The 72,089-nt window shown below is 46.1% G+C and overlaps 2 protein-coding genes across 2 annotated transcripts; one reads left to right on the top strand and one right to left on the bottom strand.

The window, feature by feature from the left end:
- The first annotated feature begins 29,947 nt into the window (after positions 1-29,947).
- LOC144103394 (uncharacterized) lies at positions 29,948-31,994 on the top strand. The gene is made up of 3 exons (XM_077636124.1): positions 29,948-30,278; positions 30,343-30,525; positions 31,864-31,994. The coding sequence occupies exons 1-3, from the start codon at positions 30,269-30,271 to the stop codon at positions 31,992-31,994; spliced, it is 324 nt and encodes a 107-aa protein (XP_077492250.1). The 5' UTR covers positions 29,948-30,268.
- A 6,737-nt stretch (positions 31,995-38,731) lies between these two features.
- LOC144105004 (uncharacterized) lies at positions 38,732-53,997 on the bottom strand. The gene is made up of 5 exons (XM_077638226.1): positions 53,856-53,997; positions 50,501-50,592; positions 49,700-49,775; positions 43,709-43,835; positions 38,732-39,206 (listed from the first exon to the last, which is right to left on the bottom strand). Exons 2-5 carry the CDS (start codon positions 50,569-50,571, stop codon positions 39,100-39,102), a joined length of 381 nt encoding a protein of 126 aa, XP_077494352.1. The 5' UTR covers positions 50,572-50,592; positions 53,856-53,997; the 3' UTR covers positions 38,732-39,099.
- Between the last annotated feature and the right edge of the window lie 18,092 nt (positions 53,998-72,089).

Here is a 72,089-nt window from a genome sequence, read left to right as displayed (position 1 = left end):
CGGACGTCAAGGCAGAGGGAGCGTTTTCACGCTGGGCTTCATTTCACGAATTTGCAATGACTCAGGAATCAAAATATGAAAGCCATAGTGGATATGTTATGCGTGCTAAAAGTACAGGGAGAAAGAACATGTCAGGCTTATTTGCACCATTGTGAAGAAGTTGTCGCTTACTAGAAAAAAAATTCGATTACGACAAAAGTGTAAAAGGAGAAAAATTTCATAATTTTTTCTCCGCTAACATAAAGCAGATATCTTTAAAATATGCACAATGGTTAAGCACTGAGGTGCTAAAAAATTGCACCGACTTTCATTTTAATATTGTCACGACTGAAGTCACAGGGAAGGTACACGTTGCCGAGGACCAGAGAATAAGGTCGGCTTGCCGTTCCGATCACAGAGTCACTGAGACCAGCACCAGCGCGCCGCTCGTGCCCACAACAACCTCTTCGTCGTCGTCGGCACCAAACAAGGCTGTCGCGCGGCGCTAGGCACGTGGCAATATATTGCAGGAAAGTACAAGTCTGAATTTATATCTCGAATTTTAAACACAGTAATTGTTTTCAAAAATCAAAAGAAAATAAACCTATCACCAATTTTCCGGAAAACTCCTGAAACAATTGTGTAAAAAGAGGCAAGAATGAATACGAAGGAAAATGTCATGACATTATCTTCTTTACAGCAAAGTTTTCCAAGCGTAAACTTGTAGGTTCTTGAGCATCTGCAGGAGCACCTAAATTAGGTGGCGCAAGCAACATACACTCACTCCGCTGTTCTAATTTTTCCCCAAATTCCTCCAAGACTCAAATTTTTCCATCAAGAGACATAATGCGTAATTAATTTTTTGTGTACAAACACCGATTTGGCACGTAAGCAGCATTCCGTAGCGCCACAGGAATGCCCACTGGAATGTATGTAAAGAAATGCTTTGTAGGTAATGTTCTTACTGCATAATGCATCTATGAAGGCGTCTGTGTGCCCAGGCCCTCGCTTTGTCAATCATCTCCAGGCATACCGTGGCTAATTTTCTTTTGTAACTTGCGGTGGATTTAAAGATACGTTTAGTATTTCTTTTTAAGCTACTGTTCATTTTTTCTTTGGTTACGCTGCTATATGCTGTATTGGTTAGAGTTATGCTGTAGTAGTTATTCCGTCAACCCATCTACAGTTTCCTTTGAACTTTTGCCTATTAGAGAAACTCTAAAATGAGTAAATTAGGTCGTCCTTCGCTGGTAAAAGGCGATAAGAGCCGATAGCACAGAATGTGGATTTGTAACGTCTCTGGCAAGCACATATTGGTATCTTTAAAAAAAACACATTGACATTGAAATGATGTTGTATGCATCCACGTTGCTTTTTATTATATAGTCGGCTTTCTTAAATGAAAGACATTATTATAGGTGTGCTGTGCACTAGAATAAATTACATTCAGGGGTTTAGCTTACTTGCATTGTTATGAGCAGCTTTCCCAGTGTTTAGCCGCACTCGTGTATAGCGGCACCAGAGAATCCTGCTTAAGTCACAGATCGGTGTTGTGCCTCAAAAAGTAATTTGGTATGCTCTCTTTGGATGGAAAGGTATCAGTCTTGGGATCTGTGGAAAATTGAGAGCAGTAGAGGCAGTATTTTCTGCTCCGGCCCGCCCCCACAAATAAGGGCTTCTTCCGATGCCCAAAATGCTACGAGTTTGAGCATAAATAACATTGTTATAAACAAAATATAGCAACACGTTCTTGCATAATCTTTTTCTCTCTTTTCTAGACACTGCTTTCAAGAGTTCTAAGAAAAATCAGAGATGTCTTTTTATTTCATTTTAATAAACTACTGCATTACAAAATGACAGATTTAGGGAAATACTTCTTGCTTTATTGCTATTACAAAAAGGATATTTGGTACTTTTTAGCACCTCGAAGCTCATGCAGTGTGCAAATTTGAAGATATTCTAGATATTTTCTGACAAAAAATTCTTGAAAATTGCTTCGCGTGAGACTTGTGTCGTTGTTGAAATTTTTATCTTGTACCCCACAACTTATTCACAATGGCGCAAATAAGCCTGTACATATTCCTTCTCACGTGTACATTTAGCAGGAAAAATATATCCGTCATGGCTTTCAGATCTATGGCTTTCACATCATGGCTTTCACATCTGTGAAGCACAAGTCCGTGCACTCCTGAACCAGTAGGAGACCACCATGGAAAATTTAAATCCCGACCACCGCGGCCGCATTCGGATGGAGGCGAAACGCTTAGGCGCGCGCCCGTGTGCTGTGCGATGTCTCTCCATGTCAAAGATCCCCAGGTGGTTGAAATTATTCCGCAGCCCTCTACTACGGGACCTCTTTCTTCATTTCTTCTCCTAGTTACTGCTTTATCTCTTCCCTTCCGGAGCGGTTCAGGTGTCCGCAGATGTGTGACTATTACAGCGCCATTTCCGTTCCCACAAAAACCAATTTTAAATTTTTTCGACTGACCGAGGGAGCAGTTATACGCCTTTCTTTTCGTGAAAATTAACGACCTCTACAACGTTTTCAATGCTAATGAACACAATGAACGCCCGCGGCTCACTTGTATTGTTTGGTTTTTGAAGAAAGAAAATGGCGCAGTAACTATGCCTCATTTCTCTGTGGACACTGCTTAGCTCAACAGCCAGCGGGGAGTTGCGCCAGGAGAGGACCAGAGCGAACAAGGCCACTCTGGGAGCGAGATGTCTAACGTAGTCGAAGCAGTGCGTCTATACCCCGCTTCAAAAATCAAGTTCAACGCTGGGAAGGCTACGGAAGTAGTCCGCAAAAAAAAAATATAGCTGTAGCACTCCGCGCTGTTCTGTGGCAGTGTGCTCTATCGCGTCGCTCCGGAGAGTCGACATGCAACTGGGGGTGCGTGGATTCAAATCCCGCATGGTGAAAATTTTTTTTTGCAGAATTGTTTTTTCATCGCAAGTTGCATTTCTCGTGACTTGAATAGAAAATCCCGTTCTTTTTTAGAATCGCTTGAATATTATGCCGCGTTCTGAAAGGAAATGCATGCATCTGGTCATTTGATGTATGTCGCGTTATTGTGAGCTGTCCGAAATCCGTTGACTGTGAGCTCGCACCGACTTTTGGTTAGCAGTGGCGATTTTCTTCCCGATTCTGCAGCACTGTGACTACACTTTTTAGATGCAAGCGAGAGATTCGTGTGAGAAGATGACGTTCATCCGTCGGGTTTAATGAGCACAGTAGTGAGTGCTCCGCCGTGGCCCGATTGACAAGTGGCCGTCTGCATCTTTCGATTTCGCCGTTGCTGAGGAACTCACTATTTTGTGAGCCTCTCTTGAAGTACCTGGCATGTTATGAACTGCTCCGTGCAATCGGGTAAAGGCGGATCCAGTATTCGCCAAAAGAGTCTGGGACCGACTTTGACACTGTGCTGTAGAGTAGCCCAACGGACTTGGCGGGAGGAATTATTTTTTACTGACCGTAAAGTTCAGAAAGCTGTCTTAATGTAAAAAGCTGGTTCATCATACATGAGCGCAGAAAATGTATCCTAGACTTCTTAAACGCCTATTTTCTGACTGCATATATGTATTTTCTTGTGCATATCTGAAATTCTTTTGTTTTTGTTAAGACATTTTTTGTTCTTAAGCAGAGGGCGTTTTCTTTTATCATTGAAAAGGGAGCTCTATAACTGGGCTATGATGTGCGGCATAAAAGCAGTATATTTAAACTTATGGTGCAAATTTTTTTTACACACACGAGCCCAATATGGCCTGTTTTCCCGAGTTAAGTGTTAAATCTAGAGCATAGTCTTCATTTACACAGTGACAGACAATAGTACTGCCTCAAAAGAAACAGATTTGTTGTCGTGCACAAATATATATGAAGGCAATACAGAGGCAAGTCAGCTTGTCTTCATTTCCCTGCTCTCCTTGAAGAGCAGAAGCTGCTCGTGCAGGATTTTCATGCAGCCAGGCAAAAAAAGTGCCGAGCTGTGCGTGCGTCAAGTAAGAATGCAGTAAAAATTGTCCAACGCTGTGAAGAAATATTTCGAAAGAGCAAACAATAAATGAGACAGGACCACAAATAACGTTGACCGGGCAGTATATGCGAGAAATGGTTCATTCTAGAAACGGCCAGTGGCATGGATCACTGTACATACAAATTAAATGACACGTGCAGTGGAGGTACACCAACACACAATCTGTCAACTGCTCCAAAACTGGAAAAAAATGTGCAGGCCGCCGAACGACATTATTTCATACAACGAGAACCTGACTAATGTCTTGATAGGTTTCAAAAAGCAGTGCATTTTCAGCGGACAAAGTCAAATTCATGGGACATGTACTAACAAAGACATGACTGAGAAACAAATTGACACTGAACCGAGCAACAGCCAGCTTGAAATCATTCACACCCCCAAAAATTAAGGACACAACATACAGTACTGGCTACCTCAACACTGCCACTTGTGCGGACCTGCCCTGCAGTCCCCTGTGTTTGCTTTTCCGCGAGGCACCGTGCCACAGCAGCCTCACCTCGAGGAGGAACCCATTCCCTTGTCAGTTACATTAGACAGTTTAAGCTGTGCGTACGCAACGGCTTAGCGTACGCAAGGAGTTTGCGGGGACGGTAATGCGCATGCGCAGAACGCAAGAGCAATCCCTGCGTCTTGCGTGCGTACGCTAGCCAGCGGACTTTGCGTTGCGGCGCTTGCGTGGCTTGCGTACGCTAACTTTGGGAAGATGGCGGCGCTCTGCTCGCCCGCTTCGGAATAAATACATGTCGCCGATGGATTCTCCGATGCAATAGCTTGCTCATATGGTAGCGGTTCGCTTTTATTTCGCCTACTCTTGCCCACACGCAGCGGTATAAGCGATAACTAGCCCCTGTTTTTTAGATAATTTGGTGATTTTCAAGCTCCTAGGACTAACTATATGCAGTGTGTTTTCCTCGTAGCAACAACACCTGGCGAAGCAGTTTTCTGGCTTTTAGCCAGTTCTTGCATTTTCTTCAGTTTGCATAGTTTTTCTTCTTGGAACAAAAAAAGGCTCACAATGCACTCACACTAGTTATCAGTAATCACGGGTGAAATTTTCTTCAACCGAGCGTTGATGTGCTTTGACGTCTTATTACTAGATGGAGCTACTTGCGCCTGAAGGACGCTACAGCTCGGCCAGCTAAAAATATATACTTCGGAGCGGACAGTGTAACGCACGCAGCGCCGTAGCGCTTTGCGTACGCAAGCACTTGCTTACGCACAGAACTGTATATTAACTGGCAAGAGAGGGCGCCAGCGTCACAGCTTGAGCGACTGCTTGCAGCCCGCGCGCGGGGGAGGGCATGGGGCCTTTCGGCCGGGATCGTCGGTGCGAGCGCACGTGTCACTCTCGCCTCCACTCTTCCCCTGCACGGCGAGGATACGGCGGGAAGACTGGCTCCCGTATCTCGTCCCGTCCAGGCCCCAGAGCATCCCTTGCTCTAGCGTGGGCGAACATTCGCTCGTAACCTTGCTGGTGAGTCGGACGACCTGATTCATTAGCGCACCTTGTTTCTAGCTAGGTAGCAATAAATGCCTCTTTGTGTCAGCTAATGTGGCGTTCCTTTGTTCCCTCAGAGCAATGCCCGCCATTGCTGGCATGCGCTCGGTAGCGTATGCGATCACGGGGTGAAGTCTGGGCGGCTTTGACCAGTGTCAGCCGCGATTAGGTGGGAAGAACGTATTTTTCTCCCCAATTCAACCCCACATCTGGCGCCAAACGTGAGGCCCGCTATTGGAACATTGGACGGCTGTCTGTTCGGTTCGAGGAACGCTCTTTGTCCGGACTTGACAAGTGCTAGGCCTAGAGTGAATTTTGATCGCTAGGACCCCCGGCATGCTTTTTTAAGTGCGAGGTATATTGCGCTGCAGCATGTTTGAACTTTTCGACATGCTCAGCACATTTTCAATCAAGTTTTTCCTAGAGTTTCTTCAGGAGAACCACTTGGTCCGCATTGAGGGAGCGGGAGGTCTAGCGCCCGCGCAGTTGCCGAGCCCGAACCCGGAGCGAGTGAGTACGGAAGCCACGTGGGTGGTCCGAGTTTCTGTATATAGTTTCTTTACTGTCTCTTTGTCGACTCGGGGAGTCGCAGCTCCGGGAGCCGGGTGGCCTGGGAGCACGGGAGCCACTACGAGCTCGCTGGTATTGCAGCTCAGCACCGGGCGCTCCGACACCGTCTGATACGATGGGCGCCGAGCGCTCAGAAGCTGCTTCGGACGGTGAGCGGGGAAGGGCCACCCCACAAAGCTGATGTCTCCTCGCGGCTGTGCGCACATAACCCGTTTTGGGTCTTTGTTGTGGTAACGGTCGTGGTCAGTGGTAGTCAGCCCTGAGGTTTTTCGGAGCTGCCTGCACCACGCCAGAAGAGACACGACCACCGGACCGTGTTGTTGAGAGGGGACGCACTTTGCTGCACTATGGTTTTGTTTTGTAACCTCACAGAAACTGAGCAGTATCGTCCAACTCAAGAAAGGGCTTTGTTCATTCGAACTTTGCGTTTGCACAGCCGCCCGACAAGTTTTGCTAGCGAGGTAGGCATTGTGCCTCCCGTGGCCTACGTTAAAGGCACTCCGAGAGCGTTCTGGCAATTTTGCAGATCCGATGAAGCCACCCCCCCCTCCCGCGGCTTGCTGTCCGATGCAAATCGTCTCGCTGCCACCTGCTGCGACGGAGCGGCCTGCATCATGTTCGCCGCATCCATCAGGGGCAGCTGTGGCGAGGCCAGTCAGCAGCCACCTCCGGCTGCTGCTGCCCTTGCGACTACCGCAGAATCCTGGCCAGCAGTTTTACCACCGGCCTTGTTTTAGCGGGCCTGCGGACAAGGTAGTCCGCGGGCCATGCGAGTCGTCCCAGCGGAGACCTTCACGCCGCCTTCGGTACACCGCGGAAGTCTGCGTAGACGCTTTCGGGGTGACCTCCGCTGCACGTGCCTCAAGAACATGAAGACCAGGAGACTCCTCCATAGCATGCACTTTCAGGCGCGTGGGTATATTTAAGGTTGGGGGATGTGGGGACCTGCCCTGCAGTCCCCTGTGGTTGCTTTCCCGCGAGGTATCGCGCAGCAGCAGCATCACCTCGAGGACGAACGCATTCCCTTGTCAGTTAGATTAACTGGCAAGAGAGGGCGCCAGCGTCGCAGTGTGAGAGACTGCGTGCAGCCCGCGCGCGGAAGAGGGCATGGGGCTTTTCGGCCGGGGTCATCGGCGCGAGCGGCCGTAACGATCGCGGCTCCGCTCTTCTTCGGCAGGGCGAGGAAGTGGCGGGAAGACTGCCTCCCGTATCTCGTCCTGTCCAAGCCTCGGAGTATTCCTTGCCGTAGCGTGGGCGAACATTCTCTCGTAACCTTACCGGTGAGTCGGACGATCTTGATTCATTAGCGTACCTTGTTGCTAGTTGGCGTTATTTTTGTTGTAGCAATAAATGCCTTTTTGTGTCAGCCATTGTGTCCATCTTTAGTTCCCTCAGAATTAGGGCCGCCGTGGTGGGCGTGCGCTCGATAGCGTACGCGATCACGGGGTGGGGTCCAGGCGTCTTTGAACTGTGTCAGCCACGATTAAATGGGGAGAGCTTATTTATCTTCCCGATTAAACGCCACACACTGCAGCATTGCAGAATGTCAAAGCGACCCGATGTTGACAGTATTGCAAGACAACACCAAACCAGGACTCCCATTCCAGGACATGAAGATCACACACACACACACACACACACACACACACACACACACACACACACACACACACACACACACACACACACACACACACACACACACACACACACACACACACACACACACACACACACACACACACACACACACACACACACACACACACACACACACACACACACACACACACACACACACACACACCATTACCAACCCTGCCACAAAATGAGGCCCATTGCTTGGAGTGTGTGAATGTTCGATATTCTTGGACAGCAAATTGAATAAATTGTTTTCAATTAGTCGAACGAATCAAACTGTACATGTTAAAAATTATTTTAAACGAGTTGAAATTGCTCTCAAATTTTCAGATGCTTTTCGAATAAATGACTCAACTCTTGAATACACTCCAGTGTATTTTTCTGCAAAGAATCTTTCAAGAACTGCACACATTGACGACGTGCAACACTCTTCATATTCTAGTTGTAAAAAAGTACTATTTGCACTCCCTTACAAATTTACATGTATACAGACACTATTAACACGACCACGCATCACCACCGCCACCACCACGTCATTCACAACCACTTCAACACCTACACAACAAGTTACTGCCTGATACAATTTGATGGTATTGAGCATATGGTTTCACACAAATGCACACACAAGAGTGATCGCAGCGTTCTTTATAGTTCTTTCTCTTTCCTCGGTAGAGTGATCAACACACCCACATGCACATATATTTTCACCTTTCCACCCACACACGCACAAAGGTGATCATAGCATGCCGATGAGTCAGCTCTCTGTTCTCAGTAGCATGTATATTGCACATCTATTCGAGGTGAAACAAGTTCCACGATGCGACTTAAATCTTCATCACTGAAATGAGTGATCGACTTATTAAAAGAGCAGCTGGACGAGTCTCAAATGCTGAAGACAACCGGTTGAATTTCAGCGTAAGCAATCATATCGCTTTGCAATGCTTCAGCCTCAACTTGCGCCGCATGAACGCAACAGTTTTGCCAGTTTTCCTAATTTACGGACGTCAATGCTTCCGGGAGGAGCTTTTCCACTTCAGCCAAAGTGAAAAATTTGTTGAGACTGGCGATGTATCCCTTCACCTGATCCAGACAATTTAGTGGGATTGAACTCGCAGTTGTACGTGATAAACAAAGCCCTTCTTGGCAATGGGTAGCCGCCAGGGTGTCGATGCGGTACACAACGTTGGGTGTATTTACCTTTTGAGAAAGCGCCAGCAGTTCTGCCCTTGCCCTGTGACCTCATAACATCTATGTTTGTGAGCCAAAGCTGAATATTAGCTTTGCGCGTAGACTTGCCAGGTGCTTTCCAAGAGCTGCGCTATGATATGGAGCATTGTCCATGACGACAATGCTATTGGCCGGAATGTTTGGCAAAAGCTTGCCTGTGAGCCACTTCTAAAAGTATTTGCCATCCATCTCAGAGTGGTAGTCACCGTAAGTTCCCTTTTTTTGCTCTGAAGAAGTCAGCAGAATCTTGAACAAATCGTGTTGCACTGCTCCCAGCATGCACAAGGATCAAATGGGCCCCATTGGCAGAAGGCGCAGCCAATAATTTTAAAGCTTTCAGGAAGGCATCCTGAGATGACTTCACAGTCTTGTCCTGCCAGACGTATTCTTTTGCATGCCCTGCGCTAACCCAGGTTTCGTCTAGGTAAATGATGCACCTGTAAATGCGGAGCAACTGATTTCACGCGTCAATGCTTGCTATTAAACACACTGCAGCATGTAGGTGGCCAATGCACTGAAACAAACACACAACAGACCACTGTCTACAAACAGCCGCTCAAAGACAATCGAGAAAAAGAATTATCTCGGCTTTATTGCTCCCTTGATTGCTGTTATATTTTGCGCCCAGGCGGCATTTGGTAGCCAGTTTATATTCACTGTATGTTTGCATGGGGTACTTGACTAATTTGGCAACATTTGTAATCTCTTCTCTTGCGGCGACTGCGAACAAAAAATTGGAGGACGCTTAAGATTCGCCTTTAGAAGTGGAATGTGACAGCGTGTTACAGCACTGCCAGGAAGTCCTCAGAACGCGATCGCCCGTTCGGTGCGACACCTTGCCCGTTAGACAAATCGCTCTGCTACGTACGGTGAAACGGACGCGCGGAGCGGTAAACCGTAGAAGCGCTGCCAGGCGCCTTGCCGAAATGCGCGGGACTCAAGTTGCATCGTTGGTCGTCAGCACATCGTTCTCAACAAACCCGGTGCCACGAACGCCAGCATAGCTTCCGCGCCGAACGAACAGGCAGCAAGCCGCAAGCTTCGTTGTCAACCCGCTTTGGATGTGCGCTGCGTTGTTCGCTGTTCACAGCGTGATTCCTGCGTGCCCGCACGGCCCCACTGCGCGCGAACGAGATAGGGGGGAGCCGCTGCAGTCGCGCACTATCTGTTGGGGCACTGGCGTGCATTGCGAGGAGGAGGATGGATATTCCACGCACGGCCGACGACACCGGCTTTCCTGCGACACAGGGCCTTTAACGCGGTGGCGTTAAATTCCCAGCGTTCGCAGCAGTAGCGCCAGTAACTCGCACCGCCAGCGAAACGGGCACCGTACAGTGGGTGTTCATTCGTTCCTACGGTGACGACGAGATGGCACTACACATTGCAGTGCTAGGACATTTTTGGCAGTTTTGCTGTCTTCACTTGCCGCACCAATTGGGATTTAGCGATTAATTCTGACCCATGCAGACACGTGCCCCACTGAAACGTACCACAAAACTGGCGGTGAAACGTCACCTCTAACCAAAAGGTTAAGACGATTTCTTTTAAATGTGTTGTTCTGAAGCAGCACTCACTCTTACGACTATAGGCTGCAACGCTAACATCAAGCTCTATATGAAACCAGTCTAAACGTGCTGCTTAAGAAAATAAGCAAAGAACGACTCGTACCTGCCGTGTCTTCGGAATTTCTTGGTCGCCCCCAGGTACCTGCGATGCCAGGGAATGATGTTGCTTCGCGTGAGCAGAGCAAGGTTCCGATTTCTTTTTCAAATCTGAATCCGACATCTTTCATCAACCTCCACAACGTCGTTTTCTTGAAGTTTGGCAGGTCGTCGTACTCATTGACAGCTTTATCACACTGTACACTGTTGGGACTTCCTTCTTCGCGTACATACTCTGCACTTTCAGACGGATGGCATTGACTGTGAAGCTGTCATTCATGACTGTTAGCGAGCTTGAAATCTTCACGTCGCGAGGTCTTTTCTTCGTAGACGCCAAAGACCCACACAGACGCGCCACCTTGATTTTGGCAACGGTACTCAGGTATCCTCGCTCGCTGCACTCAGTACTTCCCGAACAGACTTCTCTAGAAAACGGGTCCTGGTACGGGGGTACACATTTGCAAATACTTTCTTGGCGTGCTTTGACAGCTTGAATGTACGAACCTTCGAGAAAATGCGTACAGGAGAGGTAGCCGGGGCCGCTGAGCTGGACACCATTCTCTCAAAATATAAAGGGAGCCGGAAAAGTAAACACGGCGGCCAGGGTTTTGGAGAAAGCGAAAACGTGAAACATAAAAAGACGACAAACGTAAAATACAAAATCACAGATCTCGATCAATTCGCTCGCATTAAGAGCGTTTTTTGTCACACTGATGACCAGTGTATCATCTACGAAGCTTGCCGGTAAAGCATTATTTTTCGCTCACCTCAAGACGTTATATTTTTTTCTCACGGATGCAGGCTGCGCAAAAAATAGCGCTAGCTTCGGCAGCGTTGAACTTGATGTTTGAAACAGGGTATAGTGATGACACCTCTGGTTAGCCCTTGAAAATTGAAAAATTAGTTTGTCGGAAAAGGAAAGAGCGCAGTATATGTCATGCATATCGGCGGACACCTGAACCGCGCCGTAAGGCAAGGTGTAAAGGCGGGCGTGATAGAAGAAAGGAAGAAAGAGGTGCCGTAGTGGATGATTGGAAACAACTTTTATTAGACTGAAAAAAATTAATGTGAATTAGCTCAGCTAGTTCAGGATATAAAAGCGAAAGCGTGATTTTAGGTTTGTATGGACCCACGCAACCGGTTGTGCGACTTTCCTTCTGTGAAAATGAACGGTATTTGCAAAGTTGTCAACGCCAATGAACGCCGTCGGCTCACTTGTTTTGTTTGTTTTTAGGTAAGGAAATGGCACAGAAAGGTCTCACATATCTCGGTTGACACCCGATCCGCGCCGTAAAGGAAGGGTTAAAGGAGAGAGTGAAAGAAGGAAGAGGTGCCGTAGTGGAGGGCTCCAAAATAATATCGACCACCTGGCGATCCTTAACGTGCACTGACATCGCACAGCACAAGAGCAAACTGAAAATTGAAAGTTAGATTTTGAGGAAAGACGCGGCGCAGCGCTGCGGGGGAACACCTGTGGCTCGGTGCTACTAGTGGCGCGTGCGCAGTATTGACTAGAGAACTAGAGAGAGAGAGAGAGAGAAAATCGGCAGTGGCTTGTCTCGGCTATGCCGGGATATACATAGGGAAATCTAAGGCATAACATGGTTAGCCTTGGTTAATGTTGATTGCAAGACCAGGTTAGTCTGGTTCTCTACCTACGTTGCTGGCGCATTAAAGACGACACAACTATGGTTGCGAGGTACGTGAGCTCTCCATTTCAGTCCTGCGGCATGTTATCAGGCTTGCGACGCAGCTGGGGAAGCGAAGCGAGTAGAGGCGAGCGCTACGACGAGGAACGCGTTGTGACGTCATACCAAACGGCTGCGGCGAGCCGCGCGGTGTAACGTCATGCCAGATGGCGTGGCGAGCGCGCAAAGCACAGCAACCTTCAGTAACAGCTTGTTAACAGCAACCTTCGCACGTATCTCAGTGGACACCCGAAGCGCGCTTTAAAAGAAGGAATAAAGGAGGGAGGGAAAGAAGAAACTTGCATCTTGAGTAAAGGCGCGGCGCTGCGCAGCAGTGAAACACCTGTGGCTCGGTGCTACTATTGGCTCATGCGCACTTCTGACTACGGAGCGAGAAAGAGAAATGCGCCGTGTATCGTCTGTGCTCCCCGCGCATGCGCAGCACGGCTCTCCAGGAATCGCACGAAACCGCTCAACCTGCGGCCAGTAATCTTTTGCTGTAAAAATCTTCCAGGGTGGTCCCCTAGTGGTCCAGGAGTCCATGGGCTTATGCTCCACATAAAGCCCGATTCACCAGACATTTCTGGCCGGCGGGCTGCGCGACCCGTAAATCAGCCTCCCAGGAAGAATGAGTGCGATTGGGGATGGGGGTACTGTCTGTGGGGAAGGAAGAGGAAGACGAAGACGTTGTTCGATCACCTGTCGCCTAAGCTCTGTTTATTTAGCTAAGTTTTCCTAATTTACCTAGTTTTATTTGAACATTCGAGGACGGCAGCATCTTCAAGGCGGTACTGTCCCTACGGGAAGAGTATGGCTGCTCCGGCGCCGGAAAGACTAAAGGGACCACGCCATTCAAAGGCGGCTGGCTCGGAAGAGGCGGTCATGGCTTCCCGGGCTGTGGAGCGACCAGAACATGGACTCGATGACCCGTCCAGAGAGACCTCATCGCTTAGTGGGGCTGAGTCAACGATCGTGGACGGTGACGAGTCAGTGGCCGATATGGCTGACGTGGACAACGAGGGCTTCAAGTTGGTGAGTCATCGCAAGCAACGAGCGGTAGGGATCCCAGTAGTGGCTGAGCCCACAAAAAAGGGGGTTGATTTAAGAGAGAAGAATCCCATCTTACTTTTCGCAGCCATTCAATCACTGCTGGGATCAGCTCCGATTCGAAATCGGTTCATGCACGGGCTCTTCAGCTGGATGTCTTGACGTAAGAGCAGGTTTACAAGCTCCTGCAGAGCTCTCAGATTTTTGTCATCAAAGTTAATGTGCGGTTGCCCCATTCCTACATGAAGAACACCTGTGTAATTAAGGGTGTACCAAAGTGGTATTCAGAACGCGACCTACTTGATTATCTGAAACCACAAGGTGTGCTGCACGTGAAACGACTTGTGCGTCGCGTGGAGTCTCCAGGAAAAGAATGGGCTGCGAAACCTACCAACTCTATCGTGTTGACATTCGCTCCCAACTCAGAGCGCCCCGAAAAAATTGGTCTGGGATTCACAAAACACGCAGTTGCAGATTTCAATGAAGCTCCTCCACGGTGTTCTAGATGCCAACGGTTTGGGCACGTGGCCAAAGTTTGCACAAAAGATCGACGCTGTAACCGGTGCGGAGGTGACCACGACTTTAAAACCTGCAGGGCAGATTTTGCTTGCGCCAATTGCGATGGCGATCATCCAGCGAGTTTCGAAGGCTGCCACTTTTGTGTGAGCGCTCTGCACCCTCGGATGTTCTTTATTGCTGGACCCAAAACCCAACCGACTGAGACGCCTGGCCTAGAATTAGACGAGTTCCCAGTATTGGGGTCTGATGTTGTTGCATTGCCCAACAATGTCCCTAAGAGACCTGAGTCCAGCAAGACGCCAAAGCCCAGTGCTCGCGAGTCGACTGTTCGACCTCTAGCAAAAAGTGTCCATGTTCCTGAGCGGCCGGATCATAGCCAGACTCCACGGCAAGGGGGACCATCATATGCACAAGTGACAAAAAACCAGCTACTGCGGCCAAGAGTGTGTCCCCGTCGGCATCTTTTGTCGATGTTGTAAGTGAGTGCGTTGCGCAAAATAAGCAGCTAAAAAATTAAGGTATGTATGGCCTTCTTCATCTTTTGTTTGGGGCCCTGCGTTCACATGTTCCAGCGATGGCGCCTGGTAACCTGAAGAACTTCCTACAGCTGGTGCTTTCTTTTGAGTCCCTAATTTCCACCTTCGCAGCAAACTTCTTTGCGAACTAAAATGGATGGGGCTAAACCTCGTGGATCTGATATGCACCGAAAAGTGCCGTTTATATTGCAGTGGAACTGCGCTGGGATTTTAAGTCGGTTAGCTGAACTGAAACTATTCTTGAAAGAGACTTGCGTTCCAGTATTGGCCGTGTAAAAAGCTGGCCTGCCAAGCGGGAGACGTTTGACTGGATATGTCGCCCATAAAAACTGCAGCATAGAGTCATTTCCTGCAGGAAGTGCTGCGCTTTGCATAAGAAGAGAAATTCCACATGTTTCTCTAAGCGTTGCCGATCTTTGCACGGATGACATTGAGGTAGCGGCTGTGAGAATACAGCTCGGCTCTCGAACCCTTTCTGTTGCATCCCTGTACGTGTCTCCGCGCAAGAAGGTAGCATTACATTTGTTTCTACAGCAGCTCTGCGACCGCTTCCCAGCACCTAAAATCATCTGCGGTGATTTCAATGCCCATCATGCCGTTTGGGGTGACAGGAACACGGTTTCCCGTGGACGCAAACTTGTAGAGGTTATTGACAGTTTGGACCTGTGTGTTGCCAATGACGGAAGCCCCACTTTTTTCCGGCCTCCAGCCTCAGCAACAGCTATAGACCTGACACTGCATTCACCTGACGTCCGCGTGAGTTTGTCAACAGCGCCTGACCGCATGGGAAGTGATCACTATCCGATTTTTGTGTTTGCTGCCGACTTTCGTAACCATGGTCCTAAAATGAGCAACGTGGTAAACTGGGACAAGTACAGAAAGCCCCTAGAACGTGTTTCTGGTGATGTTGTTGACAAAATGATTTCTAGTAAGCTGGCAGCAACTACGGCGGTCAAGTTACCTGATCATTTTCCGGCCCCGGAATTAAAACTCAGAAACCTTTGTGCAGCAAGAAGAAGGGCGGAGCGCCAACTCGTGCGGAAGAAGGACGAGAGGCAACTGAAGACGGCCTTCAATAGGCTGAATTCTGCTATTAGACAGCACACGAACAAGCTGCACAAGTCGCAATGAGCCTCATTCTGTGCTAGTTTGACTGTGTTCTCACCGATAACGAGAATATGGCGAGTTATTGGCAGCCTTGCTGGAGAATCTCGCCCTTCGAAGCCTTTTGAAGCTCTTGCAATACGCAAGGAAAAAGCTATTGCGTGCTTGGCACAGGAATTTGCAGACGCACTCGTACGCGCTGATTCTTGAATAGATATATATACACCACCTGCTTTCTCCAGGTCTATCATGGACGTCCCGTTCACGCTTCGTGAGCTTCAGACTGCGCTCAGTGGCCTGCGGCGCCGGTGTTCACCAGGTCCCGACGGCATCACCAATCAAATACTGAATAATCTGCCTTTGCAACTCAGAAAGGAGCTCCTCAACTTCATCAATCATGTTTGGGAGACTGGTGATGTTCCTCCGCCATGGAAGGTGCCACATGTAGTTCGAGCACTGAAGCCTGGCAAAGACATGATAGACCTTGCCTCGTATCGCCCTGTGTCATTTACCTCCTGTGTAGCTAAGTTGATGGAGAAGCTGGTAAATGAACGCTTATCATGGTGGCTTGAGGACATCAAGGCACTGCCATCATGAATGACAGGATTCCGCCGAGGTCTTAGTTCCCAAGATAGCGTCTTAGACTTGATAGTAACATTGAACACCAGAGAGCTTTCGGCCTTTCCACCTTAGCCATTTTTCTTGATGTTGCTAAAGCTTACGACAGCGTGCTTTTGAGGTCAATTCTAAACAGTTTGCAAGGCATGGACATACAGGGCCATATGTTAAGATTCATTTACAAGTTTATAAGTGATCGCGCGGTTCGTGTACGGTTAGGGAGTACGTTAAGCATCGAAAGGGTTCTATCACGAGGAGTGCCTCAAGGAAGTGTTCTTTCCCCCACGCTCTTTAACGCCGTAATGACTGGCCTACCCGATTCGCTGAAAAAAAGCTGCAGGCAAGTACGTATGTCACTTTATGCTGACATCTGTAATTACTGGATACCAACACAAGCGATTAGCCCTGATAGCTCGACAGGCTATACTTTCGGCACAAGCTTACCTTCAAGGTGTGGGGTTGTCTCTGTCAGTGGACAAATCCGGCTTTATTCTGTTTCCAGGTGTAGGAAGACGTCAATCGCGGTTGACGGTAGACCTCGGTCACACTTGCATCCGTCAATTCAACCACGCGCGTTTGCTGGGCCTCATTATTGACTCCCGTCTACAGTGGCGAAAAGCTGCGGGCGCGATTCTTTCATCTATATCTTCTCGTCTCAATGTGATCCGTAGAATTGCACGTGAGCAATGGGGAAACCATCCTTCTTCAATGGTCAAACTTCATGAAGCGCTGGTGGTCAGCCGGATAATGTATAAATTACCTTTAATTTCCCCCTCGGCATCACAACTTGAGCGTCTCGAAATTGTCCACAGAAAGGGCCTAAGAGCCATTGGAGTTCGCCAGGCGGCTGAGAATAAGGCAGTATTTCATGAGTCCCTATCGAAACCTGTTAGCCTTATCGCTTCTCAGAGACTATAATGCATCTTGACCGCTTAGGAGAGACGGTAGCTGGGCGATCCCTTCTCCAGCGGCTCTGCGAGAGATATGAGATATGAGTTGAAACCCCCCCTGGTCTTTTCCGACCCTCTGTAACGTCACAATTAACCAAGTGAGCGCAAAGTGAAGCTCTCCTGTGGCAGCAACGCGTTCGCTTGTACTGGAATACTTGGAAACAGAGTATGCCTACCATCTTCAAATTTTCACGGATGGTTCTGTGGACAAGGTCAAACAAGATAGCGCAGCGGCGTTTTACATTCCTTCCTTGGACTGTAAGTGGTCCGTACGCTGTACCCCTGTCGTATCCGCCACAACGGCTGTAAGTGTTGCTATTGAGGTGGCTTTACGGAAGTTAGGGTCTTGTCAGGCTCAACCTGTTGTCATCCTAACTGATTCAAAATCTGCCCTTCAGAGGTTAGAGCGCGGATTCCCTACTGACGCCTTGTCTCTAAGCTCTCTGCGCTTGGTGCAGAATCTGCACAGCAGAGGCTTTACTCTACATTTCCAGTGGGTGCCCTCTCACACAGGAGTCAATGGTAATGAGGTGGCAGACAGTCTCGCCCATAAAGCTCTCTCAAGGATTCCATCAAAAAAAGTACAAAATGGAAAAAGTCTCTGCAGGAAAACGGTGCTCGATCACTTCAGTACCCTGTGGAGTGCGTCCCACAAGCCATGTGTGACCAAGGGACTGAGAAGATCTCAGGCGACCCTTCTACATCGAATTCGCACGGCCTCTGCTCGCACTCCTGCATGGATGCATAAGACCGGCATAACATCGTCTCCCCTCTGCTCTTTATGTGGTGTATGCGGGAATATCGAACATTATATTATGTACTGCCGGAGTACAACGCGGAAAGGCCGGTGATGTTCGCTTCCTTCAAGAAGACAGAAACCCGTCACAGCACAGTGCAGGACATTGTCTACCCGAGTGGAAACCAGACATGCAGAAGGGAGGCTGCACGCCTTCTTTTAACATTTCTGCAGAACACGGATCTTGTTTTTAAATGGTGGCAGCAGGAACGGACTATAGCCTGCTGTGATTGAATTTGTGCGTAGATGGTGTCTTTCGGAGTGGACTACTTTATACTGTGAGTGAATGTGTGTATGGAGTGTGGCACTAAAATTGCGTATGTTCTACTGTGACTGAATATGTGCATAGATGGTGACTTCTGGAGTGGACTGTGAACTGTGTGAATTGATTGTGTGCATAGATGGAGACTTCGGGAGAGAATGTGTGCTATTATAAGAGACTGTGCGCTTAGCGGGGTAGATGCGGTATTCTTAATATCGAAGGGACGCTGCGGTGGAGCAATTGCCGGCAGATAAAGCAAGGCTAACCCCACCTGTAGCATTCAACACCTCAACCTCAACCTCTGTGGGGAAGTAAATTCCCAAAGGTAGCGGAAAAGTGTGGACCTGGGCACGCCACAGTTGTTACAATGAGGAGGAATGTTGGGATGAAAGCATGAGAGATGGTAGGGTGAAATAAAGCAGCCCGTCTGTAATTGTCACCGTGTGGCCCTGGATTTGGGCCAGAAGGTACTATGGAGTGCTGGTAATGTCATGCGGCTGAGTTTATAGAATGTGGTGATTCGATGATATGTATAAAGGACCGATGGGACCTCTTTCACAGAGTCGGGTGCCTGATCGTCGGGGGTCCAGGAGGAAAGTTGTTGTACCAGCATATGAAAGCGCTCGTTACCGGGGATCGTGGCATGCTCAGGGATCCACGACAGAGTAACCTTCGGTCGAGAGAGGTGGCTGTGGAGAAAATACGGTGTGTGCCCGGCTTGCCACACCCTTTAGGTAGTTGCGGCCTGGGAATTTGTGAAAATTTCGGTCATGTTTTTGTCAATGATTGAGTGTTCCAGCGCAAGTGCGATGGCGGCTCCGTCCGCCTCTGCAGGTGAATTAGTTCGGATAGTGCCGGCGGCCCCAACTGTGCCGTCTTCGTAGGCTGCGACTGCCGTGAAGAATCCTACTTTAGAATTTCCTGCCGTCTCGACATAGAGGATATCAGAGCGGTTGCTGTATGTTTTGGTGTAATAGCTCGCTCAAGCCAGCCGCCTGCAATTATGGAGGCTAGCGCTCATATTTCGCGGTAGGGGCTTCTGATATATGTGGTCCTGCATGCGCAGAAAAATCATGTAAGTTGTAGGACTTGTTGCAGTGGTAATGGGTGGGTTGAGAGAGCTGTCGAAGAAGGCGTTCTCCTGTTTCCGTGCGACTCAGGCGGACTAATTAGTTGGTGCGTTGAGACTCTATTAATTCGATCACGGTATTATGGGCACCAGTGACCAGGAAATGTTTCGTGCTAACCGTCCGTGGAAGACGTAGGGCGGAGGTGACAGCCGTGCGTCTAGCTGCTTGTGTTTGGCGCTGAGTGAGCATGTGGTATGGGAGGGGGTATGTAATACGACTAATGATTAATCCATTTGTCATATTCAAGGTCTCGCTTTCAGACATGTAGTGGAGGGCTCCGGAATAATTTCGACCACATGAGGAGCCTAGAACTTTACTGTCCATCAGCTCGGTCTGCTGTCGCTGTCGGCAAATTAATCACGTGACTTTTTCTTCCACGTCCGATCTAGTAGACCCTGGTTACCGCTCCAAACAAAATGCTCAGACAAGACACTTCACCGAGGTACGGCCTCTTGGTAGGTACACCAATATGGCAAGGTTTCACCGCAAGATTTTAGGCGATTTTCAGCGACAAATTAAATACCGATTTTGTTTCCTCCGATATCGCATTGCTCCATTCATGCAATATGGTATTTTCTTTTCGATTATAATCTCATGACACGGGGTTCGGTCAGTTAATACGGCAGTCCCTTTAATGGGTACAGACCACGAGGTTCCATAAAAGCTGCACTTATCTCTCCGCTTCCAGCGTCGCTGTACCCAGTGACCATTGCCAGCAACCCTGCGTTCCTGCCAATGCTACTTCGTTTATCATATATGGCACGTGGTGACTTAGTCCAATTAGCTCGAGGTTTGTGAATGGTGGTATACTGGCCAATATCAAAGAGCAGTGCCAGAATGACAGCAAGGGTGACAAAGCAACACATGCTCTTTATTTTAAAGAAAACGCTCGATTAAGTCCTGACATATTGCAAGAGGCATAGTCACTCTAGGCTCAACATTGACACATTGGAATTCACCAAAACTTTGTAGCCCTCCAATATCCGTTGGTCGCCAATGAAGGCATGCCGATGTCCTGCTCCATATGGACGGCGGCCAGGTCTTGATAAAGCTCATGTTGCGTGACCTAGGACGGGTTGTCTATATGAGGGACCTGACCACGTCGCATACACTGAGAGCCAACCCTAAGATCAAGCCCGTGGTACTTATCAAGTAGTCCTCAGTAAGCAGAAACAAAGCTTCCCTGTCAGTTATCTGGGCACTGATTTCTTCGCCGCATTCTGTGCAGCTTGCATTTTTCACGATGTAATCAGTAGCATTTGCAACCGTCCAGCCACAATGGTTCCCGGCAGCCATCAATGCTAGATGCTCCAACAGGTTTTGCACTTTCTCCTGGTTCAATTTCTCCTAGCTAATCATTTCCGCCTCTGGATTAGGATCAGCAGTGTCGATGCTGGCAGCTTGCGGAATACGATTCATCACGCCAGAGTCCTCCTAAACCGAGTAATTATGCTGACTGTAGAGCGAGAGCTCCACATTCTTACAACAGTGGCAGCCGTAATTGCAACGCATCATACTAGCTAAATTATAGTGCCAGTATATCCTAAACACTATGGCCAAATATTACTATGTAGAATAAATACAGGACGTAATAAATAGCGTTCTGCAATAATAGTGCCAATATATATACTGTAAGCACTATGGCCGAACAATACCTGCAGAACAAAATACAGCGCGTACTCACCCGCGTCCTATGTCTCCGATCACGTGATTATAACTAGTACCGTGATAGCAGCATCAAAACCCTTTTAAGATCCCATAGTGCTCAAATGGGCAAAATAATATTCTCCTTAATAATCTTTAAGCATGAACGGCGCCAGAAAATTTTTACTGGGAGGCGCGGAGAAATAATTTTTTGTACAGGCGTGATGCCTGCGTGACTATTTTTCCCGCTGCCCGTCGCGTCCTCTTGGCGCCGTCACTGAAATTCAACGCTTGTTGAACCTCGTTTTGAGCAAGCATTTTAAGGGTTCATCATACAACCTCTTCTCCGCGGTTTACCACGTTTCCGTCTGAGACACACTGGCAGTGGCCGTATAAATACCCCCCCCCCCCCCCCTCTAAGTACCAACTCCAGTGTAGGACTCACCGGCAAGGTCCGCGCAAGTTGAGCAGTGGCTTCGGACGCGGGAGGATGTGACATGTAGTCAGGCTCCGGAACAGCGAAGACAGTGTGCGAACATTCCACGCGCTCCGGTCCACGCTTCCTACTTCCTGCTGTCGAGGATCTCTTACGGAGCTTGAGGGACGCGCTTCTGAGCATGTCGCGTTGTGTGCCCGACGACAACATCCACACGTTCAGTTGAGACCAGCTGATTGGGAATGGTTAGTAACAATGCGGACAAAGCAGAAATATCTGGTTGCTGCAGGCAATCCCGCGCAGTGTCCTCGCCAGTTCTATCTATGTTCATGGCAGCGTGACGCCCCGTTCTGTCGCTACCGGTAAGCACTGCCCTCGATAGCGACCTCTTCGATCACTGGTAGGATAGTATGATGTATGAATGGCAACCGCTCACGATCAGCCCTTAGAGATGAACGATTTCAACCATTACCAGCGTACGTGCTTCCGTCATGGCACGCGCAATGTGTGCAGGTTTCGTCCTCCTCTTTGTACCAAGGGCCAAACGTCCTGTTAACACCAATAACACTCATACAGCAGCATAACGCAATAAATCCAATCATGAACCCTACCATCGTTCTCTCACTAGGTGCGCCCAATCCAGGAAATCGAGCAGAATCAAACATCAATACTTGTTCAGAAGTGGCCATTTACCTTTAGTGATTGTCAAGCGATCGGCGCAGGTAGTTAGCAGTTGAGTGTCTCTCCACGCCACTGGGGAACGAAGTGAGGGCGTTGAAGTAAGTTTGAGTTGCCCACTCTTATATGCGTTGCAGAGTTCATGTGCAATTTGAATTGCCCAAGCGTCGCGTACCTGAGCCTCAAAATACAACAAAATATAAATATTTTTGCTTTGTATACGCAACGAAAGGTGATTTAGGTGAAAAAATGCGTCTGCTTGCGAAAATGCGACTTGAACGCCGTGGCGGTATTGGATGCGATACTCAAGAAACTGACCGCTACTGGCTCTGCCGCTCCCCTAACGGCGCTTGGGGCATATATTGTAGGGTATACTCCTCATACAGCCAATATACGGCCCTCCTAGAGTTACGCTATGGTCGCTTTAGCATAGTTACAGTGCGTTCGAAGAGGCTGTTGATAACTCTTGTGCCGTTTTATTGTTCCTCTGAGAAAATGTAAAAAATGACAGTGGCTTAGCTCGCGGCTATGCCCGGATGTATATAGAGAAATCAAGTGAAATGTGAAACTCCCCGGTTGGCCTCGCTCACACATTCCATAACGTATGAAGCACAGACATAAACGTCCAGTATGACCTGTAGGTCCATGTTTGATTCCAACACCGAGGCTATCCAATGATTGAAGGGGTCGCGTCACTCTTACGCCTATTCTCTACGCTAACGGCACGTTGTTCTTCGGTTTCCTGAACCCGCCGCTGAAGCATCTTGGTCGCATTCCATCGTTCATCACGGGCCGTCTTCAATGAAGCAGGACTCAGGTCTCTCCTCCGGCTGTTGTCGCTGCTGCTAGCGGTCGAGACACCGGACATTAAACGGCGTTTAGCCAGAAGTACGGCGCGCTGTTCGCCTGTTTCCTGGGCGATTCGTTTGCTCATCTCGTTCCGCTGTCGATGACAGGTCTCCTCCAGCTTATCAGAATTGTCGCTGTCCATACTGTCGCCTCAACTGTGGTTGCGGCGCACGCCAGCTTTCCTTTTCAATCCTGTGATATCTTATCATGCATGCGACGCAGCTGTCGAAGCGAGCGGAGCCGAGCGCACCAATGAGGAACGCCGTGTCTCGTCCTACCAAACGGCGGCGAGCGGCGCGGTGTGACGTCATGCCAGATGGCGCGGCGAGTGCGCGAAGCACAGTAACCTTCCGCGGCGACGAGCGCGTTATGACGCGAAGGCGAAATCGCGAGTTTGCGGCCAATAAAGCTTTCCCTTCAAACGAACATAAAAGAAAGAGAGGGGGAGAATGAACCAGCAACGGTTTGCCGGTCTTAAATCCAATTCAATATAAATGAAAAGGAGCTAAATACTCGAAAGAAACAATGTGATTAAAAAGGTGTGGTTAGTGGTTTTGGACTCTAGCTTGTCTCCACTTGAGAGCCTTGACCTCCTCTTTTTAGCGGGAGTTTCTGCGGTGTATAAATGTTGCCGGGAGGTTAACAATGAGCGGGTGCAAAAGGAAGCGGTTAATACCACTTTTGCGGGTACTGCCCGCCCCTCAGAAATAAAAGCATGGCCCCTAATCTTCCGTGTAGATCCTCTTCTGTCGAAGCCACTGCAGTGCAGCAATTGATGGAGATATGGCCATAGTGCTCGTGGCTGCAAGTCCACTTTACTCTGTTGCAAATCCGGTTATGACCCCCCCCCCTCCCCTATCTATCAAATTTACACTCTGATCGAAACGAGAAGTGTTGCCTTTGTGCTGAATCTCACGCTGCAATTTCCGTGGATTGCCCTTCTCGGGATCATGAATTGCAAATTCTAGACATTAACGACCGCAGGCACTGATCGCGGCGCGAGGAAATATCAGAAAATAGAGAGTTCACGGCTATGCACGTGTGTCAGCCCGCTTAGGAGTGACAGTAGATTCGTCTATCTCTCAGGCAATAGTGACTGCTGTGGAAGCCCCTATAGCTAAGATGATTGACGGGATAGTTTTCACTGTCACAGACTGCGGATCTAATGCTCTCGCAACGCATATTACCCAGACCGTGCAAATTGGAATGACTTCTATGTCCGCCATGCTTTCGTCGGTAATGACCCAACATTCCGTGCATGAGCACTCTCAGCCCCAGGAACAAGTTACTGCTGTTTCTCTACTGCCTCGGTCCACTAACTCAAATATTGCTCAAATTATTCATGATGCAGAGATGCTGGATTCGGATACGCGAATGCTCAAAACCCGTGGATCCCCATGTGTAACCCTTTTCTCCACATCTTCAGCCGAAATCAAAGAAGCAACAAATTGGCTCTCAGCCAATATAAACTATTTTAGAGCAGGCAGTTGCTGCTGCCCGGATTTTTCAACCATAGGGGTGTAAAGAGTTCTCCAGTGGAACTGTCGGTCACTTTTTTCAGCTTCAACCGACGTACTATACCTAATATTTTAACATAATTCAGACGTACTTATTTGAAAAGAAACTTGGCTTCCATCTGAAAAAGACTTCCATTTGCAAAACTATTCATTTCGACAACATAGACAGTGAACAGGAAAAGGCTTACTGATACTAGTTTCTTCTAATTTTGTCAAAGGGCTAAGATAACTCATCACTCCTCTAGTATAGACTAAGTTATTGGCTTGGATTTTGAAATTCCATGGTGCTATTCCTTTTCATTAGTAAGTGTTTATTTTCCTTGCGGTGTGCACAATGCCAGGCTGCCAGGTCTTCTGCTGCCTAATTATCAGAAGTCAGTTCTCTTGGCCGGCGACTTTAATTCTCATCATGTGTTGTGGGGCTTTAAGAAAGATTTCTGTGGTAAGCGCCTTTGCGATTGGGCTACTGATAACAACCATTCGTGTATGAATTCGAGGTCGGCCACAATTCTCTGCGCACAAATTCGATCTGTGTGAGAATTAACTTTCACCAGGCCTTGTGTTTCTGTACTCAATTGGTCGACTGTGGATTTCGGAGCATCTAGCGATCACATATATACCCATCGTTTTTGATGTTAACTGCCAATTAACTCTGGAGTGCTGTTAGTTGAGGCCATATATAAACTATAGCCAGTTTCAATCCAATAAGCGCTCCACTCTTGCTTCAGCGGTTAATTCTCCTGAAGAGCATACAGCAAAACGTATATGCCTGGCTCTTGAGGAATGCCGAAAGAACTCCGAATTTTCGGTACGCACATCAAGGGGGAACACATCAGATAGATGGTGGAATGCAGATTGCTCGCGGGATTACAGACGCAGAAAGGCAGCATGGAAGAATCTCCTACACAATCAGTGCCCAAAAATTGGCATGATAATGAGTTCATGGCGGCTACTTTCAAACGTACATTTTCAGGAGCAAAAGAAAATAATGAATCCGAGCCTTTTTATTCCCTAACAAAATCAAGAATTTGTCGCGAACTTTTCGAATTCATAAGATCGCTGAAAAAGAATATAGATTCAGAAAATTCACCCCCATGTGTTTTTACGCCGCAAGAAGCCATAGAAACAGTTCAGACAATTGCCAAACGATTAGAGCAGCGTTTGTTGTCTATACTTCCTTTGCGCTCTGCGTTTGTGGCGGCAGTGAACCCGATTCAGCACGTCTCCCCTATTACCCTTCCCGAGCTTTCCCCGATAGTGTTGTGGTTGCCAACTGCTGCTCCTGGCACGAATAGGGTAACATAGAAAATGTTAACGATCCTCTTTTAGGAGTCGCCTACCTCATTATTGCAGCTGGTTCACTTTTCAATCAAACATGCATGGATTTGTAATGAGTGGGAAATCGCCAAATTGATCACTTCTCCCAAAAACAGTGGTGGAGGCTATTTTCTGTATAATATTAGACCCATTTATTTGACATCAAACGTGGTTAGTTACTTGAAGGGTCATACTCCTACATGTTTCGAAGTTTGTAGCCCGCAATAACATCCATGGTTCCTGTCAAATCGGTTTCTGTCAAAAATGTTCTATATAGAATGCTCACACTGATCTTGAGAGTCGTATTCTTGCGCGGCACCGAGAAATGCATGCTGAGTTGGTGACATTTGATGTCGCCAAACCTTATGACAACGAAGAACACTACACAATATTGCAAAGAATACATACTCGGCAGTTCGCGAATCACTTAGTTGCGTGGATATCTGCTTTGCTTGAAAGCAGACAGTTTTGTTTGGGTACTAAATGATGTCGATTCTGGAAGATATAAACAATCCAAAGGTGTTCCACAAGCACTCCTTACGCCTGTGCTCTCTGATATTCTAATGAGCTCTATTCCCTGCCATGAACACATCTGCACTTACGACTATGCGGACAACATTGCATTTTGCACTGCTGCAGCAGACATTCAATCTTTCTATGCGCGCCTTCAATCGTACCTGAATTTGCTTAAAAAGTTGGTTGTGTGACTTACGTCTCACCTTATTTGTAAACAAGTGCGCTGTACTGTTTTTTTTAAATGAAAGATCCTGTTCATCTGTCTCTCATTTACCAGCGACAAATTATTCCTCAAGTTAAGTATTTAAAATATCTTGTTGTCATTTATGATGAAAGCTTCACATGGCACTCACACATTGACCATGTTGCAGCGAAAGAGGCTCGTGCTGTGGGCATGCGGCGTAGAATAGGTAATCCTCGGTCTGTAATGCGGAGAGATGCACTTTTGCTGATTTATGTTCTGTATATCCGACCAATCTTAGAATTTGGATATGTGCTGTTTTCTGGTACGGCTGCGTACAAAATTCGCCCGCTTCTTCTTTTGCAGCGGGAAGAACTTCAGTTCTTCCTTGGCCTCCCCAAATTTGTGGCCTATATCGTGCGTTATCTTGAAGCCCGTATTCCTCCTTTATTATCTAGATTTCAATTCGTAACTGTTCAGACGTACCTAAGGATATCTGATTCAGATTTACTCCGCTCCTTGTCTCAATTTTATCGCTAGCCGACTTAATTTTTTGGAATCCACTGGCCTAGATTTCATACCTCCCAGGTAGTTATGGTACAAAATTAGCTTTATCATTTGAATGTTCTTTTGTATAACATGCTTCCGACAATGAACAGTGGGTCCTCTGTAGAAATTGTCTATGATGATATTTTCCCGAAAAACGCTAAGCATTTAACACCCCGAATTTTAAATAGATTATTATAAGACCTTTACAAACCATATCTATTAGCTTAACGATAGCTACTGACACCTCTAAATGTCATTAAAAGGAAGGGGCGGGAATATATTGCCCGCTTCTAGATTGGACTTTTTCTGTGGAGCTTCCCGACTGCACCCCAATCTTCCAAGCGGCGTTTCTCGTGGTGGTACTTGCTCTTCTAAAACTAGAGCCAGCTTTCTCTTCAGTGGCTGTCATTACAGACTCTCTTTCTTTGTGTTCGTCCCTTGCTTTGGCTGTAGATTCGCCAATCTTAAACACTTTCCATTCAATACTCTCTCCGCATTTGAGCCTTTTTCACATGATATGGGTGCAAGGTCATAGCGGTGTGACACCCAATGAAGTTTTGGACTTCCTGGCAAAGGCGTCCCAGAATAGCCCCGTGCTACCTAACGTTCCCGCTACAGTGTACATCAGGGCAGCGAGGTTTCGAAGACGGAATTTGTTAAAAATGACAACTGGTTCTCTTTTGAAATCTGATAATTACGTGTACCCGAGGTATTCGTGGAGCAGGAAATCATGCCATTCACGGCAGCTTGAGGCATCTCTATCAAAGCTTCGCTGCCGGGTCGTACCCTTCAATTTTTAATTGCTCTGGTCTGCATTGGCACTCAATCCCGTCTGCGTCTTCTGTGGTGAGCACGAAACCATAGATCATTTTTTGTTGTTTTGTCGCCGGTACACCAAGATGAGAAGACGGTTTTTAGAGAAACCACTACACAGTTTGGCCTTTCTTTGAGCAGCCTAACCATATTGTCGTTTGGAGCCACCATACTTGGGTACAGCCACAAGTCTGTGTTTACCGCCGTCCAAAATTTTTAATGAAATCAAAACGGCTACCTTGGTATTTTTTTCAATTTTATTTTTATTCATGCAATTATGATTATCATATAACCACTCGGCTATAAACATCAGTCTCGATCTCCAGCATGCGTTATGCATTTCCCGTTCCATTTCACTGTTACTTTTTGTTTACTTTTTCCTTCCTCAGCATTCATTTTAGTTTCGTCCAGGAAATATTCATCTCAAAACTCTCTGTGCCTCCTCGTTCTTGGTCAATCATTCTATGTGGGCATGTGCCATTGTATGAGGGTAACAACAACAGAAAAAGCACAAAATGCAGTCCGCGAAGAAAAAAAAGATAACTGGTCTCACGCATCGCAATGCCTGGTCTGCGCTGTGTTGGACGACGCCGTAGGCGATTTCCGGTAGGGTGGTGAATGAAGTAAGCAACGCTCGTCACGACCGAGAAGAGGCAATGCCGGGTGGAGCTTGCAGAGGTTGGGCTGTGCTTCAGTCTAATCAGTGGTGCGCGTGAGCTACCTTACTGCAGAATTGCGTGAATTTTGTGCTCCTTTTCTTTGCGTGCAGAGCACGTATTTTCAGCAAACATGGCTTTTCCAGTTGTTTCGTTGCGTCAGTGGTAATAACCCTCATGCGAAGTAGGGTGACGTAGGGTGACGTAGCGTGCTTGAATTTCTCGTACTTTTGTCACTTCGGCTCGAGAATTTATTATTTCTACTTTCAGTACTTTCAGTACCTTTTTTCTGGAAGTGAAATAAAGACTCATTGAGTACAACACGCGGTTTTAAAGAATTGCGACGCCGGCGGTGACTTAAGCCCAGAATTTTATTTTACCCCGGGAAACACCAGAACTCGCAAAAAACTCCGATACGAAAAAAAAACGCAAACGCAAGAACATCTGTAACTGGCCGCGTGCACGTTCGAGCTTGGCCACAATCACATGCTCGAACCAAAGAAAGAAGATATAACCGAGAAAGAACATCTGTGTATTACAAAAATTAAGTTTAGTTTAGTTTATGGGGGTTTAACATCTCAAAACGACTCAGGCTATGAGAGACGCTGTGTTTTACAAAACGATAAATAGCTAATTCAGACCCAAAAAAGGAAATTTAAAGAAAAGAAGTTCGAATGTCACCTTGTTGGCGTGTCGTCGACGTGGCAGGCCGGTGCTGGAGACCGTTGGAGCGTCGATGTGCGTGAGAGGAGCCTTCGGCATATACGGTGCAGGGAAAGATCTCAATGACAGCCGCGGAGTCTACGATTCATTGAAGGAGATAATACGGATGCGGGTACAATGTGCACAACGCTGACAGCTGTTCACCGTCGACTGGTCATGCCTCAGCCCAGAGCACAACAATCATCAGAGATCGGGAAATAGTGGCACTGCCCTCGCGTCATGGGACTGCCTGATTGAAAGTATTTGGAAATAAAGGGAGCTGGAGGCCATCCACTGGCACGAGTTGAGCCACAATTACTGCCACGAATAGATTGAAAACTAAACATGTTGACAGTTGTTCTTGTGTGGATCGGTTTGAAGACATAATAAACTGCCCATCTCCTATAAAAAAAAACTAATTTTGTCCCAACATTTCGAAGCCGACTCGGCTCCTTCATCAGGGGTGACTGAGTGCAGTAGGTAGCGTCTTTAAGGGCCGAATTCTAAAACGCTCCTTCACTTACACCATTTCCTTATATTTACTTAGGAGGCCGTCATGATGCCTAAGCGTAAGGCGGCCTACGATCGTCGCTCGGAATGCTGGAAGCTTCTTTAGGGCTTCCTCACAAAAGGAGCTTCTTGCGGTGGCAGGGAGGTGTCATGCCGTCCTGGTGTCGAGATTATGCACAAGAATTCTTTGATATTTTAGCAGTTTGTAAAAACTTCGTTGACTAGTTATTTTAAAACGGCTGACTTTAGCGAAGTAGCAAAATCAGTCTGGCAACGAAAACTCAAGCCATAGAACCGCTGCCACCGGCGATTTCTACGTAGTGCCGCAGTCTTCGCCATTCTCATGTGTGTGTCGTTTCTGCTCGGGTTGTGTATATTATTAGCCCGATATGCCCGAGAAGGTGTCTTTCACCAAAGCATAGAAACATCTTCAAGCGCTGTTAGGAAAATTCAAACATTTAGTTGAATGTAAGAAAACCGACGGAGTTTCTCTCATGGCAAAATCAAGAGAGTGGGGGCGGTTGGGCTGTGATTATAACAGCATGCCGAACGTGCCACCTCGCGAAGTGAAACAACTGAAGAAATTGTGGCGCATCATGACGCAGAAGGCGAAGAAAGGGCCAGGCTATCAAGAGGAGTTATGGGCACAGGTAAGTTTTCCTGCTTTTTGCCAAATGATAAGTACTAATTCAAAGTGTGCATGGTTCATGACAGGTGGTGGTCCTCTACCAGAGCCGCTGGACGAAAGGCTCTCACAATTAGAAGCGATTATGCCGCGCATCACTACGACGGCACCAAAGGCTTTTGACAGTGACCTGCCTCGAGCCAGCGCCGACGTTTCAAATATAATCAACAGCATGGTCCAAGGAGATGCCCGGCTCGACGATAGTGACTGCGGCAAGTGCACATTACTGCGCTGCTTTTAACATATATTTTTACTGTTGCTGCTTTCATAGCAGCACATTTCTCCTATTCCTATGTAAGGCAGTTCGCCAAAGTATAGATTTCTGCAATCAGAAAATTTGTAGTTGGCCGTGTGTTCATAATGAGATTATTTTTTCTTGTGAAGAGTGTAATGACGGCCACTTGTGATACACACTTGCTGCTGCCAATATACATGTAGAATATTTTTGCTGTCCACTCAGCTAGCGACAAGAACGCGTTCTTTTCTTCAGTCCGATAGTTTCTCGCAGGCTTCACTTCCACTTGTCACCACGATTACAGTGGCTACCGCGATGTCAGAAGTGTCCCGCCGAAAGCAGAGAGCGCATTGAACAGGTGTATGTTGATAAGGCCGATTTCCAGAAACGGCGTGCTTTCTCGCGGTGTGCGAAGGTGGTTCAGGCGCGCATCGGGGTCGTTTTGTCGACGGCTGCCATGCGAGCTCTCTTCGCTTCAGCATTCGCGTAGTGTCTGGCACTTAACAAAGCGCCTTGAGTGCTTCTACCTGACGAAATGGCAGCGGTCGTGCCAACCTGAGGGCCAGAGAAGCGCTGGCGCGGAACGGTTTAACTCATTGTGGGAAAGTCAGCCGGCTCAGACGCCACTGTTGTCGGCAATGGCGGCAGTCCCTCACGCATTTTTTTTATGGTCAACAACGGGGAGATCCGGAGGTCAACCAAGCAAAACGAAAATTCCCTCAGTTAAAACGACGAGGAATGTTTGTACGATTGCTTTTTCTTGTGAACGAATGACATTACACTACAGAAGCCGTGGAGCTAGACGCGTAACATGAAACCAGTCATTTCAAGGCCATTGCTAGGAATTTCGCATTTTTTAAATAATTTTGTTGCTTATTTTTAGTGCATTCCAGGGAGAGTATTTATTTGCCTTACCGAAGTTAGAGGGCGTGTCATGCTGTCTGGAAACACCACTGTCGTGAGAAGGAAGCCTTTCGGTTTTTAACCACTCAAGTGTACAAATTCACTCTAGCACGGTAGCTTTTGCTTGTTTAGTCAACCACTGTCCTACAGTCCCTTTAGCAAGTGTTTATTTTCGGCACGCTCTTTTCCCGCGAACGCAGGCTGCTTTTGAAAGCAAACCTAGTGCCAGTATTCGAGGCCACGCTAACTTATCTGCTTGCTGATGAGCAGAAGTCGCAGTTTGCAAGCTGCCATGCCTCAAACAATGACTACAAAGTTCATTAGAATGCCTGGTTGGTAGTCGTGCACCATAAGAAGCCTAATAGTAATCTGCAACAAACTACTACACACTTCTTTGTTTATATTTCTGCAGAGTCTGCAGTGATCTTGCAAAGCGAAGTCAGACTTTCTAATGCCACGCTGCTGGCCTCGCAAGCACCTGACATTAGTGCTGCTAGGCCGTCAACTGAGGATGAGAGCTGCACCACCATGCAGCCTGGATGAACTAACAGAGTCGGCAGCACACGCTGCAGGCAAGGTCTAGCCGCTGCTGACGAGCAGACACTGTCTGCTGACCTCGAGGATCGTCTTCAGGCCGCGGAGGATGACAAAAATCAAAGGCGCGTCGAACACAAATCAAGAATGAAGATGATTACTGATGACTATGCAGCAAAACGAGAATAATATGTCGATGAAAGGCACAAGAAAAGTGCCGTTCACAAATTGAAAACAAAGATCTTGAGAGCAAAACTAATACTGAGTAACACAAAAAAGCTGTTCTTCCAAGCAGCTTGAAGCAGTGAAAGCCACCAACCACAACAGCATGAATATGTCATAAAGGGCAAAATAAAGTTCTACTGGACTCAGGGACAGTGCGTTGTTTTTTTTTCATCTTATTTTCAGTTATTAAAACCTTCTTACAGCCTCCTTAGTTCAGACAAAAATTCTACACTGCAGTAATCGCACAGTATTATCTCTAATCGGAATCCATTTCACTGTCGTTTGCATCACTTTGCTTTCTCGTGAAGCAAAGTTCGATAAGGCAGGTTCTATGCTCTGTGCCCAGACGACTATCAGGAACACTTGGGCCTGCTTCATCACCCACTTCATGTTCAGGCTCATCACCATTAGGAAGTGGGTCCCAAAACAGCAGGCAACGCTGTGAAAAGCTGCACATGCTGTGATGATTGCAGTTGTTCTTTCAAGTTTGGTTTTCAGTTTCTTGCTCAGACACGCAAATCTTTTCCACACTCCAAAAGCACACTTAATAAAGTTGCGAATTTTATCTGGCTCCGGTTGTACCTATCAGAAAAGTAAGACAAAATAACAAGCTTGTATACATCAAATCACACGCAAATTGCCTTAGTTGCTTTTTTGTGCAGGTGTTGGAGAGTTTTTCAGTGGTGTCTTGAGATAAGGCAAACATGCTTATCCCTGGAAACCAATTGGAACCATAGTTAGCTCAGGTCGAGCACAAAGAGCTCAGCGGACAATTACCTTTCTGCAAGATGCTGCTGAGAGTTCTGTATTCTCGGTGTGCACTACTGCTCCTGCCAGACAGCAGTCTCCTTGGTGGACGGAGGAGTGTGAGAAAGCTTATCGTCGTAGAAAAGCAGCCTGGAAAAGCCTTTCCTATAATCAGAGCCCAGCTAATTGGATAAATTATAAGTTCTTCTCTGCATGTTTCAAAAGAACTGTTAAAAAGGCAAAGGAGGATTATAATCAAAATTTAAACACGTATCTCTCAAAACCCCAGAATAAGAAGGCTCTCTATAGATTCATGGCACAGAATAACAGCTCTCCGGCCTCCAATCGCATAAGGTCAATGGTAATGTCTCCGCAGGAGGCTAAGCAAAACCTTGAACGCATCGCGCAGGGGCTGGCCTTACGTTTCCAGGTACAGAAAGCAGAACCTTTGCACACTCTCACCCCCAGCTCGGACTATCCTGAGGTCGACGTGTCGGAGCTCCTGCAAATTGTTTCCTCGATGCACTCTGCTGCTCCGGCATGTTAAAGATTTTAGCGCACGACTTTCCAACTCACCTTCTAGATATTGTAAATGCGTCATTGGAAACCTCTTGGATTCCTCACAGTTGGAAAATTGCGAAAATAATTTTACTTTTAAAAAATGCAGACAATGGATTTCAATTAGACAATATTCGGCCGATTGCTTTAACCTCAAATTTAGTAAAGCTAATAGAAAGAGTAGTACACAGTCGCCTCACAAAGCATGTTCATCATATTAACGGCCTCAGCCCCGCACAGATTGGCTTTCGTCGCGGTTGTTCCATATGGTCCGCGCATGTGGATCTCGAGAGCCGAATACGACTCTCAATGCGCCAGAGAGAAGTTTCGGCCTTTGTGACGCTTGACGTTGCGAAGGCCTATGACAGCGTGGAGCACACAGTCCTCATTAACAAGCTTGCTCAACTACAATCACCGCATTACCTCTACGCCTGGATTTGTGAATTTCTAAAAGATAGATTTTTCTTCTGTACAGACGGATCTTTTTGTTCTAATACCTATGGTCAATCAAGAGGTGTGCCGCAAGGCTCTGTTCTTTCTCCGCTGCTTTTCAACATATTAGTTCGGGACATCCCCATTCATCCTAACGTTACAGTTTATGTATACGCAGATGATATAGCTTTTTTCGCATCAGTAAATGATATTCATGTGCTCTACGGGTATTTGCAGGCATATCTGAATGCTCTTGAAGTCTGGTTGGACCAAATCAATTTATCACTTAATGTCAGCAAATGCGGCGTGCTGGTATTTTCACCCGACGCTCCTATGTACATCTCGCTAGCCTACCGCTCCACTCCAATTCCGCAGGTGGAGTCGGTTAAATACCTAGGTGTTACTTATGACCAAAATTTGGACTGGCGACACCATATAAAGAATAATGTTATTAAAGGGGAACGTGCACTGGGCCGTTTGACCCGAGTTGGCAATAAAAAGTTTGGCATGCGTCGTGACACGCTACTGTTGCTCTATAAGGCTTATATGAGACCGATTCTGGAATTTGGTTGCCCCTTGTTCTCTGGTAGCGCGCACTACAAGCTGCAGCCATTAGCCTTACTGGAAAGACGTGCCCTACGGCTATGCCTGGGGCTCCCAAAATCAGCTTCCAACGCTGTCCTTTATCTGGAAGCGCGTATCCCCAACCTCTATTCCCGCTTCCAACTTCTAACAGTGCGTACTTTCCTCAAGTCTTTTGACCCGGCCCCAGGCGTTAGTATTCCAATTTTTGTATCCCAACCACACCTTTTTTGACTAATCACTGGCCACGTTATCAGCTTCCGCAAGTTAGGTTCACGCAGAATCTGTTAGCTCCGCTTCAGGTTGATCTGATCTCCTTGCAACGAGTTGCTGACACGCAGGCTGATCCCGTCTTCTATTACGACTTTATTTTCCCGTCCCATGCGAAGCATATGCCTGCACATACCCTAAATGGTCTTCTTTCTGAACACCTACAGAATTTTCCACATCATACTGTTCTCTCCACTGATGCCTCCGGCAGCTGTGAGAAGGCGGCGATTGGCATATATTCGCAGGATCTAGATTGGAGCTACTCCGTTCGTATCCCTGATTATACTCCTATATTCTTCGCAGAGTTTTTGGCCAATGGTTTGGCTCTTCTCAAAATTCCCAGACATGTCGCACGGGTTCTTATTCTCACAGACTGCCTTTCAGTTATTGTCTCTCTCCAAAATTCGGAAAAATCTTTCTTGACTCGTTCACTTAGGTTTTTTGTTCCGAGCACAGTGCGCGAGATCCGTTTGGTCTGGGTACCTGGGCATTCAGGCGTCTATTTTAACGAGGTGGCTGATTTATTGGCAAGGTCAGCTCTCAGCGCACCTGTAATATATCCCGTCCCTCACCTCATTCTGTTAGCAGCTTCATGTTTCCAGCGGTTCCAACATATTTCAGCCACTTTGAGTGATCCGTTGCTGAATACCGTGGACTTTCAACACCTAAAGTACCCATGGAATATCCGGGGGTGTAAGTCAAGGCTTTGTGAATTGTCCATGACGCTCCTGCGATGTAGAATCCCTCACTTAAACTTGTACTTATGCAGGTGCGGGTTCGCTGCGACAAACCTTTGTGTATCATGTGGGCAAGTTGAATCAATCGATCATTTTCTCCTCTCTTGCCGGCGGTTCGCGGTTCAGAGAAAGCAATATCTGGAGGTTCCTCTTTCGAGACTAGGACTGCCTCTGTCTCTTACAGTTCTTCTATCGTTCGGTGCGAGTGCCAAGGGATTCCCGTTAAGCAGTGTGTGCGGCTACCTTCACGATTACATAAGTGCAACTAATCGATTATCTTGTTAGCTATACACAAAATTCTTTCGCATGTCCAAAAAAGGCTAGATTGATTCTATTCCGGATGACTCATACCTCTTGAATTCATTTTATTTTTCCCAATTTTTTTTATCTTGATTCAGTCTTCTGACGTTTTTATCCCCGCGCAAATGCTTCATTGGCATTCTACCCTATACCTTGGCCAATCCCCCCCACGTGGGTATGTGCCATATTACTTGAGGAGAAGAAGAAGAACCAATTGGAGTGCCAGGTACTTCCTTGTCCTCGTACTTCACCATGACCCTATTGTTGTTAAAATTTCGATTATCAAGAGCCGAGCCGGGTCACCTAGCGACGACATCGTAAAACAAGCGCAGGTCCTGTTACAGCCTGTAAACAAACTTAATATGTATAAGACGTGTTTGTGTGCGTTTAACCTCAGGGTACGTGGTTTAATCTGAAGTGCATTTATGCTGCACTACCAGTGTACCGGTTTCGGTTTTCAAGCTGCCCTAATGGCTGCTATTCTGCTCGCATTTACCATCACGTAGTGTCCTTCATACAAATAAAACAATATTATTACGTAACGATTACTAACTATTACAGTGAGTAAACATAGGCAGGCACAATTCAAAGAGTGTACGGTGTTCACATACCCTCACATTTATCGATAAGGCACCTTTTCTATTCCTGTAGACTTCAGCGTCAACCCCACCGGGCCTTTTGATGGGCACATGGGTGCAGTCAATGCATCCCGTGACGCCGAGAAACCCAACGATCTCATAAATGTTCGTCATTACTGCCCTTGCTCCCGTTGAGCTCGTTACGTTCACGTACTTAGAGAACAGACGCACACATATTAGTTATGTCATCACCCAAATGCTTCTGCTGACTGCAGTCTGCGACACATTCACAAGATCCCCAACACAGTCTGCATGGCACTGGTCCCATAAAAGCGGAGAGCAATGAGCAGCTTGAGTGCGGGTAACAGCGGAGCTCCTCTGTTGTCTGCCTTGCCCCTAATTTGCAGCTCCGCCAGTAAGAATAGCACAGCTTCTTTGGAGAAGCGGTAGCGTGCTAAAAACTCGTGGTCCTTGTAGAGCTCTAATGGGTTGAGGCGATCTGCGAGACTCCGCAGCCGAGGCGACACCGGAGGTCTATAAACATCGCCGTGCAGAAGTGCAGCTGCGCGGCATAGAAACCTTCGGTAGGCTTGGAAACTGCCGTCGTCAGAGACATACGCGCGTGATAGCATTGTCATGAACTCACGAAGCAAATTTGATGAAAATCACGTGCCACAGGAAGACTGAGTCGAGCACTTCGCGACTGCTCGGCTGGACGGCTGTTTTCGCTACGCGCGCACAGCTCCTGAGGGCCGTGTGCATACGAGCTGCGCGCGGTACTGCGTGCAGACCCTTGATGGAAAGACCCCCTTCAGGTAAAGGAGCGGGGTTAGGAAGCATGAAGGTAGCATGCCGGCTCCCTTAGCATGAGGAAGCACCAAGGAAGCCCTAACTTAGGGCCCCTTAGTAAGGGACATTTCAGAATTGACATACAGTCGCCTTACGGCGCATGAGGCGCCCTTAGTAATTTAAGGAGAGTTTTAGAATCCGGGCGTAAGTATGGATGGGAGGAGGCGGTCAAAACAAAGAAAGCTGTGAGGCCAAAGACTTGGGGAGGGTGAGGAAGAGGCTAAGGCTGTCAGACACGATGTCGCACGGTGGGGAAGTGACCAGTGGCACATTTAAATCACCCCAAACATAAACAACTGCACAAAAGGAAACCTACCCCCAGTATACGCTCAGGGACTTCGCTCTTCAACTCAACCAAAAATGTCGTCATTGACCGCCTCTCCAAAGTGTGACAAAGTGACTAACAGCCTTGCCCCCTTCCTCCCTCCATGCCTTTCGCATCATAGCTTTCAATCCTTTGACCTCCTCATATCCTCCACACTTAGACACTGGCTATTGACCCTCATTCACCCCTGATCAAGGAGCCAAGGCGGCTTCGGAATGTTGGGTTAAAACGAAAGTTTTTGGTTGGAGAAATGCAGTTTATTATACATGACTGCCACGTTCCGACAAGTGTTATAAAAAAGATGTAGAAGAAGGTATTTAAATAAAAATTGGCTGCGGTTTAGCTCTGGTTATCTCTAAATTATTTGCGAAAGCTTCGTTCACTCGGCACGTACTCTACACAGAATCTTAATCCGGTGCTCTCGAGAACTCAAACCGGTCTCTTTCACAGTTGAAGAGTCAGCCCAGGACACGGCACGACTTCATCTAGCTGCATCTTTGTTACGACGCTTCTCGAGTCGTGCGGCGCGTTCTTCTGGCGTCTCAAGAGCACACTGTCTCTTCCTCGCTTCGTTCTGTCGTTGTTGCAAATCTTTCGCGCTCTCCATAACGACTACAAAAATTGGAGGGCACTTAAGATTCGTCTTTAAAAGTTAGACGCGACAGCTTGTCGCAGCATTGCCGAGGAGTACACGGAACGCCATCGCCCGTTCGGCTCGACGCGTGGACCATTGGACAATTTAAGGAACGGACGCCTGTTTCACATATCTCGGCAGACACACGAACCGGGCTGTAAGGAAACGAAAATGAAATGAACAATTGCTTTTAAGGAATGGAAATGATGCCAGTCTCACATTTCCCCCTGGACACTCGGATCGCGTCGTAAGAGAAGGAAAAACCAATCGGTAAATCAATAAATCACTCAGTCAATTATTCAATTAAACAATCGATCAATAAATCGATCAAACTCGATCACTAAATCAATCAATGATCAACCAATCGATCGATCGATCAATCAATCAATCCTCCAGTCAATCCATCAATCAATCCACCAATCAATCTTTAACGATGTCACGTTGAAATATCTCTCCTTACGGCATCATTCAGGTCCCAGTCAAAACACATTACAGGATTCTAAGACAGAAAATTTCTGTACTCTGCAGTCTTGTATTTTGGGCATGTCTTGTGTAGTCTGTCTTGTCTTCTGTAGTCTTGTCCTTTGTAGTCTGTCCTGCCTTGTGTAGTCTGTCTTGAATTCTGTAGTCTGCCTTGTCTTCTGTAGTTTGCCTTGTCTGTAGTGTGTCTTGTGTAGTGCTCGTACACTGTGTCGCAGTCCTTACTGTGTCACCTGTCAATTAACACAGGATTTGCGTATTCTGGAGTAAACAATGCACAAAAATGTACAGCCTGTTAGTGGTCGCCTGTCAATTAACACACGCTTTGTGCATTCCAGAGTAATTCATGTACAAAACCACTAGAATTGAAATGAAAATGGTCAATTTTTATTTACTGTTATGTGCATTTTCTCGAGCTTGCTGATGCACGCTGTCCAGCGTTGTACTGGCCGCATGTTCCTACATGCATCGCCCATGAGCCAAGAAAAGTAATCTTTGTCTCGGCTGAAAAAAGAAAAATTAGGGATCACCACAGCTACCCACACGAAAAGAATGTGAAAGCGTTGTCGCCTCCTGGACACAGGTTGCCTTGCAAATTTGGCGCCATGTTTGTTTTCTCGTTCACTTGATTGGCTATCGATTAACTATTATTTTACCCTCATTTCATCCAAGCAAACATTTTGAGTTTTCAAATTTTCCGCCATGCATCGTTCCCGCCCACTCACTAAATAACCGCCCAGTCTAATTACCCGTTCATTGCCTTTTGCTTCTCATTATTTACCTAAGTGTCTCTAATTTATCATGCTTTCTCTATCTCCTGGTTATGTATCGGACACTTATCACTGGTCAGGTGATTGCCCATTTCGAGTTTTCAAACTGGGTACTAAGCTTTGGCTTTGTCCATACTTCCAGTTATTCAAATTTGGCGCTACGCTGTAGCTCCACCTACTTTCAGCATTTTCAAATTTCGCGGCACTTTTCCTCTACCCCGGCCACTTTTTGGACATTTTTGGCTGTAATTATTTATCCGCTTAGTAAATTTTTTCGAACAGCATCCTCACATTACCCTCGTCCAATTACAGCCACTCGTATGACGCTATCTCTTCTGAGTTGTCCATAAGTGCTGCGGAAACGATCCCCGGAAACATAGCCAAGTAAAGTTCTCGCTTAATTTATTTAAAATGTTTTAACGCTGAAAATTGCTCACGACTGGGCGAATTGGTACTGCCTCACCTTAAAACCAGCCAGAAGACACAACACACGAGAAGACAAGAGCTCAAGAAGAGGCTGGACTAACAAAAATTTAATCGTAGGAAAGCCGCAAAAGAAGACCCGTGAAGAGATACGGGCGCACTATACCCCAAAGCAGTGAAAAGGTGTAATGCTATGAAATGTCACTGACATAATGAATCACCTAAAAAGGCAAATTCCTTACGGTGAAGGTTTACCGAAAGCTTAGCCACACGTGTCCTTAGCATTACCGATATAGTAAGCCTCAACTATCTACCGATAGATTTCTCTCTTCCGTAAGCCACTGATGTGTCGTGGAAATTAGGCGTGCAAAGAGACAGGTCATCCTCAGATTTTCATTGACAAAATTTCCTGTGCAGTGCCAGATTAGAATTTGCGTTCCCCCTATAGAGTGAAATTGCTCAGTCAGATGTAAATTCAGATATCTGCCTGTCTGCCTATAGTAGTTCCAGTCATAAGGCAGTGGGACGCAAATGACTTCATTACTTTTGCAAGTAGTGAACCTTTTTTATGTGACACTCTCCATTGTGGGCGATTACGCATAGTTTTATCAAGCCTTTTTTTAATGGCGGATCAAAGCCCTCCTGTTTTGCACTTCGCTGTTAAGACAACCGCCACAATATGATTTACCGCGACTTTCTTGAGACTGTGTGAAATACTGTGAAGGTAAGGTATATCAGCATCATCCGAGAATGTGTTCCTTACCCACGAGCTAGTGAAAAGGAGCTCTGAGAGGTTGGTGAGATGGGCAAGTGGGAACCCAGCTGCCATTAGCTTGGAAACCTGCTACAAGAATGCGTCCTCAGCACTGTGGTGACATGACTTATGTAAAGCTGATGTTATGCAAGCGATTGCACACAAATCAAGTGTTTACTTCTTCACTGACCTTCGCCAGTGACAAGTACACCTCTTCACCATCCTTCCCCAGCCACGAGTGGTCCGACTCGTAGCTAAAGAGAGCCTTCCCCGATCTTGGGCTGTAGCCCCTACAAACGTGGTCATCCCACAAAGCGCAGGTCAGAATCAAGACACTGCTAACGATTCTGCTTAGACAATTCTGATGTAAAAAACAAACCTTTACCACATGCCTTAAAGACACCTAAAACATCTTGTGCCAACCTATCTGAGCCCTCCATGTCCAGGAAATTTAGGTAGTCATGAACATAACAAAATGCTACTATGCTGAGGTGTTCCAAACAGGGCTCTAATGCCTTATCAACTTTAGACGAAAAAATGTTGCCGAGAAAAGGTACGACATGGCTGTAAATACCGCCCTGCTAACTGAGAAACGCGGATTTGCAGTAAAAGGACAAAACCCGCCGCGGTGGCTCAGTGGGAAGGGCGCTCGGCTACTGATCCGGAGTTCCCGGGTTCAAACCCGACCGCGGCTGCTGTGTTTTTATAAAGGCAAAACGCTACGGCACCCGTGTGCTGTGCGATGTCAGTGCACGATTAAGATCCCCAGGTGGTCGAAATTATTCCGGAGCCCTTCATTACGGAACCTACCTCTCCCTTTCTTCTTTCAGTTCCTCCTTTACCCCTTCCATTACAGCGCCATTCAGGTGTCTAATGATATATGAGACCGAGACTGCGCCATTTCTGTTCCAGAAAAACCAATCATTATTATTAAAAGGACAACAGCCCCATAAAGCTAGCAACCGAAATCACGCAATAATCTGTAAAAGCATGTTCATTGTTCACCTTGATGCAGTCTTGCACATGCCTCAGAAGTCTATCATGTGACAATGAATAGTACAGGCCCTTCATGCAATGCTCACTACAGAGCGCCTGCCCAGGTTGCTGTCCACAAGAAACTAGAACTCCACAGAACTCCATTTTCGTGAGTTAGGAATGTGGTATTTACATCAGAAATCAGGCGTATGCAGAGGGTGCCTCGTCGCACCTTTCCTCCGCGACATTTTTCTGTCCAGAGTCGATACCTCATCAGAACCCTGTTTGGAATTCCTCGGCATAGTAGCATTTCGTTATGTTGTTAGCTTGCTGATTTTCTTGCACAAGGAGGGCTCAGATAAGCTGGCGCAAGACGTTTTAGAAATCTTTAGGCATGCGGTCAAAGCCTATCTTTTACGTCCGAATTTCACTAAGCACAACCGTTTGCAGTTTCTTGCTATAGACCTGTGCTTTGCGGATGACCACATGTGTTGTCGCCACAGCCCAAGATCGGGAAAACCTCTTAGCTAAGAGTCGAACCACTAGAGGCTGGCGAAGGACGGGTTGGCAATCGCATGCATCACGACCGCTTTACGGAAGTCATGCAATCACAGTGTTGAGAATGCATTCTCGAAGCAAGTTTCCAAGCCAATGGCACCTGGGTTCCCACTTTTCCATCCCGCGTACCTGTCAGAGTGTGTTTTCACTCGCTCGAGGGAAAGGAACAATACTCGCATGATGCTGGCGTAGTTGAGCAGCACAAAAAGGCGGCCTCCATATTTTACCTCCACAGCATTTCGCTCCGTCTCAAGAATGTTGCACCAAAGTATGATTTTGCTGTTGTCTTGACAGCTAAAAGACAGGTACGAGCCCTTTGCGCCACCGTTCCAACTAGTATTCATACAACTACGGGCGATCGTCCAGTGACAGAAAAAATTGTTCATCACTTGTAAAAGTAAAAGGGCTTTTTGTTCTCCACTGCCTTGTAGTTGAAGCTACTATGGGAAGACATACACAGGTCTGAATGTTTGTCTGGCTGAGAGCACTTTTACTGTATAGAGGGGAAGGCGAATTTTTACTTGACACTCCCCGTTGAATCTCATGAATGCAATCGGAGGACGTCTTGTCTCTTTGCACGCCTGATTTCCGCGGCACATCAGTGGTTTAGTGAGGTGATAAATCTGTCCTGATATAGTTGAGACTGACTACATCGGTAAGGCTAAGGAAATGTGCATGGCTAAACTGTCGGTGAACCTTCACTGTAATGAATTTGTTTTTTTAGATGGTTTACTAGTACGCCAGTGCCTTTCGATTGTTTTTTGCCCTCTCACTGCTTTGGGTTTTTGCGCGCGTGCTTCTCTTTGCAGGTCTTCGTTTGCCGCTTTCCTTCAATAAAATTTCAGTTGTTAGACCACATCGTCTTGTGCTCATCTCTTCTCCTGTGTTGTCTTCCGGCTTGTTTTTAGATGTAATACTGAATGCCGGAAGACGGCCATTTTAACGTCAAGCGCACTTATAATGGCCACAGCTATAATGAATGTTCATTCATTACAAAAATAGTGCTTACTTTAATAATTTATGCATGAAGTACTGCATCACAATAAAAAAGGACTAACCCTCATGGCCAAACTGCCATTACAGCAAACAAGGGGCAAGGTAAACCTGCTCCACATGCAAAAGCTTGCACTTCAGGCCAATGCAGAAATCAGATCAGATTACTTCACAAACTCCATGACACTGCCACGGAAAGAATGTGACAACCAATAAAAAGCAACAAAAAAGCGAGCTGTAGGTAGCAGTCAATCTCATGCAAACGAGCTACAAGATCAGGCCAACAAAGACCTGGAATGAGAAATTTGACAAAAGGCAACAACAAGCACGTATTTTTTTCAAATTTTCACAACATATTGAGCCCTTTAAATGGCAAATACTTTCCTGAAAAAAAAAACATATCGGAAGCGGAAATTTTTTTCGGCAATAAATTTTTTTCATGTACTTCATTGTTCTTGAAGCATGGGCAGATGCAGAGAAGTCAGTTTAATGCATGCATCCCTAAGCAATGCAATGCCAAAAACTGTACTTACAGAAATAGCTTGTCTTACTGAGTTGATACCACTGGCCATTCAATTTCCGGGTCTGCTCCAGGTCCCTGGCACAAATCACACGCAACTTGGTGGCTTGCACAACTTCCATGCAACTCTTGGTTTTTAGCTGGAAAAAAATTGAGGGATCAGCGAGATATCAAATTTATATGCATTGCTTCTTTTCAGTTTCAATGACCGACTAAGAAAAAAAGAGCGTTTTCTGTGAGCGCAACTATTTTTTCACACTAGCTTTCTACAGTAAACCACGTTTATCGTGAACTCGTTAAAACTGACTTGCTGCACAGTCCCAGCACTACTGTGTATAGTTCTATGGTTTCAAATGCTTGTTAGCTCTGAGTCCTTGGCCTTGGATTGGTTAATGCAGAAAACCTCGGAAAGGGCAACCATTGGTTCGAGCTTTAGCCATAGGTATTGAGAAGCTTAGTCGTACTGTGGGAGAACTTTTGGCTGGGCGACACAGTAACAAATGCTGCTCCAGTTACTTTCACTCCATTGCAAAAAACTCGCACAGCAGGCACCTGTCCTCTATTTTGCAGTTCGGAAACAATCACTTTGCGGAAACAATCACTGAAATTCAGGCACACATAACAAATGCACACCTACCTTCCAACATGGCTTCATAATTATGGGTATAATTATTGCGTATAAATACCAGTCAGTACATCCAGTTTTCAATTTATCCAGAAATATTAAGCAACACGTAAACAATAAGCATTAAGAGATAAATAAAGTAACGAGAACTGTTTAAAAATTTGTTAGAAGAAATATCTGACATCCACTACACTCCGGCAGTTTTTCAGCTCTGTGCACCTTCAAACCACACTTTCTTACAGGCACATTTGCGCAAAGATTGGGTTGAATCTGATCTTTAGGAATCTTTCTGGAATGCAACAGTAGGGAGAAACCAGGTTTTACTCAGAAATGTAGGGCCCTACACATTGCATCACATGCCCAAATGGGTGGACTTGAGTCGCCTCTTCTTAAGTCTCCATTTTCCAGTCCTACACAAGCTGCGTGACCTCTGTCTGCTACTGGTCAAATTTCACTATTCTACAAGACTCAAGGCCTCCCACTGCTTTTCTCACTCTTGGAATCCAGCAGTCCTAGTAGATCATCAGCTGTTTATTTATTTATTTAGATTTCTGCAGCGCCACGAAGGCAAAACTGCAGGAAGAATACATACGTACACAATAAATCCTATAGCATGTGCCAACCTTTTGTACAGGATGGGAAAGAATCTATGGCAGATGATAAAAAAGAGCGTCAACCGCACATTCACATCAGTCAAATGTTCAAAGAAGGACAAGGAGAGGAAAGCAGAAAACAGCAGCTCAGCATGCGTGCACATCACAAATCCGAAAATAGCGCTCTGAACTTTGCCTCGGACTGGCATTCAATGATATATTGAGGTAGCTTACAACATTCATTGATGGCATGCGGAAAGAAAAACAGTTTGAACACAATAGTACAGCATTTTATCTCATGTATTTTCTAGCCATGGTTGTGCCTTCTGGATACCAAATGAGGTGGCAGCAAATAAGTTTCGGGGTTAATAATAGTTTCCTTGAAATAAATGCGGCAAAGGAATTCACTATATGCCTAAACGGTGCTCCTCCAGAGAGTCTCGGTTGAGGTCCTGCTTGATACTGTTATTTGAATAATTAAAAATATATTTGTTGGTGACAAACCACACCGCATGATTCCGAACGCGTCCCAGCATATCACAATAGGCTCGGACGAGAGGATCCCAGACTGCATAGGCATACTTCATAATTGGCCTGATGTTAGTGAAGTATAAATGTTCCTTAACATACTGAGGAGCGTCCCAAAATTTTATTTCTAAAAATTCTGCATTCTTGATGCATCTGGCAAACTATATTTTCTGCTTTATCGTTATCTTCATTTTAGCACTGCACTCTCCACAACAAAACTGCTGGATGTTGTACGATCAGCGCATTTGTGTGGCGTGCAAGTGGCTTTTATCAGTACGAATAGGTGTAAGTATAGCTTAGTCAATTTTCCATGCCACAACTACAGCTGCAGCCAGATATCATTTTGTGGAGAAGCACAATGGCCCGCAATTTTACAGTGGTGAAGTGTGCAGCATTTTTTTCAAACATGAGTGAGAAGGGAAGACTATGTTGCATGAAAAGAAAGTAATGACAAGCATACTGGAGTTTGCAAGAATACCCTGTGGACATTACGAAACACTGCCACCCTTGCTTTATTTTTGCCAGCTAACAATCTATAAATCACCTGCAAACACTTTGGTTCATAAAAACAAGCTGCCGTGCACTCATTTGAGGACAGTGGACTTTCCCTCAAGCAAAACTTGAATACATGAATGTCGCACTATACTATGCAGATCTAATTGGAGTGAAGATTTGCTGTATATTCTAGTGAGTCAGTGCATCACAGCGAAGGTTCTGAAAACAAATGCAAGTTTATGAGCCTCACAAGTGCATGAGCTTGCATAATTTGTGCATGTAACTGAGAAGTTTGCCTTGAGAAGATGTTTACCGCTGCAGGTCACAGCACCTCTGTGCCAGGTAGCCCATTACAAAAGAAGTCTGCATAGATAGCATAATAGTAATGTAAGTATGGTTGAATATAAAAGAGACTATATTTGAATATAGAACTTACTATTCAGGCCATAGCTCTTGGATCTAAGATTCACATATTTCTGCCTAATAATATACTGCAGATATAACTAACAAAGCAATAGAGCAAGAGAGAGTTTTTCTAGTGAAATGAAAAACAATATTTAGCTGGCATTCAAAACAACTGACCTGCTACTCAGAGAGGAAGGGGGAAAATAGAGGCAAAGATGAAGGAAAAGAGGTGCAGAAAATTGTTGATGTTTAGAAAGTAATTATAAATTTACAAAAAATTTCAGAAATTATGTAGCCAATAAATTTGCTTGGTTTTACGAGGTTCAAAACTACAAAGCGGTGCAGGCTATGTTAGATATTAGAGAAATGGATAAATCTTTAAGTATGCTAACATTACAGTTTCTGCACCTCTAGCATTTCGTCTGCATCAAACCTCGACCCTTGCAGCAGGAATTGAACCTGCATCTTTTGGTTGAGCAGCTGAGTACCATTACCGCGGATCCCATCTGGGGTGGCATGCTTAGTTTAGTTTATTTGGGTTTAACAAACCAAAGTTACTAAGGCTATTAGGAACGTTGTATTGATGGGGTGACATGCAAAAAAGTGGTGACTAACAGGCTTTACAAAGTTCACTACAGAGTGAGCATTGATGAGGTTTTAGTTTTTATATTCTATTTGAGATTTCAGCTCAGATTTTGATTCGAATTTATTGCACACTCACGGAACTCTCTCCTCCATTTCTTAGCATTAACCGCGTGATTTTTCTTTGAGTGGTTCACCGCACTATTCGCTATTTTAAACATTTAAGTGCACCACTTTTTGCCCGACAAATTTGCAGCAGCGACGCAGTTTAAAATTTTTCCTATTGAGAATACTCCAAGGTGCTGTTTGTAACTTCTGCGTGCATGCCAAAGGCCTTCAACCCTAGTCTACTTGCAACCATTTCTCTCAAATGCTCTGCATTTGTGCGTGACCTGGCTCAGAGGTGCAGATGACCTGGCCTAGATGTACTCTGTTACCACTTGCACTACGTCACTGCCTATTGTAAAATGTTCTCTTTCCAGGTTGTTGAGTATTTTAGCTCTTTTCATTTGCGCACTGAGTATTTATATCATCAGTCATGAATTAAAATTCCTCATCACTGATAATACAGCAATAACATCACGAAATCAGATGTAACTACGCCGTTCTCCACAAGTCTGCGTTTCCCAAACCAGTTCATTGCTAGACAGATAGGGTCACCTCATCTAGCATTGTCACATCTAGTTCACTCTATGTATTCTGTGCAGTAAGCAACCACTAAATTCAGGTCACTGCTGCCAAAAATACACTAATGACAAACTTCATACGCTAGGACTTAAGAATTCGCTTTTTACAATCATTATCACACAGACGTACTCACTAGGCTTTCTCTTCACAGAAGGAGGCTGGCACTGTAATGTGGTGTTTATTTCTAGTCAGTGTTCACACATGAACACATGCAATGTATTTCGTTATTCTTTCCGCTTGACATACTGACAAAGACGATAGAGGATACTCAGTTTGTTGTCTCGTCGGTGAGAAGATTTCGCTCGGCAGCTTTCTGCCAAGCCTTGGCTTGGCGCCTTTCAGTCTCTCGTCAGCATCGCTTGTTACAAAGCCTTTCACACCACTCAATACCTAGCCATCATTAGTGCTGCTGTAGTCCTTCTAGAGTGACCACAGAGGTTTTATGTGTGTGACCGACTGGTGCTATGACAACAGATTCTGCTAGCAAGCCCACAGGACCCCATCAGCATCAGTAGCAAGCAGTGACTGTTGAGAGGCGATTTCAACGACGTTTCAATATTTGAGGCTGCACCCCTGGTTTTATTTTAATGTGGGTGAAAGTTTGAAGTGACTCCTAGGTAGGCCAATATTATGTTGCACTCAGTCCCTCTGATTGAAACTTTCTAGAAGGTGCCTGTTTACGACTTTAAAAAAATTAAAATTGTGTTTAAAATTCGGTACCCCTCTCCTCTAAACAGCAAGAGCACAGCTGCTCATGCAAGAAACAGAAACATAGATATCTTGACTAAACCGGAAAAAGAGGAAGTGCAATGCATGTGTAATGCAGAGAAGATATAAGCAATACCACACTGAAACACTGGATGATTCCAAGAGTAGGTAAATGCACGAATGGGTGGAAATCAGGTGGCCAAATAATATTAGGAAAATTGCGGAAAAAGGGTGGTAGCAGGTAGCACAGGATACGGTTACCTAAGATGAACTGGAGAACCATTGTTCCGCACTAATTTTAACGGCAGATTCACACTACAGACAAAATCACTATCTCCAGGAACGGGCTGCGCATCATGTGACTCAATGTCAACCACCATTGCAAAGGCACCAGCACCGTGGACTGCATATGAGGAAAAGGAGACATTTTTGCTCTCAGCTTTGAGCAGCAGTTAGCTGCGCGTTTAAGAACAAGCCTAAAGTACGGCAACATTGGCACTTCGTTTTCCTTACATGAGGGTGCTCATGAGCGTGCAAGTCCCATGTTTGCTTTGCACCAAATGTGTTAATTGCGAGATATGTTTAACTAAAGAGGGGCATCTAACAAGGGCGTCAGCCCTCCGCTATGGCACTTCTTTAAATCTCTTTTATATCCCTCTTTTACTTCACGGTTCAAGTGTCCACCAAAATGTGAGAAAGTTACTCTTAAATTACCTTCAACTCATTTTAAAATTTTTCAGATTCAGTTTCACGAAGGTAGAGGTACAAACTGCAGTATAACCATATGCTGTGGCAATAAACCAGCAAAAAATCTGTGTTGACAGCAGCTTTCCCACTGCATTGCAAGGATGCTATGCCATACAAGGACTGGTGTCATCATGCAATGTTACATTACTCACTGACAATTTGGTCTCTGTATCAGAAATACTGGTAAACTATCATTTTAGAGCACAATGTTTTTAATGGATAAATGAACACATAGGTCCTTTTCGAGGACACATATGCATAACAGGCAACAGGTGTACAGTGTCAAATCACCTTTATGTTGACAGCAGCTGCGTCAAGAGCTACATGAGCGGTTATATTTTGTACAAGTCTACAGGTCGTGTAAATATCAGCTGAGGTACTGCTGTGAAGTGCATGTAGAGTTTGCATGCATTTCTAAACCTAGTTTCAAGCCTATGTTGAAAATATTTTTCTAAATAGGCAGCTAAAATATGCATCACTGACAAGTCTACAGGTCGTGTAAATATCAGCTGAGGTACTGCTGTGAAGTGCATGTAGAGTTTGCATGCATTTCTAAACCTAGTTTCAAGCCTATGTTGAAAATATTTTTCTAAATAGGCAGCTAAAATATGCATCACTGAAAAAGAATAAGTACCATGAACGCCTCATGAGGGATTGCACAGACGAAGGCAGGAAGCACGCATGTCCCAATAGATGCTGGCAGCTGGCAACTGCAAATAAATACATCAACAGTGACAGCTGTCAGTGGCTGTAGCAATGCCATGAATGACAAGAGAGGAAATTGTCTACTGCTTTAAGAACTAACTTTGGACGTAAAAAGTAAAAAAAAACGATGAGCTAGCCAATGACGAAAGAAATGAACTGATTTTATGTAATGCACCCATTTACATTCTTTGCGAAGAGTCACAATGTCTGCCACAACCACACTGAAATATGAGCTGGCTGAAATAGTGCACATCAATTTGAATAATATATGCGCAGGTTTTCATTAATTCCTGTCATTGTGCCTTGCTCCAATGTCTAGCTAGGTATTAAACTGAACGTTGCGACCAGTCTGCCTTGGATAAATGAGAAGAGAGAATGAAAAAAGCATGCCTTCACTACCAAGAAGCTTGATATCTCACAGCATAGCTTAGCATTACACAAAAATTGGTAGTGCATTTAAAAAATCTACATACAACATACAATCTACATACAAGTCTACGCGGGCTAAAACTACGGAACGGGCACTTAGTTCTGCTTCAACGTTTTTCTCCGGCTGAAGAGAGCGCTCACGAACAAAGGATTTTTTTTCAAATCCTATTATTTACTAGGTGCCAGGTGGTCACGGAAACTTTCCGAGTGTGAATCTTACGGTTTCGTAATTATGAACCGTTTTCTGGGACCTAGAAAAAGACGCCACTAGCCGACAAAATAGAAGTAGAAGCAAACTCACCGAAGAGTTTCAGCCACAGGCGCTCTAATCCCAGGCTGGGTCAGAAATCGCATTCTGCCCAGGTACCACATCCAGAAATAAAAACGCCGATCCTGTAAAAATGGCCAAAAATAAGGGTTGACCTAATAAGCCACTGCTATAATTTCCCCCACAACACTTCTGTGAGTCAATTGTAGGGAGCAGGGCTGGGGTGTGTGGGTAGATAGGCAGTATTTAGGGGTGGATATATTGTCACCCAATTGGTATGGCTATGATCGTAAGAGCACGGAGAGGGTATTATTCTTAACACGCCTCCAGTGGTGAAGCACGTTGAAAAACCTCGCCCACTTTTGGCAGTAATCTTAATCGACGTCAAATGTTTGGCAAAGGGCACTGTAGGCGTGAAGTTTTCAAATTTCAAAGGGCCCTGAATACGTAGCCGGTATGGCTATTCTTTGACATATCAGTCACAATACTCATAATGTATGGTTTATGGGGTTTCACGTTCGAAATTGAGTAAGGCTATGAGGGTCGCCGTAGTGAAAAGTTCCGGAAATTGTGGCCACCAGGGCTTCTTTATCGTGCACTGACATCGCATAGTGCACGGACCTCGAGAACTTCGCCTCCATTGAAATTCGACCGCTGCGGCCGGGATCGGACCCGCCCATTTCCGGTCAGCAGCCGAGCCACCACGGCGGATGAGTATTGCTCAAAGCTATTTTAACAGGACCTGTGCCAAACTTGGTGCTGCGAGAACACCTCAGGATTGAATGCACCAGCTGAAAGACGTAGTTGTGCGATGAAAATTACGAGACGTTTTGGCAACTAAAGTGTTGAGAGGTGAAAGGCGGCCATTCTGTGACAACTTTCACAATGCCGTGACGACGTACGGTGGCTGTGACGTCACACCGTTCCCGTGTCTGTATCGATGTCCGCGCTATTTCGACGCAATCTGGATATTTTTGCGTATATATAAAAAACTAAGTATTCTACAGTCATCAAACTTGGCTTTTAGGTTCATTTTTTCTCCTCTATCTTAAGCATCCATTCTTTTTCTGCTATCTTTAGTTCCCGAGTTAAACGTGTGACACCCTCTGCGAACGGACGGACGACAGTATGAGCCATTAAACGCTTTCGCCTTAAAATTGGACCGTGTTACGCTGCTAGCTATGAAGATAGTGTACGCTGCTAGCCGGGATCTTTCTAGCTGTCACCTGCAGGTTGTCAATTCCTCTGCTCTCTCTGTGGCTGGTGGAGTTTCGCTCTGCTACTAATTGCCAACACGGCACCTGTCAGGTGGCGCGTTGCAGTTAACCTTTTAAACGCGATGGTAGGCAAGTGTGTCGGGTTCAGCGTCACGAAGGAGCCCATGGGCTATTAAAGGTAAAGTCACCGCAGTAGAGCAATCCGGATTAATTTCATGTGCCGGTTGTAAAACTCCGGCTCATTATGCTAATTATTGGGATCTTATACCGCATCGTGGGAGGCGGGAAACATGCATGATTTACGGCACTTAAACTTCTTTAATAGCAAAACCTGTCCCTAGAGCTGCGAAAGGGCTAACAGTCTTGCCTTCGACAATGCGGAGAGCCTGAACGCGTCTCTGCATTATTTGGATCTTGGTCCCTGAAGCTGCGAAAAGATAAACAGTCTTATCTTCGACAATGCAGATAACCTGAATGAGTCTCTGCATTATTTGGATCTTCGTGCCTAGAGCTGCAAAAGGACAAACAGTATTCAACAGTGCAGATTGAACTCGTCTCTACGTTAGTTGGATCGTTGTTATTGGAGCTGCGAAAGGACTAACAGTCTTATCCTCAAAAATGTAGATAACCTGAACGCGTCTCTGCATTACTTGCATCTTTGCCCCTAGAGCTGCGAAAGGACAGTCTTCGACAGGGCGGATATCCTGAACGCGTCTCTATGTTATTTGTATCGCTGTTGCTGGAGCTGCGAAAGGACTAACAGTCATGTCTTCGACAATGCGGATAACCTAAACGCGTCTCTGCGTTATTTGGATCTTGGCCCCTAGAGCTGCGAAAGGACAAACAGTCTTATCTTCGACAATGCAGATAACCTGAATGCGTCTCTCCATTATTTGGATCTTTGTGCCTAGAGCAGCGAAAGGACAGTCTTCGACAGTGCGGATAACCTGAATGCGTCTCTGCGTTCTTTGGATCGTTGTTGTTGGAGATGCGAAAGGACTAACAGTCTTATCTTCGACAATGCAGATAACGTGAACGAGCCTCTCCACTATTTGGATCTCTCCAGTTGTGGAGGTGCAGCAGGTCACAGGCAATTGAATTATGTCAAAGTTCACAAAATCATTTCAACGTCTATAGCCGCCAGGCGGTAACTAAGCGCGCTCCTGATATGCTTTGCAAGCTACAAAAACAGGCTCCCGAGGAACACTTTGGCAAACACCAAGTGGTACCGAGATAATTTTCCTTTAAGGAAAATAAGCACAGTGGAATTAAGTAGTAGTTCCAGGTGAATAGCGGGGATAAAGCTCGTAACGCGATATACGCAAATGGGAATACTTGTGCAAGGTGGAGTAAAAAAAATTGCAGGACTGCACTAAGTCTGCTTAGTAAGAGCATAAATGCAAAAAATTTCTCTGTCCTCTCTTTCTCCCAATTTTTCATTGTTTCTTTTTAGTTTTATGATTAGCCATTTCGTTGTTAATATCTTTATTATTATTATTATTCTCAAAAATATTGTTTCTTATGTTATGTCTATTTTTGTTATTTTATTTTGTAAGTATTCAATGTTATTTCTATTTCTATATACATCGTTTGTTGTTTCTTATGTTATTTCTATTTTTATGTTATTTTCCTTTTACATTTTCAAAGGTATTTCTATTTTTTATATACATCGTTTTTCCTCGGATCACTGACACGAAGCCTGCTTCAAGCACAGCATTCATCTATTCTCATTATTCCAATATAACTGTTTGCAATTCAACAAACAAACTTTTCCCATTTCAAGACCAGCTCACGCACTAATTAACACAATCAATCTTTTGCACATTTATCTCCGCAGAATGACATAATCATGCGGACAAAATTTCGGGCACTGATTGCACGCGACATAACCATGCAATGCTTTCGCATTAACGACTCGAAGGCGTCAGCGCACAATAGCAGGTGGGGGAAGGTAAGTACAGTGTTTGCCAAAAGTAACCAGGCTGCATGGTTTTCTTCTCATGCGAATAGCACAGCCTTCACGGCTTCCCTAAATAACAAAATGTTCTCGGAAGATGAGGGCAAGGGTTCTGCTTACCATGCAGAGATTTAGAGCTTGACGGCTGGCATAATAACTTCAATATACGAATGAGAAGCAAAGCATGCACTGCTCCAGCCGAAATTTTTCTTACCGGTTCCCTCCTTCTTTATCCCCGTCGGCAGCAGAGGCTATCCCGCTGATGGCGGGTTCAAATGCACCCACACGACGAAGGCACCACGGATCGAGCAGGCGGCCCCGTTTGCGCTCCCGACACCGGTCTTTTTTCCGGCAGTGGTCCTATAAGCAATTAATTGAAAAGAATTATGTGGGGGAAAGCTGCCGTCAAGGAAAGTGGAAGGATATCGCAGCAAAGTTGCAGCAGGTTCGTCTGGAGGTTCGGGCGTTAAGTATTGAGGAACAGGCGAGGGACAATACATGCTGTCACTCAAGACGTAATGCGCTAAATTATATGTAGCAACAAAGGAATGTTTTCATTTTCATTGTTTTCTGGTACCGCCGTCGACATTAACGACCTTTCGGACGACACTGTACCAATATCCTGTCCCGCAAACTTCGCGCACAGAGCCAAGAGCTATTTATTGTCACTATAGCATAAGGCCAATAAATATTACGTATCTATACGCGGATAATTTTTTTAACCCGGCGATGAACTGCGCTGCACACGGATTCGAACCGTGGTCCTCATGCACACGAGGCGGATGCTCTACCCTACGCCATCGCAGTACCCGCGTGCACACACAGGCAGCGTCTATACAATTTCTCTAACCGCAAATGCATACGGCTTGAGCAGACAACAAGAAACAGCGAGGTACGGAAGAACACTTTTTTTTGTGGCGCTCTCTTGATTGCCTGATGTGGTTTTTAACTTCGAAACTGCTCCAAGAGAACTTAAGACGAAGTATAGAGTTTAATGGAGAGGGCTGCATGTTTACTTTTGCATTTTGCATGTTTACTTTGCTTCTCCATGGAACGTGACAGAAAGCTCCCATTGATTTTGCATGGAGTTTGGCTCCATTAAGGGCGGCCCATTGGGACCCTCCCCACTGGGCAGAGCTCCAGCAGCCTCTAGCTGAATGTGCATCCCGATCTGTTCATCACCTGGGCCCATCAAACCCATCATGCTCGTGGCCTGTTCTTGCTGCATGTCAGCTGCGATACAGCAGCCTGCACCACCATCTTACAGAGGCGCCGAGATTTGGAGACCACCCTGCTGCTGTACAGCACCACCACCCGGGAATTGGCCTGGCAACAAGCCACCCTGGAGATCCTGCTGCTGCACTCCTTGGTGCAGAGAGCCACCCCCTTGAGGTTTCTGGCCCTTGGAGGCTACAGAGAGCATCAGATTCGATAAAATGGGTGGCAGGCTGGTAGTTTCTGGAAGCTCCCTCCAAGTGTGAGTAGTGCTGTGTTCATCCAGGGTTGTTATCATCCCGTATTAATAATTTGTGGTTTATTAGGATAAACGACCAGCCACAAACTTGCGTTGGAAAACCAGAGATATTCAAGTTGAAAAGGAAAGGTGAGGAAGCATCTTTGTATTGCGGTGATTGCCAGACACCTGAATTATGCCTCTGTACGAACCAGCCTTCGTTCCATCATTATTCGCTCTTTCGGGGTGCACCGAGTGCGTATTCTGTTTTCCGCAATTAGCAGAAAGCGCGCAGTGACTGTTCTGAAGTGCCGAATGCCTAAGGGAGAAATGTGCTTAAGAAGTACAACCTGTTGAACGACGCGGCACTTCCGGATCCGTCGTGTGCTTTTTGGCGTCTTCTACATAGACGCCACACTCCTCTGGCCCCTGGACGACATTTTCTTGCTGATATGGACACCTGTGTACGATGGAGCGCTGGTTTGGCTTGCGCGTAGACATTTTCTCTGCATTTTACAGTATGATGCTATTTGAAGGTCATCACATAACATACTCGCATTGATGTTTCTTAATGCAACTTATTTTTGGAGCAAAGATCAAAAAATAAATGATTTTAACATGCTACTTGGTTCTTGCGCCCTGCAATGTGGCATTCATTGAGAGCTAAGTTTGTACTGCTCGGCCGTAACGACTGCGATAACCATCAAATCATGTTATAGTGTACAGTAACAGCCGGCCCAAGCTAAAGCATCAACTCCCTAGCGCCAATGTTATAGGCTAAACTAAACGCTAGCTTGTAAATCACATGAGCATTAAACTTCCAGACTAGGAAACATATACGCGTTTCGCACTGAACGAACCGGATGAAGCAATTTTAACCGGAATAACGGACAATAGTCAGCGGGCTGCACGTGTTAGACATTGAATTCTTTCACTTTTGGATAATGCGCTGGTGCCGATACTCTACATGAATGCAGTTTTGGCCCGCTCGATTAGAAGCGGCACCTTACTTCTGCTAGTCATGCATAAATGCCCTTGAACAGTTCTTTTTGTGAAGATTTGTACAACTTACGCTGTATTTGGCAAGCGAGCGCATATCCGGCTGCTGTGGACTACTTGTAATTTCTGCGTTTATTTTCATCAGGGGAGAATTTCTGTAAAAGTTTATGTACAAAGGTTAACTCTTATCTATGCTTAAACCCTACCTATTACTGCTGAGCAATGTACCAAATCCGAGAGAAGAAACCACCTTACTTCAATGCATTCCGGGTGTAAAAAAAAAGTTTCCCATGAAGACCCAATAAACGCCTTTGATATGTACGTTGCAAAAAGCAAGCTTCCGCAACTGCGTTAGGCCAAACAAATTTTGAACGAAAATAAACCTTTAGTTCTTGTGCACTTCATCATCAACGATGGCTTCCCACGCGATTTGACAGAGCCCCCCATGGCGATATCCAGCAAACTCAGAATTCCTGGGAGAGGTTGAAATCCTCGAACCTTCTGCCATACCGAGCTCTCGTCGTGGGCTTCGCGGAAATTCAAATCTTACCGATGGCAACCGTGATGAGAGCAAAAATGAATCTATCGTTGAATGCTCTATGCTTGACCTTTTGTTCCGACAGCAAGGGCGGCGTTTATATCAACAGATTTTGTGAGTGGTGATTAGTCGCGCTGGTAACGTGACCGTAGGGAAGAGTGTTTATATTGTGCAATGGGTACGAACCATCTAGGGAATCTTACTATCTTAGGCTTAAGCCTTTCCTAATATGCATTTTCATTTAACTGGAAATATTTCCTCTGAGATAGTTATTTCGCCACAATTGTACAATTTATCGTCATATTACGAACAATATTGACACCAGTATCCTTGAACATGTTTTTAGCCATCATCGTCATCATCAGCCTGACTATGCCCACTGCAGGGCAAAGGCGTCTCCCATGTCTCTTCATTTAAGCTTAACATTTGCCAGATATGCCCACCGTGCCCCGCAAACTTCTTATTCTCATCCGCCCACATAACTTTCTGCCGCCCCCTGCTATGCTTGCCTTCTCTTGGAATCCACTACGTTACCCTCAAGGACCAGCGGTTATCTTGCCTTCGCGTTACATGCACTGCCCAAGCCTCTAGATTTTGACTGGGGTGTAATTATCCAGCGTTTGTTCTCTCACCCACTCGGCCCGCTTCCGGTCTCTTAACGTTACACCTATCATTTTTCTTTCCATAGCTCGCTGCGTTGTGCTTAACTTAAGCTTAACCCTTTTCGTTAGCCTCCACATTTCTGCCCAATGGAGGAGCACCGGTAAGATGCAGCTGTTGTATTGCCATTCATGATTGAGAGAACCGGCCCTTTGCACTCCAGCCCATTCTTTTTCTTCTAGTTATATCCGTCTCAAGATCCGGATCAGCAGTCACAGTCTGCCCAAAGTAGGCGTATTCCCTTACCATTTCCAGCACCTCGCTACCAATTGTGAACCGCTGTTCTCTTGCTAGACTGTTGAACATTGCGTTGTTAATTGCTACCTGACGTCACTGAAACATGTTTAGCTACTCTTCATCGTAGGAAATTAGAAATTTGTTCTAAATACGTCCGATTAGCTTCTAAGATATATCCGCGCACGTTAGCACTGCTTTAGCGCGTACTCTATCATTGTCACAACAAATAAAAACACCGCTATTAATTAGCTGTGCCCTGGGTTTTCTGCGCCGTAGATTGCACTTCCTACCCGACACATAAAGTTAGTCGAGTACCTAACCTTTGGCCATGCAAATATTGATAGTGCATCGGTGATCCAAGGAAATATAGCTTTGCTCACTTGTAATGTGAAACCCAGAAGCTTACCTCCCCTACCAGGAAACGCCACGAAAAATTTCTAACCTCTCTTTCAAAACTCCTGGCATCCGTTTCACATCGATCACATTACCAGCGATCATCTCTATAGCAGCATGAGCCACGACAAGGCCTTGTACGCCCCCGCTGCACTCACCACCTGTTGCCTCAAGTAATTTTCTGTCAGGACACTCCGGGACTCAAACGATCAATCGCTTTACGCTATGCGCCATATCAATGCCATTCAATTTGAGAATGCTGTCGAAGCAACCTTGTTGCAAAGGTGCACATCCAATGGCCACCTGCGAGATCCTGGACACAAGGTACTAATTTAACAAAATGAGTGCGTATTTTGCAGCGTACGAATCCAGATTTCTTCTGCCTTCGCCCATGGCTTGTTAAAGCTATAACTCCTGTTGCACAATGTGAGAGTACGCAAGCATGTCTCGAAGCCGAGTGGAAGTTTTGCACGACGCAGAACGCATGCAAGATGCAGAACGGAGGCCCGAGAAGAGCTACACGTATGACAAACACAAGCACGCGCGAATATATGCTCTAATGTCCCCACACATCTTTAAACACACATCAGATTACTGAAACACTAATACAAATGTCCCACTTCCCCTGCTATCATTCAGTGTGTCTTCAGTGTGTCCCGTCTCGTCTCGTCCTCTGTCTGTGTTCTTAAGCGCTGGTTTTTTATTCGGCCTATCGTTTAAACGAGCCAGTTCTCCGCCCTAACGGTAGCTCTCGCTGCCGTGCTTGCGCAAGTATTAAAATGTACAGGCACGAGAGGCAAAACAAAAAGAAGACAACAACGCACCCATCCTCGCTGCCGTCATTCGAGCCAGTGAACGTCACCTCTGCTCCCGGAGTGAGGATGGCCTCTAGGAGCCTTGCTGTCCTTCTGTACTTGCCTTACAGACACTCATACTGCGTCTTGCTTTCTCCTATGCACTTAATTACCTACAAGCGCGTTAAACGAAGGAACGCGAAATGCACTTAATTTTCGAAAGTACGGGCAGGGCATAACTGGGGCATAATGCGCATTTCCTAATCAGCACGAAGGAGCCATGAACTACACCGCTGTCGATGAGCAGAGAAGCCTTGGAGGCTCCATACGGCATCTCACAAACTTAACGATGATTAGCTCCTGTCATTTCAGTCAACCTGAAGTCTTGACTGCGGCTACCCCTGATTTGCACGTTTGGGAGCGTCGTCCTCTGCCTTCCAAAGGGCGCAGGCGTTGCCCACCACCACCGGAACACTACGCCGTAACTCAGGATTGTCAAACAAAAGAGAATGGAGCGTATGAAGAAGTTCCAGGCCTCTGTAAACAATGCAGCCTTTCTCTAAGGCGAGATTAAATGTGAAGCTAAGTCATGTGTTTTTTGTTCTCTTTTGCGCCAGTTTGAACTTAATAAATGGTGCACTTCCATCATAATGCTTTGTCATTAATAATGGGGGATGCATACTGTAAGGAAGGTTGTTGACTAATTCCGACCACCTAGGTTTTTTTTTTTATCATGCACTCTGATATTAGCTTTCGGGCGCCTTTGAGCTTCGTACGCGCATAGAACTCGAGCAACTTGCCTGTAATCAAAATGCCTGTAATCAAAATTTCTTTAATGGAACTTCAGCGACTGAAAGAGACTTTTGAACCGCCTTACATGTAAGAAATTATAGGAAAATATACTACCTATTGCGTGTGGTAAAACTTGAACCACCTGATATCAATTCTTTTGTCACATTTCTCGTCACGGGTTGTGGTTTTCCAGAGACATTGCGCTAATCGTTTTTGCCGTTTTTGTGAAATTTTAATGTGGTCCACGCGGCCGAATCTGCTCGCTGCTTTCGGAGGAAACTGGCGGCACTTTCTGAACGCCCACAACGCACAAAACAACACATTCCACAAGAAAGTTGAGAGCCTCTGGAGCCTAAGCAATCGTGGGAAACTTTTTGTGCAAAAAATACTAATCATTACTTCGCAAAAAGCGGTATTCTAACATATAGGACCACGCAGTAATGCTTTGAAATGGCCTGGACGAGGCGGATGTGCTAATCCCGCGCCAAGCGATGCCGTCGACACAGTCATTAAGTAGACATTAGTCAAGAAATAGACGATGGGGTTTAATTAAGGTACACTACACTAAGTAAAAATATAACCATTATGGCGTAGTTCTGGCTTCTCCTGCGAAGGATTTTGCTATTTGCGGCGCTAATTGTGGCGTGCTCAGATATACAACATTTGTCCGTAAAGTTTCGAGACTGATTTAATTTCTTCTCTAGAAATAATTTCTATAAACACATGCTGGCGCGTATGTGTAGCGCCATCTTTTTCGGCCAACCTGAGCTTTTTATGTTAATTGCTGTGGTAGCCGTTAGATGGCACTACATGTAGAAAAATATGTCACAAGTGGTCTGCGCATTCCACTGTGGGTGAATGTGGAGAGATGGACGTCCACCTAGAACATCGTGTAAGCATAAAATTCTTTTTGAAGCTTTGCAAGACAGCCACACAGAGGTATTGGCTTTTTCGTGACTCTTAGCGCAGTGAGACATTATCGCGGGCGCAAGTTTTCGAGTGGCACAAGAGATCCGTTTCGGGGAGAACGCCGGTGGAAAACGACACAAGGCAGGGGCGCCGTTCAACTTCACGGAATGAAAACAACGTGGGTCGGATCAGGAAAATCGTACAGCAAGACCGCACCATTACAATCCGCATGCTATCAGATGCTCTCGACATTCGTAAGACAACATGCCAACAAATTTTGCGTGAGAAGTTGGGGAAACGAAAGCTGAATGCCAGACTTATGCCGCACTCCCTCACACAAGACCAGAACGACTCGCGGGCATCAGTGAGCACTGGTTTTCACTCTGAGGCAGAGACTGATTCTGCATTCGTCGACAGCATCTTTGCTGAAGACGAAACATAGTCTTTTGATTACGATCCTCAAAGAGGCAGAGCACCGAATGGAGGTGCACAAGCTCTCCGGCGTCGGGAAAGGTGCGGCGACAGAAGACCGAAGCAAAGATGATGCTGATAGTTTTTTTCGATGCCAGAGGTGTCATACACCACGAGTTCGTCCCACAATGGCAGACGGTGAATCAGGAGTGATCAGGAATCAGGAGGCATTTTTTAATGGACTCAGCCTCGGAACTTTGCCTGATGTACTGCGACGCCGTTGTCCTGAATTATGGACATCTGGACAATGGAGCCTTCTCCACGATAACGCAAGGCCGCACACTGCTCGCAGTGTGACAAAAGTTCTCGCCATGCACAACATTGCTGTGCTTCCTTATCCGCCATACTCGCCTGACCTCTCCCCATGCGATTTTTCCTCTTTCCTCGCGTCAAGAGAGCCCTTAAAATGTCGCTAGATGGGGAGCGTGGAGGCCATTCAAGACGCCACGACAAAGGAGCTGACAACCCTGCCAAAAGAAGCGTTTTGAAACTATTTCCAAGACCTCGAGAAGCGTTGGAAGCTGTGTATAGACTGCAAGGAGACTATTTCGAAGGGTGCTGCACAACTGATTTATATGTTAAACGCATTTTTTAAAAATGAACTATACCTCGGAACTTTACGGACAAAGGTTGTAGCATGGAAATGTTTCTAACTTTTCTCCTCCTGTAAGTTTTGCCTTAAATTGATAAATTTAGAGACAACAGAAGTTGACAGCCTAAGCCCCGAGGAAAAGGATCGGGGCACTAATGTGGGGGCTCAAAGGCCAAAGCTAGCACCACCAAATCTAGAACCCTGAAAACAAGGGCTCTCACCAATGGGAGTGCCAGTTCGACCCTCACCAGGCGACAGTCGATTTCTTCCAGCTTCGCTACTTGGGGCCTTGCAGCAGCCAGGGCCGCTGCCAGTTCTTTGTTCACTTTCAGCAGGTTTCGGACCTTCCTCTTGAGGCGCGCTGTTTGCGGAAACGTGACACGGGAAACATGTCAGCTAGTTCTTTCTTTTTTTTTCTGCACGTAGTGAAGTGTCATGAGAAGTTCAGTGCTGTGCATATAGTCTGCTATAGCAATCAAAGTGCGCTACAAAGTTTCCAACGCGTTTTCGACAAGGTAACTTGCTCCTGACCGCAGTGCAACGCAACTGTTACTACAGTACTCTGGTGGAAGTTTAAAATCGCGATGTTCTCAGAGCGCTTTTTCCCCCTTTTTTCTCATCCTTTGGAAAGTTCACATATAGCGAGAAAATTTAACACTGTGCCTAGTCTCAACAAAACAGAACTTTGAATCAACCAATGGGAGGGTGATTTTCAATGGAGTTTGCACCCCTTTCCGTATGGAAGGAAAGGGGTGTACATAGTGTGCAGCAGAAAATACGTTTCGAAAATGAGAAGAGAGTTTGCAAAGCCGCCTGGAAGCATGATTTTTCGCATTGCTCAGGACTGTCACGTGAGGCAGTCACTTAACCCATACACATTTTTTAGACAGTCTATTGACTGTTCACAGACTGCTATCTATAAAGACTTTAAACTCTATAAACAAACCCTAGATAACACTCTATAGCCAATACAAATCCCGTAGACAGTCTATAGACAATGCATAGATGTATTGCCATGCACTTTTAGTAGACTTGTCTACAGACAGCCTATAGACTACAAATAGACGAATAAATATCTGTAGGAAAGAAATAGAGCCTATAAGAAGTCTATAGACTGTATATAGGCCATTTCTGTAAGGAAACAACATATGAGTCTGTCGTGCTCACCCATCCCCGCTGTAAGCCCGCCTCGAGTCGGGTCGTTCCGGAGGACTGCCTCGCACCCACGTGAAGATTGCACTTCCATGCATGTTTTCCACTGGAGGGTACAGCCGCTGCTGCTTCTGTAAAGCCGTCACAGCTAGCGCTGTCCCCTCTGGGCAAAAAAGACAAAAGCTGACTGGCCCCATCAGGACAAGAGCTATAGAGCTCTTCGGGCGCCTGCTTAGCCGAATCTTCCATTATGGGCACTATAATGACCAGCGCGTAGAGAATTTGGCAAACGTGCATATACACATCGCATATAGGAGACTGTTCTGAAGCCGTAGTACTTCCATAGGCTGCTTTACAGACCGCTCAGCCCGCCGGCCAGAAATGGCTGGTGGATCGGGCTTGATGTGAGGCACAAGCACGTGGACTCCTCGGCCAGTAGGAGACCACTCTGGAAGATTTTCCCTTTCTTTTTTTCTAATAAAAGCTGTTTCCATCCATCATACCACACTTTGGTCTGGTTAACGGGGGTTCAACGTCCGAAAGCGAGTCGGGCCATCAGGGACGCCGTAGAGAAGAGCTCCAGAAATTTCGACCATCTAGGGTGCTTTAACGTGCGCGGACATCACACTGTACACGGGCCTCTACAATTTGGCCTTCATCGAAATTCGACAGTTGTGGCCGGGATCGAACCCGCGTCTTTCGTGTCTGCAAGCCGAGCGCCATAATCACACAGCCACCTCGGTGGCGTACCACACTTTGTGGTGACCTACTAGGAGGGTAGGTAGCCATTGAAAATACTAAGTATGAGATTATAGTTTTCAGAAGGAGGAAAGAAAATGCGCCTTATTTGACTATTCAGACTGGCGAGAAACTGTATGGTAGAGTGTGTAGATTTTTCAACTGTCCCTGCAGGTGTAACAATAAATAAAAATATTTTTCCTGAAACACAAAGATAACGTGTTCGTTTGCGTTTAGGAGGCTATGTTTTCTGGCAATTAACTTAGAAACGTTTACATGTAATAAACTATTGACATATAATGCTTACATAAGGCCAGGGCTTCAATGTGCATCGATAGTATGACGAACGAGTTTTACGACTGCAATAACGTTAGTAGCAATAAAATGCAAGCTTACAGAGGAGACATATGTGGATATATGACAGTTATAGTGGAAACCTAATAGTATGAGAAAGAAGCCGTTCAAAAAAACAAAGAACTTCTGGTTGAAAATTGTGCTTATACAGAATTTGTGGGCATGTAGCCTCAACGTATATCCCACGGTTAAGCAATCATCTTGAGCAAGCTGTCATGCTTACATTGGAAAAGGTTCCTCAGTCAAAGCTCTTTCCCGGTCATCACTTGTTTCCTCATATTAACATGTAAACGTTTTTGAATGAAGCGAGAGTTTTGAGAGTTTCCAATGACATGCTGTGAGAGCTTGGGTTGAAAATGAATGGCCGCTGAAAGGATTTAGTTTTCCGGGTAACTTCGTGCTTGTACAGGAGCACCCAGCGAGAGGGCCTTCGTGCCGCTTATACCATCGCGCTGGAAGGAAACGCGAACAATACCGCGTCTACGCATTCCACTGCTCGAATTTCATTTGGTCGCCTTTTTACCTGGACCGCCGCAGCGGTGGCGTAGTGGTTGAGCATCCCCCTCGCATGCGGAAGGTGCGGGGTTCGATCACCAGTGCCGTCGGGTACCCACCAGTGATACAATGGGCACAAGTTTCCACTGTTTGTCGGGTTTCGGGTTTGTGCAGTTTATGCGGGCAGACCTCTTCATGCGGACGCAGTTTTGCCATGCGGGGCTTGTGCGTTAGGCATCGCTAGTTTTCAGATTACTAACTGCCTTGCATCAAAGTGCGTAGGCAGTGTTGGTGTTCTTTCGCTTTTCTTCGCGTTGCGTGTTTTACTCCAATGCTCGCTGCTTACGCTCCCCTTGTCGCTCTGCCCATCAAGCTCTTACAGTTATGACAATGCCACCAGTGCTAGACATAGGAACGGGCGCCTAGTAGCTGCGCTGCAAACATCAAATATGGGTGTCGCCACATTCGGCAGGTTTCAGAAGGAAGCTATCAAGACAGTGTTTTGCTGCACGGATCCCGCAGGCAAGACTGCATTGCTATTAATTTGTGGAAGCCTCTTCAGGCCTTCAAGTCACTAGTTTGAACCAATGGGCGGGAAAATTATAAAACCTGATTGTTTCGGCAATGAACGCATGATTTTCTACCGCAGCAGATACATCAACAAAGCCACGAACAGCCATGCTAGGAAAGACCTACTCTCCAGTCTGTCTTCCTTTCAAATCCGTGTTGTCCACCGCACTGTTGAAACTATTAATCTGTAGCAACTTATCTTCAAGTTCATACTCAAAAATCCTGGAACAAAACATTTTGAGTGGGATACCGTTTATGAACGCAATTTTTTCACATAAGATTTCACGATAACAAGCAATATATTCGCGTTTCACCCGACGGCAGTCTTGTATTTTTTTCTATCACGTTTTTCTTATCAAAAGCGTTCCCCATTGGGTTTCTATGGCAGTCTTATCTGATCAATGCGAACGACGGAAAACACTTTAAGGGAAAAATTTTGCTGAATAATGGATCATTACCTTCAAAATTTCTATAACAGTGTCTTACTATTTTGCAGATTCTAAATTCTTGCCAGAGAAACCTCGACTTGACACAGCTGCTATCCTTTTCAAGGTGCTCATAGAATATTCAACGTCTTTTTGCATCCCATTGACATAGTACTTTCGTTCAGCGAGAGCGTTTCCGCCAGTCACTCAAGATGTCAGTAGGCTCCAGGCAACAGTCTACAGAGAACACTGCTTGATGCACCCTTCCCTAGGCTCTACGGTGCGACCATATTTTCACGGTGTTCCAATAATCAAATCTGTTTTCTCAAGGACTCATGTCTTGCAACAGTAAAGAGGAGAGCGCCTCCGCTCTGTGCTACATTTGTCGAGAGATGCAGGTGCTCACCGCTTGTAATCCGCTCTTTTGGGCGAAGGGGAGCGGTCGTGCGACGTGGACATGTTCACCGTACTGCGCTGGCTCGAGCGACGCCATGCTGAGACAAGCTTGGCCGTCGCTAAAGCCTCTCCATGCACGCACCGGGAGAAGAGGAAAGGCCCTGGTATCCCCGCCTCCGACAGCGTCTCCAAGACGACGAAGAAACAGCGCCAATGGCCCGGGCTGCGAATGGCGCGTGAGAGGAAGAAAGATTAAAAACTCGCAGCGGCTTAGCGTTTGTTAAACCAAGTGATAGAAGCGAAAGCTCTGTTAAGCATGGTTACCCCTGGTTTGGCGCCGGAGTCGGTCCGGCGAGGGCCTCATACATGGCAAGACTGAACGACTGAGCAAAGGTGTTATGGACACCCGCTAGTCACGTGGTACAGCAGCGGCGAGGCTAATAATAATAATAATTGTTTTTTTTGGGGGGAAAGGAAATGGCGCAGTATCTGTCTCATATATCGTTGGACACCTGAACCGCGCCGTAAGGGAAGGGATGGAGGAGGGAGTGAAAGAAGAAAGAGAAATAGGTGCCGTAGTGGAGGGCTCCGGCATAATTTCGACCACCTGGGGATCTTTAACGTGCACTGACGTCGCACAGCACACGAGCGCCTTAGCGTCCGTGTGCTGTGTGACGCCGAGCGAACGCAGCTGCGGCACCCCCCCCCCAGCGAGTCACGTGGTATGACATCACTCACCACACCTCCGCTCCGCCGGCTCAAGGTCAAACGCGAGAATAATTTTACCTTGGGAATTGTAGTGCCAAGAGTAGAGCTTTCGCTCTAAAAGCACCTTTGTGCATACGTGGCTGTCACAAATACACGAAACAAGCCAAGCTGACACCTAATGTGTATATATAGCCTCCTGTTGCAAACGCGAATATTGCAGATAAGATCTGGTGTTTCTCTATAAAGCTAGCCGTGCATGAAATCGATGTAGCAGATTGAGCGCCACCTCCATGTTCGCCTACTCCAATTTTGCCTCGATGCGTGGCCGTGTGGGATGCAGTGCTGCTGCAAAGTGCGCGGCCACGCGCTCGCGAGTTCCCTTTAAGAGTGGACGACCGTGTACCTGCACTGACTACGCTATTGTTAAGTGCAGTATATTAAACGACTTGATACAATGGCGAGTGGCCGAAAGATATCTCAGGAGGGAAGCCAGCATTCAATCTGTGCCATACCGGATCGTTTTGCGTGCGGCAAAGCAGATAAATAGGTCATAGAAAATAAAGCCTCCCATCGCGTCTTTCATGCAAATAAAGGTTAGTGTGCTGAACGATAATCCCTTCAATTCAAAAAATATGTGCCTAAAGGGACATAAAGGACACAAAATTGTAGCTCCTTAAACCAGAGCATGTTGAAACAGCATCAAACAGCACCTCCTTATAATTAACTCTCTTGTTTTCAACCGCGGGTGTTAACTCAAGCTGTCGCTCGCGAAATATCACGAATACGCGCGGGATTAGCGTCCTGCTTGATATTCGTACTAGAGATGCTCTGTGTGACGCAAGCCAGTATTACACAACAGAATGGGGAGTGCACGGACCGAATAAGGCCCAAGGAGAAGGCTCTCACATGCTTCAGGCCGCTGACTAGTGAAGTGGCAGGTACCGCATCATGGGGCATAAGCAAGAAACAAACCATCACGAGACAAACGGAAGGCAGTTTCTGCCCTGTGTAACTTAATTAAAGCTTTAATAAAATATAAATAGTAAAGAAGGTGTGGTTCTTATAAACTAGTAAAGCACAGGAAGTGCCACGAACAGTGCATTTTCAGGGGATATGGGACGTTGATTATTAGGTTGGGAAAAGCGTCCTAAGTGACTCGAGCTTGCTGCGTGAAATGATAATGCGCTATATTATGGGCTTAACTAGACGTAATTTGTTATTTACGTAACAATCATGAAATTTCCAGCACCATGAACTTCAAGGACTATCATGAAACTTCAAGCAATATTTATGAGCCACATATATGTTCTTGGGTTTCTCGTTGCGTGCTTGTGCTGTGCACGCTTAAGTACATTCGCTCGTTGTCAGCTATTCCGACCTAACTGGTGCCCAAGCGATATTTCAGGTTATTACTGAGAAAGCATTATATGGTTATGTGGCGTCAGCAAAAAAGTGTCCGCAAATTTTGTCCGCACGGTTATGTCGTTCTGCGGAGATGAATGTGCAAAAGTTTAATTCTGTAAGGTATTGCGTGAGGAGACCTTGAAATGGGAAAAGTTTGCTCGATGCATTCCAATAAGTTAATTAAATTGAATTAATTAAAATAAATGCTGTGTTTCAAGCAGGTTTCGTGTGACTTATCCGATTATAAATGCATGAGAAAGCTTAATTAGTAAATAAAGAGCTAAAGCAAAATACAGAATAAAAATTATGCAAACAAAATTTCAAAAATGAATCAAAAATAAAGAAATGGGAAAAGAAAAAAGCAAGAAAGAAAGATAGAAGAGGAAGGCGTTCGCATTTCCGCTCTTAAGCAGTCAACCGCAATCCTGTAATTTTTTTCCCTCCGTTGTGGCTCTGGCTTCATCAGGTATTATTATCAGGAAGTAATGCTAAAACTGCATTACCAGTGCACTGCTCTGTGTGTGCTTAGTGGTTGAAGTGCAGATAATACTGCCCCTTGATTCTCTCGTTTATATTTTACTCCTCAGAGACCACGATAGCGCAAAACTGAGCAGTAAATACTGATGCATACCGTGGAAGACAGCTTTAATAATAATAATTGGTTTTGGGGGAAAGGAAATGGCGCAGTATCTGTCTCATGTATCGTTGGACACCTGAACCGCGCCGTAAGGGAAGGGATAAAGGAGGGAGTGAAAGAAGAAAGGAAGAAAAGAGGTGCTGTAGTGGAGGGCTCGGGAGTAATTTCGACCCCTTGAGGATCTTTAACGTGCACTGGTATCGCACAGCACATGGGCGCCTTAGCGTTTTGAGACGGCTTTTCCCCAGTGTGGTTTTGAAACGAACGTACTCACCGCACTTCCTACCACACCCTGTTATACTTTTTTTCCTTTGGAAGACAGTCCCGATGACTATGCATTTTCTGTTCGACTGCTGTCATCAGTTTCGTACTCTCGATATAAGCGCAGACATCCTTATGTCCTGCTTGTTTCCTAACATACTGCTTTTGCGGAGTTGAACGTGCCACAGCGACTCAGCCTATGAGGAACGCCGCATAGTGAAGGGCTCCGGAAATTTCGACCTGATCTTGTCTAATGTGCAATGACTTCGCACAGTACAAGAGCCTCTAGTATTTAGCCTTCATCTAATTTCGAAAGCAGCGGCCGGAATTTAACCCGCGCCTATCGGATCAACAGCCGAGTTCCATAACCACTGTCACCGCGGCGGCTTTTTGAAGCGAAAGGTAAGCCACGCTATGGTCTCGCGGGCACTAAATCTGACCTTCATCGAGTTAGAAGTCATACATGGCTATAAGTCGCACCACAGTTAAGCTCTTCAGCCTAACCATGTGGACCATCATGGTGTCCCACCACCTGCTGATGACCTTTGACCTTTTGGTACGCCAGTAGAGGACGGTAGAATAGTCACTTGACCACCGCGTGAAATTATGCAATGGAAACTGCCATTGTGACGTCAGCCTGGGGCAAAAGGCGGAGCCGTGCGCTTGACTTACACAGGCACCATGCAGCAGTGCGGCGAAGAGCGCACGTTGAGCGTTCATTGGGTGACCAAACTCTCTCGATCAACCATTAAAAGCCACCTGCCAGGGGGAGAGCGCTGTCTATCCAGTGTGCGGAACGCACTCAATGTTACAGACGCCAAGCCGCGTCTACCTGCTCGATGCACGGCAGGTTTCGCTCTCTAACCAGGTTGAGCAGTAGTTAAACTGTCTGTTATGTCATTAGACGCTATTTCCAGCATCGAAACTTTCATATACATCGTGCTTAACACTGGTACATGTCTCACCACCGCTTTTACTGTAAACAAGATGCAACAATGTCCAGCGCAATGTGACGAGAAGCTGACTTGCACAGAAAGAAGAACGCTGGACATCAGCGACAGGTTCGAGCCAACGCCAAGAGTGGACGAAATCTCTTCTCCTTTGCGAGTGCTATGGCACGACCGGACATTTTCTGCCCATCAACGAAAAGTCTCGGCTCTTCTTTAAACGGCAAGGACATCATCAGAGACCCACAGAAGCCACATTTGTCCGAAGAGCCAGATACTCACCAACGTCAAACTGCCGAGTTGCTGCGCAGGCTGTCGCAGGTGGCACACTTGGACATGTTCTTGGTTCTGAGCAGAATGCATCCTCTTTGTGCGAGAATGCATCGAGGCCACCGTGATCTCCACGGAGATTCACCAGGCGGCTTTGCAGCTTGTTTCAATGACAACCCAGAAACGGCATCTTCTTCGAGACCTGCAGGTGAGCAGGAATGAATTAGCGCGTTTGTAAGCACAGTAATTTTTCCGTGTCGAAGCAACCGAAAACATAGTACTGCTAGCTGCCGACGATTGTTGTGTAGGGGAGTATTTCTGCGACGGACACAACAGATAACAGCTTGAGATAACAAAGACCTTTAAAGTAAATTCTTCAACCTGAAAGCTCTCACCAGAAAGACCTTTAACCTTAACGCCTTTACCCTAGAATCACTTCCAACATTAGTCCAGTACTGAATAGTAAACAGGTACAGTTAACTAGCAGCCCACGATGAGACACAAATGTTTTCGCATTCACATCGCTTAAGTATAGTCTCAAGTGCCCTCCATAATTTTAGCGTCCACTGTCATCAGACAAGGCGCCCGTGCTATGTGCAATCGCCATGTGACGGAAATTATTCCGGAGACCACAGCTACGGAATCTTTGAACCCTTAATTCACGGCGGGCTCGTGATGTCCACCAATGAGTGAGGAAATTACTGCAGCTTTCCTCTCACCAAAAGCAATTTTCAGATGAGCACCGAGTAGTGACAATGTCATTCCACACTGGCTTATGAGAATACAGATTTGACATCACGGTGGCTCAGTGTTTGCACATGCTTGGTTACTGCGCTCAAAGGCGCGGGGTCAATCCCGAACGCGAGGGTTGGATTTAAATGGATTCGGGAAGCTAAAGACACCCGTGGGCTGTGTGTTGAAAGCCACCGTTAAAAAAAGACAGGCGGTCGAAACTATACTCCCCCCCCCCCTCACTACAACGCTTCTTTTTAAAGCTAGAGCTTTACTGCGGCATGTCTCCGCGAGTTTTAAGCTGTGCTGGCCAGCAGGATTGTTAACTAATATTGAATGGTTAATTTTGTAACTATTGCTGCTAGGTTCTTTAATTATCGAGAGGCATGCAGCCCACCGTAAGTAATATCGATATCAGTTTAATTTCGAAAACACCGTCACCCACGCCGCTGTGGCCCAACAGATTTTGGCTATTCCGAAGAGTACGTGTACTGAAAAGGTGGCTTTGCCTGCAAGCTTCTAAAAAGCGCATGCATTTTGGCACTACGTAGCCAACATTTGTTGGGTCACAGCGCAAAGTTTAACCGCATTTTCGAAATTTTAAAAACTGACATAGGTATTACTTAAGGCAGGCAACACGTCTTTAAATAAATAAGTAGCCTAACAGTAATAGTTAAAATGTTTACATAAAATTAGTTATCCAGCCTGCTAGTTAGCAAATTGTTAGCACATTTTCGGACAGGAACTGAAAGTTGGAAAATTCCCAGATACTGATACGGTAATATTGCAGGTAATATTTCGTAATGTTGATATGTAGCAACATCTTAAGCGTTTCCATAGATCGCATCGAACAGTATAGACGGCCATGGAAAACAAATAGGGAAGATTTGACAATAGCAAAAACGCCAACTGGAAAAGAATGCGACACTGACGTCTCGTGACCTGCGGATATGTGGTTATAGCGAAATCTTACATATGAAAAAATGCGTTCATAAACGGTTTTTCCGCTTAAAAATGCTTTTGTCCAGAATTGTTTTGTATGATACAGTGAACGGACGCTCGCAATAAACGGGAAGCAGTAAACTCGCCGGAACAACACCTTGCGAACAGGTTCCATATTTCTCCTGCATTTCTTCCGAGCCCCACGTGCGGGGAAAAGGAACGACGTACTGTAAAAACTCATCCAGTGATTCTCTGGTACAGTGAGGTCGCTTTTGATGCGACAAGCTTCCGTGCGCTTGGTAAAGCAGTCGTCGCGTACGTAGGCCGGAGAGTGACCTTAAACGACCTTCAGCTCAACTACGTTTATCCCTTCTCTCGTCTTCCGGAAAGACAGTTACTGCGCCATTTCCTTCCTCAAAACCAATTTTCAAAACCAATCTTCAATTTTCTTCAAATGTTTTGTTTTCTTCGAAGGCGAGGGAAAGGCCCATAACTTACCCCATAGAATAGTGGACACCTCAGTCGCGCATTAACCTTCGTGGCGGCAGTGACAGATGTGCGCTGCATGCGTTGGCATTC

Source organism: Amblyomma americanum, chromosome 9 (assembly GCF_052857255.1).
Source record: "Amblyomma americanum isolate KBUSLIRL-KWMA chromosome 9, ASM5285725v1, whole genome shotgun sequence".
In the NCBI taxonomy this organism is placed as follows: Eukaryota; Metazoa; Arthropoda; class Arachnida; order Ixodida; family Ixodidae; genus Amblyomma; species Amblyomma americanum.
The sequence above is the reverse complement of the archived record's forward strand: the minus strand, read 5'-3'. Positions and strand labels throughout refer to the sequence as shown.

What these genes read in the sequence shown, in the direction of transcription:
- LOC144103394 (XM_077636124.1), top strand. An exon ending in GCTCGACGATAGTGACTGCG is followed by an intron (nt 30,526 to 31,863) that starts GCAAGTGCACAT and finishes ATATTTCTGCAG; the next exon opens with AGTCTGCAGTGATCTTGCAA.
- LOC144105004 (XM_077638226.1), bottom strand. Translation starts at nt 50,571, where the DNA reads ATGTGGTACCTGGGCAGAATGCGATTTCTGACCCAGCCTGGGATTAGA. An exon ending in CCTGTGGCTGAAACTCTTCG is followed by an intron (nt 49,776 to 50,500) that starts GTGAGTTTGCTT and finishes ATTTATTTGCAG; the next exon opens with TTGCCAGCTGCCAGCATCTA. An exon ending in TCCCTCATGAGGCGTTCATG is followed by an intron (nt 43,836 to 49,699) that starts GTACTTATTCTT and finishes ATTTTTTTCCAG; the next exon opens with CTAAAAACCAAGAGTTGCAT.